Raw genomic sequence first — 72,089 nt, 5'->3', positions numbered from 1 at the left:
ATGAAGGGAAGCCTCTCCCGTTACTACCTGGCGGGGGCAGTAAAGACACCTCCACGGCGTTTGAACAATGGTGGTGGTGGGGGGCCATGCAACAACTGGCCGGTCATAAAAGAAAATCTGGAGGCAGCCAAGGAATCCTACAAGAGACAATACGATAAATCCCACACCCCGGCGGGAGAGTATAAGGTGGGGGATTCAGTGTATCTATCAACCAAAAACCTTCCCCTCAGCCAGCCCTCCCGGAAGCTGGCTTACAAGTTTGTGGGACTATTCAGAATCAAGAGAGTGATTAACCCTGTAACTGTGGAGCTAGACCTGCCGGCCTCCTTGGGTAAAATCCTCCCTGTGTTTCATTGCAGTTTGATCCATTGGGACCCCGGGCCATCCAGTTGGCACCCTCCACCCACGGGGCCCACCCCTGCCAGGGTCGACCGCTGCCGCACCGCATCAACCACCCTGGAGTGTAAAACAACCAAACTCCTTCCCCCTGCGGTGGAGGGGGGTTAGGGGGGGCAGTATGTCAAGTCTGCTATAATGTCTGAGCAATTCAGCTGTAACTTTGGTTCAGGAAAAGGATCCTGGGTAAAACCATTCTGTATTCAGATACTGCTAGCTAAAGCTCTCCTCCCCCCCCCCACATCCTTTGTTATGTAGCAATGCTTGGAAACGGGAATATGGGAACAAGATTGTGGTGCCTTCTCAGAGATAGCCGATGCTAAGAAAGCGCCTCAAGGCCAGCCGGTGCTTGAGAACGATAAAATAATAACAATGTGTGAATGTACCCTGCATAGAGTGTCCCCACCCTCAGGAATCCCTTTGATGTGTACCTTAAATGTTTGCTCTTTGTGCATGCTCACCAGTCTCTCAATCTGCTTCTACAGTCTTGCAACATGTTACAATAAACTAGAAACTTTTTTATCAAGAAGGTCTCGTTATTGAAACATCAGACTTGACAGATAGGGGCACTTTCCTTTGGGGCTCATAGAATTGGACCTCCTGGTCCAATCTTTTTGAAACTTGGATTGTATTTTGGGGAGAGGCACTAGATGCTACACTGAAAATTAGGTGCCTCTACCCAAAAAAAACAGGCCCCCCCAGAGCCCCAGATACCCGTGGATCAATTCTCCATGATTTTCTATGGGAATAAATCTCCATAGGGAATAACAGAGTTCCCAGCAGACATTTCCCTTCCCTCCCCCCGCTTTCTGACGACCCTGAAGCGGGGGGAGGGCCTCCAAACTGGGGGATCCCCTGCCCCCACTTGGGGATTGGCAACCCTAAGTATAGATTTAAAAGCTGAAATAATATAAAATATATTTTAAAATTTCCAAAGAGGACAGAGAAGGGGAAAAAATCCTTTAGCTTCTCTAGCAGTTGGTGGCATATGAGGCCTTCCTATTGCTTAATCTTTGCCAGATGTTGTTTCTGGTACATCCACAGGAGCATCTCCTTTTGTTTTGAAGTATTAAAAATGCAATAGTGTCATTATAGGGCCTGGAAGGGCCTGTATGCTGTCAAATGACCGATTCTCATACAGATGCAAGTACAGAGGTACATTCAAGAAGCAGGAAAACTCCTAAGAGCCACTAGCCAGCGAATCTGGAAAAAAAAAATCAACATCTCCTGTTTGTCAGGATATATATCAAGTAAAAATCCACCAAAATTCACCTTCTCCTCCTTGAAGATCAGAACACAAAACCTTTCCCAAGGATATTGTAGGAGGCATCTAGACCACTAAGATCTTAAACAGAAGTGAATATAACCTTTATCAGGAAGGACAGGCATACAGGCTGACCACTGTGAAACAAGCACTATTATTTTTCATCAAGGTGTGTTGTGTTTCAGCATGAAGTCAATATTATTGGACTGCATACAAAAATGACCTTTATCAATGGCATGCTAATCCCAGGCATTACTAGCCACAGTATGGCAATATATCTCCATAAACACAACCAAGCATTAGACAGCACAACAAAGCACTGTACATATGTTTTCACAGCTCTACAATATGTAAAATGTAAGATAATTTAATAATGAAGCAGATAATATGACACAGAGCATTTAAAATGATTTTTAGCATGCAATTGTTGATTGATATTAATATCTAGCCTATTCAGAAAGAAAGCATTTGGGGTACATATAAGATACAAATTGAAACACATGCTTGTGAGTATCTCTGATTAGTAAGTCTCTTTGGTTCCTATTCAAGTTCCAAAAGCCAGTACAGATCCTATGGATAGATACAGTGGGGATTCCAAAGGAGTATGCAAAGCTGCTTGGAAAGTATCTAGTTTAATCTTTAATGGAAGCCTTCAGGCAGCTGAAAGGTGCTGACAGGTCCTGGTGTTCCACTGAAGACAGAACATGACCTTTTAAGATGCCGAAGCCTTCAGTGTTCCCTTCTTCCTCAAGTATTCATATTCTCCTCAGGGTGGCACAGAAGACTGTGCCATACTTACCAGCTGGACTTGTACCCTGACTGTGTCTGCAGTTTTTTCCCCCTCTCAAGTAACCTGCATTACTAGGCTAGGCACTTCATAGTGGACTGTGTGGTGTATTTCCCCCTGTCATAGCTGTTTGAGAGTCTCCCACTTCAGGAATTCCCTCAAACTTTCTTGGCCTCACAAGGAAAACAACATTCTTCACCGTTAAGAGTTTGGGACGACTTCCCAGGACCTATTTTGTACTCAGAAACTGATTCCTTCACGTTGTAATTTTTCAATGTTATATATACGTGAGCTAGAAAGATTAGATACCCAGTGTCCTGTATTTCCTGCTTACATACATACATACGTGCCCAAGTGTAAAATGCACCACAGTAAGGAGCCACAGAGATCATGCTTCCCTCCCTCATTGTTTAACTTTCCAGTTTGTTTCAAGTGACACATACAGAAGTTTCTAGATGTTTGTTCCATTATAAAGGGAAAAAAAGATTAGACATGAGACATATGTGTGCAACTTTAATAATTTGTACCCAGTTGGAGGCAGAATTTCAAAATGCCACCAAATGTGCAATTTCTTCTACATTTGCTTTGGTTATCTAGGGTTATGATATTTAAAACAATATGAAGAACACATTTTGAAAAATATGCTGTGCACATTGTGTTAATGGCTAACCAATTGTATTGTGGGGTTTGATGTTTGTGCATATGTGTGAATTTTTGCTTTCACATTAAGAAGGTGCACTTTTGCCTTGAAGGATGAATCATTTTTCATAGCACTTTGTTCCCCATTAGCTTTAGCTAGAGAAAAGGAAAAAACAGACTCTGAGAAACTGCTTCAGAAGATCAGATTGTGCTGATGTGATACTCTCTCTCCTTGCCCAAGCATCCTCTTTCCCATTGATTGACTCTAATTAATATGCTTCTGCTCAGACTCTATAAACCAGTTCTGTCAATTTCATTCCTTGTCAATTTGGATCACAGCCTCTTCTCACCCAGCTGCTGCTCCCAAAAGCGGATTTGTGGCTTGGATTGCGAAGCGAGGTATTTATCCTCAACTTGACTCTTCTCTCTCTCTCTCTCTCTCTCTTTAGTATCACATCTCTGATCTTCTTCCCACTGTGCCTATAAGGCTGAAAATATTGCCGAGAGACAAGTAAGCCACAAATCAAATTTTAATTTAATTGTATCAAGAAATGGAGCCTCTTTCTGGAAAAAGAAATGGCAAAGACACTGTCTGTGAACTTAAATGCAGATTTACATGGAAGAGTTGAGAATACTAATGCTAGGCAAGTTGATCATTAATGCAAATCATTTTAAGCAGTATTTTTAAGCCTTATGTTTTCATTTTTCCTTATTACTCTAAAAGGAACTAGGTTGTGTAAAAATACATAGTTTCTTATTTTTCAGATTTGCTCTACAATGAGCTAAGTGGCATCTGTGAACAGAGGTATGAGTATGTAACATTTTTTGTGTGCATGTCAAAAATAGCAAGATGGAATAAGTTGAACTCCTTGTTAGTGCACATGCTCAAAAAGCTATAGCCAGCTTGTTGTGCTATTTCTAAGGCCACTGAGCAGATTTCTTGTATGCTACTTTCGAACTGAGTGATAAAATTTAAATTAAGTGCTAGCAATTGCCAAACATTTCCACTGGGGGCAGCATTAACCAGTAATAAACCATGGCAGCAGCAGGATGCAAGACAAGCAGCCAACTCTGACCCTCCAAAGTCATCTAGACACAGATTATTTACAGCTGCATATATGCTGTAGAAGTAAAATGGTAGTTATGGACAACAGTGGTCATAGCATGAAGCTATTAAAGCAAGATAGGATCACCTCAGGATCCTTGCAAGTAACTTCAAACCAGTTCTGTGAGCATGTTTAGGATTTAGGTTTTAGCCCATAAATTGGTCGTATTGAGGTCATTCATGAAATAATGCACAGAATATTTCTTCCATTCATGTTTAGTTTTTGATTCTCTAAAGATTTCCAGTGTAGAGGACTCTAGTTCAAGTCTCTGACACTGTTCCAAAACCTACTTGATAATTCCACTCACAAAAAAACCTTGTTAAGGTTGGAAGTAGGGTGCAAAAATTGGATTAATAAATCCAGCTTTATGCTCTCTTCTCAAGCACTAGCTCTCAGGGAGTGAGAGTAGAATGACCTTTCCAAATGTAACATGGTGCTTTATCTTTTCTTATATGCTCAAAAATACTGCCTCTCTGCTTTAAAACTATTGATATGTATGTTCAATCATGGTTTTAAGCAAGGTTTAGGAAAGAAGTCCAGTTGATGTCTGCTAATGAACCGAGGGCATGTGCCAACTCCATTGTATTCTGGTTCATTTGCCAAAGGCTAAATAAGTTAAAAGGAAGCCTTGTAGGCACAAAAAGATCAGGAAAACCACTTGGTAGCAACTCCATTTGGAAAACTGCCTGCCAGCCCTTAAAAGTGATGTGGAATCTCATTATGTTCAAAGATGGATTATTATAATATCTTCTGCCCTCTAAATTTTCTGATAGGGAAAATTCTATGGCTCTGTCAAAGGATTCAGTCATTCAACCCTAGACAGCCTGCTTTGGAACACTGAAAAAGAAGGTGACCTTGAATATTATTATTTATAAAGGCAGCTCAGTCATTTAGCATGTTAAGCAGGCCATTGCTCATAAACTACAGATTAACCTACATCTGGGAAGATAAATCTTTCAGCACTAGTTACCAGCAACATGTTGCACGGCAAATACTTTTCTATGATGCAATCAACTGAAACAGCCCATTAAATTTGAGAGCAATCATTTTATATATGCCATAGCTATGACTTATTATGTTAGCATCAAAATTAAATCCCACTGACAATACAACTGTCCTCATTACAGTGACCTGTAAGAGTCGGTGCTTATTTACTGATAAACTTCCTTAACAGGTTTCACAACCTTTTGTGTTGCCTGTATACCACCTTCCTTGTCAGTCAGCATTATGGATGTATATTGAAGGTTACCTTAACAGGCAGAAATTGTGCTTAACATACTTCATCCTATTCCCCTCCCCACCCATAATCAGTGGTTTCCAGATAGTTCATTTATTTATTTATTTGTTTTAAACATTTCTGTATTGTCTTTTCATCCAGTTTACCATCCCCATAGCAGCTAACAATGAAAACATTAAAACCTTTAAAACAAGCTTTAATGCATGTTATAAATGCATGTTTATAAAAATCTTTAATGCATGTTATAAAAACAAATGCATGATATAAAAACTAAAAACAACAATTAAACAAACACATAAACAAATGAATATATAAACAGGAAGCAGGTTCTGTGACAGAGGGCCAAATGAAACAGAGAAGTCTTCACTGGCCAGGGTATTCCATAATTTTACAAAACTGACTTTTCCTCCATTGTTTGGGTGTAACAGCTTCACACCTGAACGTCACCGCTACATTTTATGCATAATAGCAACCACTGTTTGGCAGTCAACATCACAGTTATAAAGTGGTTTTGTTTAAAAAGAGCTGCATACTATGATTCTGCTGGTCATTTTGTTTGGCTTTAACTTAGCATTTTGCAGGTACAAATTGCTAATCTGAGCAAACAATCAGATACAAATGATTGCAATGCCACAAATAGAGTGAACCAAATTTAAAAGGGGGAGGAGAGCAGCAAATATATGGCTGAAACATGAATTTATTTTTGGACCAAATTAGAGTTCTGTTGTTTTTTTTCCTGCACACCAATCAATATATCTAATTTTCAACAGAACCAAATCTGAGGATACTTAAATCTGGACACTGGAGCCATGAACAGAAAACTCCAAGATGGCACAAAAATCTGAAATTAAAAAACAAGCAAACAAAAGCATTAGGGGAGTTAAAAACATCCAAAGTAATAGAAGCAGCAACTTTAGTTTTAAGAAATGTGTATTCTCGGTGCCCACTGCTAGGTAATTGCAATAGTATTGCCAGTCTTTTAGCCTTGGTTTCTGTCAGGACAGGACAGAGACCCTTCCAGAGCTGTTTAGGGCTTTGCAGGAGGACTAATGGGGTCGAGCCTGGCAGCAACCACCAGTGACTTGATACCAAATGGGTTGCATGATTTCACTCATACCCAATTGCTGACAACAGCAGCCAGCCCACAAAAGCCAGTGTTGCACAGATATTAGAGTTTTGGACTATGATCTGGGAGACTCAGATTCAGATACTCACTCTGAAACAGCTTTTTCACATCAACAAGTTCAGATCTGTAGTCCTGCTATGTGGTTTAATGTGTAAAAAGTCAGACTAGAATTTGAGAGCCACAGGTTTAAATCCCTACTTGGCCATGGAAGCTTTCTGAAAGACTTCTGCTGGATCCCACCCACAACAGACATGTTTAATTGGCCTGGGGTGAACCAGGGCTTCACATGACCTCCCCCTCGCACTCTATCAGATGGCTCAGCTCCTATACAGGTAGTATGTGGCCCAGTGGGTGTGGCTAGGAGGTCATGCTGAATAGTGTGAAAGGACAGAAGCCAACCCACACAATAGATGGAGTGCTCACTAGAGCTGTGCACACAGAATCACATTCACTCACGCACACTCACACAAAGCCCGTCTAGGTAGTCTGGGGACGACGTCCTCCTATGTCTGGTCGCCCAAAGGCACATGGGTCGACTGGATGTGCATTCTGATGACCAGGGTTGTTGCTAAACATTCTTAGAGGGAGAGTGGAAAAGGACAACACATCTCCCAACCACCATTACTGCAAAGCAGCCACATCATGTACACAACTATAATCACATCTATGCATGTGGACTACTGCTGGCTCAGATGAAAGGAGGTTGCACCAATGGACCCAGGAACCTATCAACAACTCAATGCCCGACATCGAGACTAGCTGCCAGCTGACCTCATCCATTGTTTTTCCTTTTCCTCTTTTTTGTTTTGCTAAAGTTTCCTAGAGGTGTCACAAGTAGTTAGCATCTGGACTCCAAATTCCCACATGGCAGCAGAATCCTGGACTTCATTGGTCCTCCCAGGGAACCAATCCATAGGGCAAGGGTCAGGTATCCCTTCCAATCAGGACTATTCCCTAGTGGGCATTACCCTACTTCTGCTAAGTTAGGAAAATGTACTATTTAAGGTCATACACATAGGTGTTCTGGACTCCTCCTGGTAGTGCCCCTTGATTGCCAGCAGAGTCAGCCCCCAGACTCAGATCAGGTCTATTATGGTGAGATCTGCTGGCTGGTTCTTGTTGCCCCCTTCCCTCCTGCCATGGCTGTTGAGATCTTCTCTTCTCTTGGACAGGTAATTGTATCACCCTGTCATCAAGGTTTCAATCCTGCTAATAATAATAATAATAAATTTTATTTTATATCCCGCCCTCCCCCGCCAAGGCAGGCTCAGGGCGGCTCACAAGACATGGTATATACCATGAATCCAATAAAATACAGTTACTACAATAAAACACAGTTAAAATACAATTAAATTACAATTCATAAATTAATTAAATAAATCAGTTAAAACCATTATAGTTTAAAGGTGCTACAGTTCAATACAAATATAAAGGTGGCTAGATGTCATTTACCAGGGTTCCATCTTAAAAACAAGTTGAAAGAGGGCGGTTTTACAAGCCCTGCGAAACTGATTAAGGTCTCGCAGGGCTCGCACCTCCTCTGGTAGCTGATTCCACAATTGGGGAGCCATTATTGAGAAGGCCTGCTCCCTCGTTGTTTTTAGTTTAGCCTCCCTTGGTCCAGGGATTTTTAGAAGATTTTGAGAACTAGATCTCAGTGCTTTCTGAGGAACATATGGAGAGAGGCGGTCCCTAAGGTAGGCAGGTCCTTGGCCATATAAGGTTTTAAAGGTAATAACCAGCACCTTGTAACGAACTCGGTACACAATTGGCAGCCAGTGCAGTTCCCGCAGCCTAGGCTGTACATGTTCCCACTAAGGTAGTCCCACTAACAGCCTGGCTGCTGCATTCTGCACTAGCTGCAGTTTCCGCGTTCGGTACAAGGGCAGCCCCATGTAGAGGGCATTACAGTAGTCCAACCTCGAGGTGACAGTTGCATGGATCACAGTTACCAGGTCGCTAGGTTCCAGGAAGGGGGCCAACTGCCTCGACCTCATAAGGTGGAAAAAGGCGGATTTAGCAGTGGCAGCTATCTGTGCCTCCATTGTCAAGGAAGGCTCCAGTAGCACTCCCAGGCTCTTGACCCTGTGCACTGGTATCAGTGACGCACCGTCAAAGGTTGGTAGGGAGATCTCCCCTCCTGGCCCGCCGCAACCCATGCAAAGGACCACTGTCTTCTCTGGATTCAGCTTCAGCCCGCTCAGCTTGAGCCAACCCGCCACGGCTTGCAGCGCCCAGTCCAAGTTTATAGGAACATCGTCAGTTCAACCGTCCATCAATAGATAGCGCTGGGTGTCATCAGCGTACTGGTGGCAACCCAGCCCATACCTCCGGACGATCTGGGCAAGGGGGCGCATGTAGATGTTAAACAACATCAGGGAGAGAACTGCCCCCCGAGGCACCCCACAATTAAGTAGGTGTCTCTGGGACAGCTCTCCTCCAATCACCACCCTTTGTCCCCGACCTTAATGCAAATGTCCCTATCCAATTTTTCACCTCTGTATACTCCTAGTTCGGTTATGATTGTGTGAATACTAGTGTAACTGTATGACTGTGTGATCTATTATTAATAAAAAACACCTTGAATATTAGCAGCCATTCTCCTCAATTCATTGGGTCTCTGGAGAATTTTGACTCCCATAGACATAGGTTGTTGATCCTGCTCTGGCCATTTGCCTTTTACTTTAATTCCTAAATTTGATCTCAGACATTATGAGGATAAAATGGATGAGGGGGGAATGATGTAAGCTACTTTGGGTGCCTATTGTGGAGAAAGGGAGGTATAAATAAAGTAAATAAATAACAAATATAGCTAAAGAGGGGGGCAGAAAAAATGTAGGTTGCTTGATGAATGGGAATGAGAGAAAGGTAAAGTGAAGGTGTATTGACTGTCAGGAGAAAGGAAATAAGAAATGGTATAGGGAGGGGATACAGGAGAAAGCGAGATGTCCCTCAGAAGTCCTTGTAGGTTTCCTACCACACAATTGGGCTTGGCTCAGACAGGTGGCTGACACTTCACAACTGGGTTACAGTTTTCACAAAGAGAAGCTGCTCAGGAGAGAAGAGGAGGCCAAAGTAACCGCTGGGAAGAAAAGTGAAGTAGAAATGAAGTAATGAATGAAATAAAGCTGAAGATGGGGGGCAGATAAAAGACTGTTTGGTGAATGGGCAGGAGAGAAAGAAGCAGGTAAAAGGAGAGGATAGGAGGTGACAAATAGGAAAGAGGAGAAAGGCATACAGGGAGAAATGAAATGATCCTCACAAGTTCCTCATGTGTATCTATTAATTCACGTATAAAGTGGGACAGGGCTCAAATTTTTAGAACAAAATTATACATTGAATAATCCTTATACACCTTAGCTCCTCTTGCTCTCTTCAAGCACTTTTCTCCTGCTGATTCTAATCCCAAAAGCAAACTGGGGCATAGGCAAAAACATTTTTGTTGCTTAATCAGCTGGAGAAAAATGCTTCTGAAGTCGGAGCACAATGAGGTAATGCTGGACTGGAGACAGAGAAGGCTCCCCATTCTATTGTAAAAATCAGTCCCTAGCTTTATATGTGACAGGGCAAACATATACATTGACAAACCATAGCTGTCCAGTTACTTCTAGGTTGGCCTTAAAGCAATGCAGATTTCAAAAGACACGCCTGCTTTCTTCCTAATGATAGGGTTTTTAAAAAGGATACAAGGCTGTGGGAAACGTTCATATTATGCAAAATCGCTTATAATTCATATGATATATCTTACAACCAATATGAAAGACATGTGGTGTCTGTTTGGTACCCCTTACTTACTTTTCTTTCTGAAAATGACATCATTCCATAGAATCAATATTATAGAAGGTTAATTTATTTTTGACAATCCTGTTGCTTATATATATTATACAACCAGTTAAACTTCAGTTAGTTTTATGTAACATGCAATGGTCAGACTTCGAAGGATTGTTTTAGATTAGATATAGCAAGGTATCTATGTTTCCATTGTTTTTCTGTTTGATTTTTAAATGTAATACTGTTGGATTAAAAAAAAATTAAATACAAGCTTGTGGGACTTTGGAAAACCAATGGCTTTAAAATATGAAACTAGGTATGAGATGGTCTACAAAATGAGGGATATCTGACCAGTTTCCTGTTATACTATTATTTGTTCAAATGAACTTTTCCAAGTTTTGTTTTTTTACTTCATACAGCTTGGAGGGGTTAATTTGCAAGAGGGTACTAAACTGGAAAGGGCCTAATTGTTTTTTGCACAGCTTGATGTCTCCTCTCCATAGGTAATTTAGTTAATTGCTTACCTACCTATTGCTTTTTAAAGTTTGCTTATGAGATTTCTCTGTAGAAGAGGTATACAAATATAACTAATATTCACTAGGGGCCCCATTTCTTTGGAGAAAACTGCTTTACAAGAAAATGCTCTTCCTTTCAGGGCACTGAACCACATCATTCACATCTGTAAGAAAACTTTGGTATCCTTTTAATGCTGCTGTTCTATGTAAGAGACCATGGAATGGAGATAGACCTGGTGGGTTGGGTCCAGACTAAATTGGCAGTTTCCATCAATTCAGACCCTCCTGTTGTCACTCTTCAAGGCTCAGTGTCATCCAAGAGCAACATTTCATGTAGGTTAGTGGGCTGCAGGGGAAGGAGAGAGAAAGGAAAGTTCCATTCTGCCACTGGGACATTATCTGGATCCAACCCAGTGCCTACTATACAACAGAATGTTTGGTGCACTTCAGCCTATTGATATCAATGGGTTTAAGTGCTTCCTATTCTCTGATGGATAGTGGCCAGCATCTATAAGGACAATTTGTATTTGTGGAATGGGTAACAGAGCCTGCACAATAGTGCTTTTTCTGTCAGACCATTCCATCTTTGCTAGGTACAATATCCTGTATTTGCTCAGAGAATCTTGGTTGAAAGAGCATGCATTCAAATAGGTTTCTTCTTGTAAGCAGTTTAGCACTGCAAATGGACATGACCACATGACAAAATCTTCACTGCCATCACCATTTTGCACTACTTTGATGCCCAACAGGATTTAATACTATTAAGCCATATGAAATAAACATTAGTCTTCCACTCAATCTTGACTTTCAATCTATATCTTTTTTTTTCCTATCTTCAATAAGACAGATTCATTACCACCTCCCACCCTATGGATATCCTGATTGCCCTCAATTCATTAGACGATTTGTTGGACAGGAAGCCTAAATCTATTAGTTGATTTTCTGTTATATTCAGTAGTGAATTTTAATTTGTCCATTTTGAAAAGTTTTATTGATTTCAAGAAATTAGGGATAGGAAATAAGAAGGGGTAGGGGGTAGAAGTACATATTAGTCTTATTCTGCATAAGAAATACTTTCAAAGAATATAAGTCTACATCTGCAATACTTGCTTAAAATACATAACTTGTCACATATTATTGTCTCTAAACTATGCATCATCAACACTTGGATATTTTATGTTATAAATCTTTTTGTTACAGTGTCTATTAAATTTGACAATTCCAATAAAGGCAATCTTGTAATACAAAGTACAGGAAAAAAGGAGATATGAGTTCACACCAGAGAATCTTAAGAGTCTTGAGTGTCTAGCCAGGCATAAAATTTCATCCATTATTTTCTTGCTTCTTTGTGAGATTTCCCAGCCAACAGCTGGGACAGAAAGTCCAGCTGTGATGTTTCCAGGATTTTTCCCACTAAGTTCATTCTCATGGGAATTTCCTGAGATTTCCATTTCTGCACCAAGAGAATCCTGGCTGCGGTATTGAAACAAATGTCTCATTTCTTTGGAGTAGTCCGCAGGAAATATATTCAATAAAAACAATTCTGGTCTGAATTGAATCTGTGTCTTCATAATTTTCTGTAATAGTTCATGAACCATTATCAAGTAGTTCTTCACCATCTCACATGTCCATCACATATGATAAAAGGAACCAACCTGTTTAGTACTTTCCAACATTTGTTAGACATATTAGTATAGATCTTACACAATTTCTGTGGAGTCAACTACCATCTATAAAACATCTTATACAAGTTTTCTTTAAAAGTTGCTGACCTAGACTTCCAGTTTTGGCGACTTGAGATTGAAAGCGGCTCGGACCGTCACATCCAGAGCCGCTTTCAAATCGGAATGTTGTTAAGTTTAGTGTTTACTGTTTTATTTTGTTAAATTTAAAGGCTTTTAACTACTGTATGTTTTTATAAAATGTTGTTAGCCGCCCTGAGCCTGCCGAGGTGGGGAGGGCGGGATATAAATAAAAAAATTATTATTATTATTATTATTGAGGGATCGCCCTCCAAAGGTCGATTCTGGGACCCAGGCAGGGTCCCAAAAGGCAAGGGAATCAGAGTGATAGATCGGGAATGTCAGCGGAGGCGGCTGCTTCCCAATCCTGCTCTTCCCCAGCATCAGCGTCCCGATCACCATTTTTAAATGGCCAAAGAGCCAGCCACCGGCTTTCTTTCTTTTTTCTTCTTTCGTCTTGCACATCACATTCTGGATTTTCAAGGTTCATGTCTTCAAGACTTAGGACTCTGATCTTCATAAAACTGTAAGTGTTCCCCTATATTTCAGTTTGGATGGGTAGCAAGTTGCAGGAGAAAAAAAGTGAATCAGGAGCAGACTTCAAGCAAAACAGGAGACTGAGAAGGGGGGGGGGGAGGGACTCTCCCGCTTTCTCATTCAAGGATTCTAAAAGTTTGCCTAATTTGATATTTTAAGAATATCTGCAACAAGAGACTTCATCAATTTGTAATGGATGGTTGAACTGAACTGATTTCTATTAAACTTTTCTTTAAGAGGTGAAAAGATCTTGCTTCATGGGAAAGATGTTTGCTGATAAGTGTACTTGGATAGGAAAGCTGGCTGGTTTAAAAAAAACTTTTTATTTGAAGTGCAAGCTCAAGTGTTTTGACTGAATTTATCATTACTTAAAGAAAAGGCTAAAAGTTGATGGATTCCTAATATTGATTTTAAGACATAACAGGATCCTTGGTTGCAAGAAGGGCATTTGGTGTATTTTATAAACTTTTAAAAACTGGATTCTTACTTATCTTGGTGGATATAATCATTTTAACTGGTATTTTATTTTTTATTTTTGCTTGGTGTACATCTGTGATTGGATTACTTTTTGGCCATGATTTTAAAGATTTTTGGTTTGGTATTTTGGGAGGGGTGTTGTGTGTGTTACTATATGTTTTTACTTTTGGATTTGTTAGCTTTTTATTTTTTGTCTGGATTATTGAGTTTTTAATCTGTTTTGGGGGGTCGTGCTTGGATTACAAATAGGACATTCAGCCCTGGATTTTAGATCTATATTTGGTAACCTTTGCATCTGGATTATTTACCTTTGGTTTTGTACATCTGTTCTTTTTGTCTTTATTTTTAGCTTTGTTGGTCTTTTTCTCTCATCATTGCCAGGATTACTGGTTGGCAGTTTGAATTTGTGGATTACAATAGGGTAATCAGCCCTGGATTACAAATTTATACTTTGCTTTTTTATATTTGGAACTTAATGGAGAGACCTGGTGTTGAGTTGGATTACAATTGAACTAGCTTTGCTCCATATAACAGACAACGGCTGCAGCTACAGTGAACTGAACTGAATTGTTTTCTTTACTATCTACTGTGGTGAACTGAAAACGGGTGTTATAATTTTTAGTATTGTGTTGACTAACACAAACTGTTGATAGAACCTAGAAGGTTGTTTTTATTTTTTGAACTGCTGTGGAGTTTAGCTCAATTGGTGTAAACAGGAACACAGAGTTTCAAAACAAACGGGGAAGAGGTGCCATTGGATTTTTGCTTCTGAATGTTCTTATTTTAACAAGAATGAGTGGTCCTAAGGAATCTGTAAAGAAAAAAGATAATAAAGAAGGAAAATAAATATTTCCTTCACCTAGTAATCCATCGGGACCAGGCAAATTTGCGACCATGCCAGGAGACATGAAAGAGATGCAGGCTGCTTTAATGACTGCTATTGTACAGCTAACAAGCAAAATAGATAACATTGGTGAACAAATGGCACAGATCCAAAAAGAACTTTTGGAGAATACCAGATAGACAGCTGAGACTAATACGGCTTTAAAAGTGCTAGAGGGTCAGGTGACAGAGAACAACCAAAAGGTGGAACATCTGGAAAAAGAACAGAGTCTACATGACTCTAGACTCCTACAACTGCAAGTAGATAGAGCTGCATATATGTTGAGGTTTCAGAACATACCAGAAGAGAAAAATGAAGATCTACAGAAAATTTTAAGTGAAGCCTTGGCTGAAATTTTGCAGGTGACTCCTGAGAAGATGGAAGAAGAATATGACCAAGTTAGACGGGAACCTTCGAGTTATACAAGATGAAACAAACTGCCTAGTGAAGTTCATTTGAGATTTACAAGAAAGAGAACCAAAGACAATATTCTAAAACAAGTAAGAGATAGACCAATGATGATAGTGGGAAATATGGTGAAAATCTTGAGAGAGGTTCCCTGGGCTGTGAGACAAAAGAGGAGAGAATACCAAGACTTAACAGACTTTTTGAGAAGAGAAATATTCTATATGTGGTTAATGCCAGATTCTTTGCTTTTACTGCCACAGGAGGTGGTGGCGGCCACAAGTATAGCCACCTTCAAGAGGGGTTTAGATAAAAATATGGAGCACAGGTCCATCAGTGGCTATTAGCCACAGTGTATGTGTGTATATAAAATTTTTTGCCACTGTGTGACACAGAGTGTTGGACTTGATGGGCCGTTGGCCTGATCCAACATGGCTTCTCTTATGTTCTTATGTTCTTACCATTCAAATGTCTCATTGAAAAGATCCAGGATGAGGGTCAGATACCAGCTTCATGGCAAGAAGCCACAATATCTTTGATTCCAAAAGAGAATAATGACTTGAAGAATATTAAAAATTATTGACCAATTTCCCTTTTAAATGTGGATTACAAAATTTTTGCTGCAATATTGCCGCAACATCTGAAGAAAGTGTTACAATATACAATACACTATGACCAAGCGGGATTTCTTCCTAAAAGATACCTGAAAGATAATATCAGAACAATTTGTAATGTTTTGGAATATTATGAGAAACATCCAGAGAAGCAATTGGCCTTAATTTGTCTAGATGCTGAGAAAGCATTTGATAATGTACGTTGGTACTTTATGTTACAACAACTGAAAGATATGGAGTGTGGTGAAAACTTTTTGAGAGTAGTAGAAGCAATATACTCTACACAAAATGCAAGGGTGACAGTGAATGGTGAACTAACAGAGGTTATTAAAATTCAAAAAGGTACAAGACAAGGCTGCCCACTGTCACCTTTACTTTTCATTTTATCCCTAGAGATGTTGAATAACCAAATAAGTGAAGATCTAAACATAAAGGGAGCTGTGATAAAAGATGAACAATATAAATTGAGAGCTTTTGCTGATTATTTAGTTTTTATATTAGAACAACCAATGGACTCAATTGACTGTCTTATAAACAAGATTCAACAATTTGGCCATCATGCAGGGTTAAAGATTAATTATTACAAAACAAAATTTTTGACAAAGAATATGATGACGGAACAAATTCAATCCTACCAGCAGAAATCAGGATTTCTTTATGAAAAAAAAATTAAATATTTAGGTGTGGTTATTTCAAATAGATCCAGCAATCTAAAAGCAGACGACTATGATAAACTACTCAGTTAAAAAGTTAAAAAATACTTGGCAAAATTGCATGATTTAAACTTATCTTTAATGGAAAGAATAGCCTTTATAAAGATGAATATTTTGCCAAGATTATTATTTTTATTCCAAACCATTCCAATATTTTTAAACAATGCATTCTTTCAAGAATTGAACAGCATCGTCGCCAAATAGGTTTGGCAAGGCAAAAAACCTAGAATCAAACTAAAGACATTGCAAGATTCTAAATTAAGAGCAGGCATGGGCCTACCATATTGGCAGCTAATGTCATGGAGTTTCAAAATAACCAAGCAATGATTTGGATACAAAATCTTAGTTTATTGATAATCCATTGTGCTCATGGAACAAACAGATTGAAAGTGATACAGTATAGCACATAGCAGCTGGCTTTAAGGGAGACTTCAAAGAGATACTAGAGATCGCTAGGAATTCTAACATAGGCATGTGAAAAGTTACAATCATAGGTTCAGTTATCTTTTGTGGTTAACAACATCCTGGGTCCCAGGCTCAGGCCTGGGAATTGTCCCGGGGAGGCACTATCTTCAAAGCTGGCATTCTTGCATTTGTTACAAGAGGTGCGAACTAGAGAATGCATTACATAGCTTTGATATGCACTAGCACAGCAAGAGAATAAACAATATAGCTTTCTGTTGAAAATAACTCGTATGCTTGACAGCTATACTACAAAGCATCTGTGTTTTTATGGGTAAGGGATTAGATACTTATCATATCTCTTATCATTTAAAAGAGACAATGCAACTAGAAGGACGTGATTTGACTATGGGATGGCATGCATATTTGTGGTATCAAAGACTTGAAGGTCACTCCTACTTTAAGAATCATTGGTTTCGAAAATCTTCGTACCATACATGGTCATGGTTAAAGACAAAAATTTACCAAAAAAATCCAAGATGGGTTTCTCCAGGAGAATCATTTATCCATCCAAACTTTCTAAAACCTAATCAGAATTATAGATATGAAGACTTGTTGGGAAAAGATAATCAACTGAAAACCAAAGAAGAATTGGAAAAGCTGGATATTAAAATGAATTGGTGATTGAGAATGCAAATTGAATCAAGATATGCCAAAGACAAAGTGACAGGTTTTAACACAGAACAATATGTATTTGACAAAATTTTGTTAGGCCCACAAGAAAAATTAATCTCTAAAATATATGCATATTTACTTCAAATGAAGACACAAGATGAGGTTGTAAAGGACTGTATGGTTCAATGGGCAAAAAACTTTGGTTACAACATAGCATTAGAAGACTGGGAGAGACTATGGAAACTTAATGTTAAGTTAACTAGGTCAGTAACTTTCAAAGAAAACTTATATAAGATGTTTTATAGAGGGTACCTGACCCCGTAGAAACTCTGTAAGATTTATACTAACATGTCCAATAACAGTTGGAAGTGTACTAAACAGATTGGTTCTTTTTACCATATGTGATGGACATGTGAGACTGTGAAAGACTATTGGAAAGTGGTGCATGAAATGTTACAGAAGATTATGAAGACACATTCATTTCAAACCAGAGATATTTTGATTGACTATATTCCCTGAGGACTATTCTAAAGAGATGAGACATTTGTTGGCACATTTTAACACAGCAGTTAGGATCCTTTTGGCGCAGAGATGGAAAGCTCAGGAAATTCCCACGAAGATGGAGCTGGTGGGAAAAGTTCTGGACACAGCTGAGTTGGAATTCCTATCCCAGCTATTAGCTGGGAAATCTAAAGAAGCAGCAAGAAAATATTGGATGAAATTTTATGCCTGGTTAGATAATCAAGATTTTATGATGTGAACTTATTTTTTCTCCCCCCCCCCTGTATTTTATACTATAAAACTTATTTTTATTGGAATTGTTAAAATTATTAACAACTTTAACAAAAGGTTTATACTATAAAATTTGGAAATAGGTTTGTGCAGTTGAGACAAAACAATAGGAACAGTTTATGTAAAAAATATGGTCAAATTAAGGGGTTTTTTGAAAGTATTCCTATGCAAAATAATACCGGAATGTATTGTGCTTTTTTATTTTTTCCTATCCCCTATTCCTTTTCTTATCTAAACCTAATAAAACTTTTTGAAAACTAAAAGTTACTGACCTAGTTAATTTAACATTGAACTTCCACAATTTCTCCCATTCTTCTAATGTAATGTTGTGACCAAAGTTTTTCACCCATTGAACCATACAATCTATACAACTTCGTCTTGCATCTTCATCTGTAGTAGATATGCATATAATTTAGAGATTAGCTTTTCTTGAGGACCTAGATGTATTTTATCAAATAGATATTGTTCTGTGTTAAAACCTGTCATCTTATCTTTGGCATACCTAGATTCAACTTGCATTCTTAACCACCAGTTCATTTTAATGTCCATATTTTCCAACTCTTCTCTAGTTTTCAGCTGATTGTCTTTTCCCAACAAGTCATCATATCTATAGTTTTGATTTGGTTTTAGAAGATTTGGATGAGTACATGCTTCCACTGGGGAGACCCATCTTGGAATTTTTTGATAAATTCTCATTTTTAACCATGACCACGTATGATACAAAGATTTCTGAAACCAATGGTTCTTAAAATAGGAATGTCCTTCAAGTCTTTGATACCATAGGTATGCATGCCACCCCATAGTAAGGTCATGTCCCTCTACCAACAGTTGTCTCTTGTCGTTCAGTCACATCCAGTCTTTTACCCACAAAAGCACAGAAGCTTTATAGTACAATTGCCAGTCTGGAAGACCTATACTTGCTCTTAATTTGGAGTCTTGCAGTGTCTTTAGTTTGATTCTAGGTTTTTTGCCTTGCCCAACGTATTTGGAGACCATCTTATTCAATTCTTGGAAAAAACCACTATTTAGAAATACTGGAATAGTTTGGTACAAAAGTAATAGCCTTGGAAGAATATTCATCTTTATTAAGGCTATTCTTCCCATTAAAAAAAAGTTCAATTCATGCCATTTTTCCAAATCTTTTTTAATTTCTTTGAGTAGTTTATCATAATTGTCTGTTTTTATATTGCCACTTAATATATATTTTCTTTTTATTCATATCTGTTGCTGTAAATAAGCTACCAAGTTTTTTATTTTTCAGAAGGTGTTGGTCTTTAATTAGAATATGGGTTTCTTGCAAACAAATTATGTCCATTTTCATTTTTATCAGATATCTCAAAGTCTTCCTCCTTTTGGCAGGAGAGTTGAGTCCATTCACATTAATAGAGATTATTGAAGCCATTGTGGATTTTGCTTAGCCCTTTCCTTTTTATCTTTTTTGGTCTGCTGTTTTGTCGGATATCTCAGTGGTTCATTTGGATTCTCTTCACCTGAGCTTTCTTCCTCCTCTCCCTCCTTCTTTTGCTTGTCTTCTTTTCCCTTCACTCTATCCAGAAAATTCTGAGCTTTGAAAATAAAGTTTATCCTGTATCTATTCTCCTGGTAAGTAAAAAGAAGGCCTCCCGGCATTAACCATGTATAGGGTATTTCTCTTTCTCTCAGAACATCTGTTAGCGCTTGATATTCTCTCCTCTTTTGTCTCACTGGTCAAGGTACCTCTCTTAGAATTTTCACCATGTTTCCAGCTATCATCATAGGTTTGTCTCTTGCTTGCTTCAAAATATCCTCTCTGGTCCTCCTTCTGGTAAGCTTCAAATAGACTTTGCTAGGTAATTTGTTTCATCTTATATAACTTGATAGCACTCTAACTTGATCAAACTCTTCTTCCATCTTTTGAGGAGTCACCTGTAAGATTTTGGCCGCTTCACTTAAGATTTTCTGTAAGTCTTCCATTTTCTCTTCTGGTATATTTTGAAACATCAACATATAGACAGCTCTATCTACTTCCAACTGCAAGAGTCTAGTTTCATGTATGTTCTGCTCTTTTCCCAGTTGGTCCACCTTTTGTGTATTATCTGCCACCTGGGCATCTAATACTTTTAGGGCTTTATTGGTCTCTGCTGTCTGTTTGCTGTTCTCCAAAAGCTCTTGTTTAATCTCTGCCATCTGTTCACCAATGTTATCTACTTTATTAGTCAGCTTTGCTATGGCAGTCAATAAGGTATTTTGCATCTCTTTCATGTCACCCTGCATGGTTGTAAATTGCCCTAGCCCAGATGGAGCACTGGGTGAAGATATAGGTGGCTTTCCTTCTCGATTCTCTCTTTTTAACTGTTTCTTTAAAACCAATCGCAGCTTTATTTTCCATTCTTATTAGAATAAGTACACTCACAGCCACCAAGTCAATATGATGCCTTTTCAGAGTTTGTTTTGTAACTCTGTGTTCCTGTTTAAAACAGATAAACTAATCTCCACCAGGCAGTGCCGTTGCTATGAAATGGTTTTAAAAGGAAAACAACCTTCTAGCTTCTATCAACAATTTGTCATACCCAAAACAATAGTAGGAGTAATAATAAACAGACTTTTTAGCAAAACTCTCTTAATAGTACATAGGCATAACAATTCAGTTCACAACAACAAAAACAATTCACTGTAACAAGTCCTCTGGCAATGATGGTTCAATTAAAATCCAAGTCACTATGGGATCGTTCAACTACTTCAAGGTGTAAATTTGTAATCCAGGGCTGAATGCTCTATTTATAATCCAAGAGTGAGATCAAAAATTAAAAATTAAACAAATAATAAAAGAGAAAAATAAAACCAGGCACTCAAGTGACGTGTTCTACTGGAGAAAGTTTTCCTTCCAGATGTTTCGTTCTCAGCTGCGGAGATCATCCTCAGTGGCGTTGCAGCCGAAGCAGGCGCTCGGACCTTCTTGGACAGCAGAAGCAATGCACAGCAGCCAAGAAGGTCAGAGCGCCTGCTCCGGCTGCAATGCCACTGAGGATGTTCTCCGCAGCTGAGAACGAAACGTCTGGAAGGAAAACTTTCTCCAGTAGAACACGGCACTTGAGCCCGAAAGATTCTACAAACCCTAATGATGTTACCAGTCGTGAAAACCTGAAATCTTTGAAAACCAGGCACTCCCAAAGAAAAAAGTAATAAAAATAAGGAAAAAACCTTCAAATTTGATAAATCAAGAGAGGAAGAGTGCAAAAAAAATACCAAAAATCCAAAGCCAAAAATATTCAAATATCTCAGTGGGTAGGGTGGGATATAAATCGAATAAAATGAAATGAAAAATATTCCAACCACAAGTAGAAAGGGAAAAAAGGTAAAAGCAAAATTAAAGCGTTATATCCATAACATTCAACGACAAGGAATTGTAATTCACTTTAAAAATTGGCACAGATATTCTTCTTCCAGCCGAAGATCCTGTTATGTCTTATAGGTCATTGTATAATGCCCACCAGCATTTAAAAGCCAAGTTAGAGCTCATATAAATTCATTCAGAGCACTTCAGTTTAAGCTTCAAATTGCTTTTAAACCAGCTGGCCTTTATATGCTTACAAACAACTTTCCTAAAGTCAAAACTTTTTCCCCAAAGGGGAGTTTAAAACAAATCAATTAAATTCAGCCATCAAGTCTCTTCTAGAACTAAAGATTGGTGTGGTTCTCCTCATGCAGGTATTGTAGATGCCATCAAGGTAGAAGCCTTGAAGGAGAAGGTGAGAGACTCCCCCCCCCCTTTCTCAGTCTTTTGCCTCCACTTAAATTCCACTTCAGCCCTGGTTTTCCAATTACCTGCTTGTCAAGAATAATGCCTTACAAGTCAACAATAAGAAGAAAGAACACTTACAATGATATTAGTAAAGATGCAGCTTTTCTTGATGTTGCAGAGTCGTTTAGATCAGGAAAACAAAAGGAAAAGCCGGCAGTCGACCCTCATGCCATTTAAAAATGGCGATCGGAACAGCTAGGCTAGAAGCGAGAGGGATCGGGGGGCAGCCACCTCCGCTGACACCCCCGTTCTACTGCTTGAGCTCCCTGCCTTCTGGGACCCTTCCTGGGTCCCAGAGTCGAGTCACCCTTCGTGGGAGACCCCTTGATCGGTCCAATTTAGAAGCAGCTATGGACGCGCCGGTCCGAGCCACTCCTAATAGCTCGTCACTGAAACTGGAAGTCCTCGTGAATCTTAATTTGTATAATAAATGTCGCTGCCCCTCAATATTATTCTTTCAGTACAATTTCGACTAGTATCGTGCTTGATCACATGAAGGGCAGTTCTTTACAGATAACAGGCAAGGTCATTACAATATATCAATCATTACAACCATGAACAAAGCTATGAACCTGTTCCATTAGGGGGAGTGGAGCCCCATACAGAAGAGTGGATATCCCATTCTCTGGGACAGACCTCTCCCCCACCCCCCAAACAAACACCAGTAGCACCTCCATTTTGTCTGGATTACATTTCAGTTTGTTAGCCCTTATCCACTCCAAAACTGCTTCCAGGCACCTGGTCACAATTCTCAGAGTTAGCAACCATAGTGTTGGTGTAGCCATTGTTACAAGAACATCTTTATTTCATAGATACTGAGGAACAAAGGTTAAAAAGTCTCATTTTCAGATTATTTTCTAGTAATCAACATAATGGCAACTGATTAAAAAAAAACCCTTTCCACTACAGAGCAGAAGTCAGGGCACAGAGGGATCATAACAAAAAGTGTTATTAGAATATACTAATAGAGTGGCCAGAACCTTGTGTGAGCTCTTGATGTCACTATCCACAGGTAGAGTTATCATGTTTCCATTGCCATCTCATAATGCTCTCCATTATGCTGCCCCCCCCCCATTCATTATCATTCCTCTGCCGATGGAACCTGCCACCCTTTACCTCCATAAAATACATAACATACAAAAGTATATAAAATAATGGAAACACAGAAATATGAATTTATTCTATAGTAATAATTATGTTAATAATTAATACTTAATAATAATTAAGTGTAGATGACTGGGGAAGGCAATGACCCCATGGGTCAGAGAGCCAGTTTGTGTAGTGGTTAAGTGTGTGGACTCTTATCTGGGAGAACCGGGTTCCCACTCCTCCACTTGCAGCTGCTGGAATGGTCTTGGGTCAGCCATTGCTCTCGCAGAGTTGTCCTTGAAAGGGCAGCTTCTGTGACAGCTCTCTCAGCCCCACTCACCTCACAGAGTGTCTGTTGTGGGGGAAGAAGATATTGTAAGCCACTCTGAGTCTCTGATTCAGAGAGAAGAGCGGTGTATAAATCTGCAATTCTTCACCTTCTAATGACCCACTGTTTGCACAGGGTCACCTTGCACCTTTACCTTTTAATAATTATGCTAAGGCTATCTTGATGTGTTTGTTTGTTTATTAGATATCTATGCCATGTTCTTCCTTGCTTGAGGAGTCTCCCATGGGAGGAAGGCACTACAATCTTTAAAACTATCTCAAGAAACAATTTAAAAAATCATCATAACAAATTAGAAATATAAAAGTCAGCCAGAAAGCATGTATTTACTAAATCAGTATCAGCAAACAGGTTCCATCCCCAAATCTCCAGAAGTTTCCCAGCCGGGATCTAGCAACCCTGCCAGTGTCTAGGGAGGACCTGGCAAACTTACTTGGGAAAGTGACAACTAGAAATTAGCAAATGAACATTCTGGAGTTTTGCAATATGAAATTGAAAACAATCAGACCTAAATTCCACACTTTCTGAGTTGCAAATATTCATGCAGCCTGCCTTGACACAATTGTTAGATATGAATTTTAGAAACAAAAAGAAAACCTTAATAGAATGTTAAATTATGAATCATGGAGAATGAAATTTGCATTTGAGAAGAACTAAAGCAGTGTGAATGTGATAAAATCCTGCCCTCATCATCTGTCAAGGAATCCAAGAATGCAGTAGAGCTTCCCTGCTGTACAGCCACTAAAACCTACTGTTGATTTTTGCTCTTTTGGGGGGTGGTTTTTACTCACTAAAGTTTCTGCAATGAATTTCTCCTCAGTTAATTTCTTTACAGATTTCTAAAGTTTTAAAATCATCCCTCTGCAGCACAGCACAGATGTGGGGTATTTATGCTGTTAGAACCAATAGCAGCAAGTGTAAAAAGGGGGCACAAATGCTTGGAAAAGCAATTATCTGCAGTAACAGATGAAACGCCCACAGTTCAAAAATTTAAGCCATTTTTCATATAATTTGGCCCCTCTCCAGTTGTGCCACAACAGCAGCCATAGGCCAGGGGGGGGGGCGCGTTTGCCTCCCTGTCAGAGCACGAGGGACAAGGCGGCGGCGGACGAGGCGGTGGGCAAGCGGTGGTGGTTCAGCACTGTGAAGTTGGAGGAGCTTTTCTTGGCCGTTGGGGGCCGCGAAGGCTTGTGTTTGGGTGGTGGTTCCTTAGGACGGGGGCTTGAGATTGGACGGGGCCTTATTGGGGGAAGTGGGCCTGATTAGGTGGGTGGGTGAGTGATGTTCCCCTCCCCCATTCCCTACCCACACATTTCCAACATCCTTTGCCTTCCGTATTTACAGTGCGCTGAGTTGTAAAAGGGGTTGGACATTCCTGGGCCGGTCTGCCTTCACCCCCCCCCCCATTATTCAAATGGGACCAAAGAAAGGGCAGGGAACCCCCAAGAAAGGGCAGGGAACCCCCAACCCACCAGGCCACCCAAGAAGAGGGTGCAGCCAGCCGCCCCTAATGAAGAGGCGGATGATATGAGCTGGATGAGGCAGGCGATTATTGATCGGCTGGAGACCCTGGAGCGGGAAAGGGGTTCAGCTGAGGCGCCTTCAGTTTGGACTGGGTGCTGCAGAGTCTCTTGGCGATCCGAAACACTAACATTTCAAAGGGAGGTACTGGCACGGCTCTCTGCATTGCAGGAAGGCAGTGTCAGTAGGGAACAGGCAGCAGAACAGACCTAGGAAACGGAGCCAGATGTGGAATTGGAGTCAGATGAAGGGGTAGAGATACAGGAGGTGGTCGTTGAGCAGGAGCAGCTGGTCCAGTCAGCACCGGTGGCAATAGTGAAGGTAAGTACCTGTAGTCACAAAAGGTGCAGATCTGGCCATGGGGCCCTTGGGGTCACCCTTCACCACCAATGGGATCAGGTCCTGCTGGCGTTTCTTCATCCCTTTTGGGGCAGGGGGCGCCATGGGCATACCCCGGACAGCCAGGACCATCATGGGCAATGGCTGGGCCTTCTCATCAGAGTCGAGCCAGGGTGGCTTGGAAGGAGTGTTGTCCAGTCACAATTAGGGGTTACGGCGGCAACATCTTCACAGGGCGTGCCAGTGCAGGTATCGCCCAGCATGCTCCCTTGGGGAGGGCAGATGCTGATGCCACAACAAGCAGGGTGGCCCATGTCTCAGTGGAACACATGGGGCTATTTGCCCAATCCATATGGGTCGGTGCCGTTTCAGGCTCTTCTCTTTGGTGATACAGCAATGCTGTTAGGTAATCACTTGACCCCGGCTACCCGGGAAAAGATTTTGTGGAGCGAGTACGTGGGCATATTCAGTCTGCTATACAGGGAGCTGGAGAGGAGGAGAAGGAGGACCTCGACAAAAAAGAGAAAGAGAAATTAAAATGCAGGAAGGTGGACAGGACCTGGGCCAACTGGCTGCCAGATTTCCTGATCTACACTGGTGTTATTGCTCGGGCGCAGCCTTTCCGGGAAGTGCCTTTGTTTCAGTACTGTGATATCATTTACTGGGCATATACTGACTTCATCAGGGTGGCCTAGTTGCAATATGATGAGGCCTTTCAAATGAGGGCAGCGATTAACCTGTCTCTTCCATGGAACAAGATTAACCAGCAGTTGTGGCTTCAGCAGATGTCCCCAGCTAAACCCAATGATGGTGATCTGGCCGATAGTGACCAGTTGGTCCAGAAACTGCAGAGCACATCAGGAGTCCGCATGGTAGTGGACCAGTCAGTTCAACCCCGACTGCTATGCTGGGAATTTACATCCTAGGGCATGTGCTAGCATAAAGCCTGCAAAGTTAAGCATGAATGCCCACTTTGCGGGGGTCACATGCTTTTTCCTCTTGCAGCAAAGCCAAGCCAAAAGGCGGCACCAAGCGGACAGGGGGTGGGGGTAACCTCCCACAGCCTGGAAAAGGGTCCCAGCCCCATTCATCTGAAAGTACTTAGGCAATTATTGGAAGGGTACCCTGTAATGGCCGATGGAATCTATTTGTTAGAGGGCTTCACCTATGGGTTTCGGATTCCATACCAAGGCGCACTCGGGCGCCTTGCATGGTGTCCAATCTTCGTTCTGTGATGGGAATGGTTTGGGAAAAAATTGCCAAGGAATGCAAGGAGGGACGGGTGATTGGCCCCTTTGAGTCCCCTCCGGTGCCCAACCTGAAGGTATCTCCCCTTGGGGTGGTGCCTAAGAAGGCACATGGTGAGTACCACCTCATTCATCATCTGTCCTACCCAAGGGAGGGCTCGGTGAATGATGCCATCCTCGATCAACTTTGTTCTGTGAGATACACCTCCTTTGACCAAGCGGTCAAAGTGGTGCGCCCCCTGTATCCTAACTATAACACTATCCCTAATACTTTCGGCTCATACACTGTAATGATTCCAATACGCTATAATGGAGATTGGAAACACATCCAAATTTTCCCCATCAACAGTATACATTTCAATATGATATGTAAGAGCCTTCTAACCCCTCCTAACCCCAACCTAACTCTAACCCTAACTGTAATCTGAACCTATCTGTGACTCAAACTGTAGCCCTAACCCTATGGGCCCATTCACTGTTATGATTCCCATAGACTAAAACAGAGAATGAAAAAACATTCAAAAATTTGCCCCATCAATAGTATACATTTCCATATGATAAGGGTTAGGGTTATGGATCGAGTCACAGTTAGGTTATGGTTAGCATTAGCGTTAGGTTTAGGGTTAGTAAAAAGGGACCTTACATATCATAGTGAAAGGTATAGTGTTAACAGGGAAAAGTTTTGGATGTTTTTCCATTCTACATTATAGTCTATGGGAATCATTACAGTCAATCGGACCCTAGGATTAGGGTTAGGGTTCTGGATCGAGTCACAGTTAGGTTATGGTTAGCATGATGGTTAGGTTTAGGGTTAGTAAAAAGGGAGCTTAAATATCATAGTGAAAGTTATAGTGTTGATGGGAAAAAGTTTTGGATGTTTTTCCTTCTCCATTATAGACTATGGGAATCATTACAGTGAATGGGACCACAGGGTTGGGGTTAAAGTTACGGATAAAGTCATAGTTAGGTTACGGTCAGTGTTATGGTTAAGTTTAGGGTTACTAAAAATGGAATTTACATATCATAGTGAAAGGTATTGTGTTGAGAGGAAAAAGTTTTGGATGTTTTTCCATCCTCCATTATAGTCTATGGGAATTATTACAGAGTATGGGCCCATAGGATGAGGGTTAGGGTTTGGGTTATGGTTAGAGTCACAGTTAGGTTAGAGTTATGTTTATGTTAGGGTTAGGTTAAATGTAGCTTACATAGTATACAGAAAGGCATAGTGTTGATGCGTAAAAGTTTTAGACAGAGGTGGCCCAACTTGCTTAAAGTAAGAGCCACATAGAATAAATGTCCAATGTTTGAGAGTCACAAAACATGAACATCAGATTTTTGAGAGCCATAAGACAGGGAGGGAGGGAGGGAAGAAAGGAAACAGATGAGAAAGCAACTTTAACTTTGAATGCATTCTTCAAGCTGCCAGCTGAATTGACTTGAAGAAGTGATTTAAAGAGACAAATGCCTGCTCCATGATGAGGTGGTGGGGACTTTGAGAGCCACACAATATGTGTGAAAGACCCACATGTGGCTCCTAAGCCACAGTTTGGCCATCACTGGTTTTGGATGTTTTTCCATTCTCCATTATAACCTATGGAAATTATCACAGTGAATGTGCCCATAGGGTTAGGGTTATGTTTCAAGTCATTGTTAGGTTAGGGTTAGAGATTTTGGTTACGGTTAGTATTAGTTTAGAAGCAGCTTACATATCTCTACCTCTTAACCTTAGTTGGACAGGGCCTTCACATCCACTTATGAATGCAGTTAGTATGGAACCTGATAGGAATGAACAAGTAGGGAAGAGGCGATGCAGTTGTGGGCCATGGCTTAGTGATACATTTGCTACCTGGTCACAAACTGAGAAAGGTAAATTTGTATTTCAAGCACTAACTTCACCTAAAACTGATAAGGAACAACTGGCATCTTTGTTTGACAGCCTTATATATGTGAATACCCTAATTAAATCTTTACATGCTACTGATACCCATGCACCCCATCTGTCAAGTGGGGAAAAGATATGAATCTTAATATATGCAGATGATGCTATCCTCTTATTACAATCTGAAATTGGCTTAAGACATGCCCTTAAAAATTTCAGTAAACAATGCGACATTGAGCATTTACCAATTAAAAATCAACAATACAAAAGCATATATTAGTTCATAAGTGACCATGCAATTAGTCTTTAGAGAAATAGGGAACGTGATCACGAGCAATCAGTCCAATCTTTATAGCAGTCAATACTAAGTTCATTGCAAGGGATCCTGGTGAAGAGGTAGTGAAATTGATCAATGTCTCTCAATATATGCAGCCAGCAATTCAGAAAAGAACAAGGTCGTACTGGAACCCTTGTTTTGCACAGGCTTCTTCAAGCTGCAAAAATCATAAATTCATAACAGGATCATAATATAAAATATTGAACGGTGTGCATATAAGCCACAAATCTTAATACAAAGTTTAAAAGTTAAAACATGCCTTTTTACAACATTTTCATACCCTGGGCAAAAACGCCGTTCTATTACACCATTAGAAGGCACTTGAATAGTGCTAGAGTAAAAAGTTACAAGCAGCTTATATGTCACAGGTGCACATACTTAGGCATTCCTTAAAGATACAATGTCACAAGCTACAGCAATGTCCAGAAAAAAACTTAACACATCACCAGAAACAATACAAAAACAATGCAAAAACACAGATACAGAAAGCATGTTAGGTCCCAATCATTGTTTAACCCATGCAGAGTTAAAGTTCTTAATTTAAAAATCATACACATTTCTTGTCGAAGCAACCATCTATTGCTGTCCACCTTACCCTGCAACCTGACTGGAAATTTAAGCAGCACACTTAAGCGCATAGAATCAGGTTCATGTTTGTATTTGAGGAAATGCTCAACCAGAGGAGCATCTATCACGTGGTTCTTAACTCACGATTTGTGCTCCAAGACACGTGTACGAACCGCACACTTGGTGGAGCCGAAATAGTTTTTTTACATGGGCAGAGGATCGCATAAATACATCTTTGGGTTGCACAGGTCATGATCTCTTTCAAAAACTTTTTGTAGACAATATCAGGATGAGTGATCTCAAATGTTTGCATTGATAAACCACATGCAAAACAGGCGCCGCATTTAAAGTGCACGTCAGTCTTTCCTGCACTCTGCTTAGATTGTGCAAAGTCTGCTCTCACCAGAAGTTTGCCTAGGTTTCTTGTTCTTCTAAAGCCAATTTGTGGTGTCTCGTGGCAACCTGGCAAGTCCCTTACAAGAAACCAAATTTTTTAAATTATATTTTGGATAGATTGTATCAGCGGAGAAAATTGCATAGCGCAAACCACTCTGTTCCCCGGCTTATTCTCCCGCGATCTCTGGGAGTTGCTAAACAAAGAAGCTCTCTGTACCTGATTGATCTTAGAAATAGCTTTCGTTAGTATTCTATTAGGATAGTCCTGGCATTTAAAATGCTGATAGATCTTATTCTTTTCCTGTTCAAAATCCTGGGGCATAGTAGAATTTTGCTTAGCCCTCACCATTTCAGAAGGATGGTGAGAACAATTTGTAGGCGTTCCAAGGAGAAATGAAAACAAAGCCATGAAACAAAATTTAAAAGACGCACCACTTACCTACTGAATCAACAACAAAGAAGGTGGTCCCAAGAAGAAGAGTCTCTGCACTCGAAACAATATTGGACTGGTCTTGGATATTGTCAGACTTGTATCACAGCTCCATATTTTTTTCTATAGGACATTGATCCATCATACAACAGGACCAGCGTGTGCTTTCGGTTTCGGAGGGATTTTGTGTTATATAAATACGCTTGTTCATATTATGTTTGGTTATCACTGTAAGCACTGTGTTTGTTATTAGTAAATACTGGATAAGTAGGAACAAAAAGGAGTATTTAATTTTTGTTACCTGGAGAGGCTTTGAGGTGGCTTTCATGAGGACAGAAATGCAGGGGATACATTTTGCAAACAAAAATATTTTCAGACTATTGACAGTGCCAATAAGAGGGAGAATACAAGTTTTGATTAATGTACTGCATGCTGCATGTTGTACACCCAGAAGTACTGGCATATATCCTTCTTTTCTGATGAAGTGGCTGCGTGTAACCATTTCAGATCCCTTTCTTTTCCTCAAAGCAGGGCTAATAGCAGCAGAGGGAGTTTATTTCTGTATAGGGGAGGTTAACCCGGTCCCGTGCACAGCTTTCCTGGTACAGTTAGCAGTCTTCTGCAGCTGGTTTTAAGTGCACAAAAAAACACTGGTAGAGCTATTTGTGAGCACATTGCCTGCTCCAGCTATACTCCATAACTGTCAGATGGCTGTTTTCTCCATTTTTGTGTTTTATTTCTGCTTGATGAACACACATCTGTTCAACTATTCTGGTGTTCTCTTATAGTCATGTCTCATAAATCTTGTGTCTTTTACAATCTTCTCCCCTGTTCACCTCTATTTGTTAACACACAGACCTTAGATCTCCTTTTTTCCCTTTTTTCATATTTTTGCAGGTTTGGTATAGTTCTGTTTTCTCATAGACCCCACCCCCTAGGGGAAAAAATTTCTATATAGTAGTCTGCTGTATGTACGAAAAAACCCAGCTTTCAATATTTTCCTTTTTATTTTCATCTTATTTTTCCCCTGAGTGCCTTTATAACACCAAAATACAGACTGCTATTAATTCACAGTGTCTTAGCCAAATATTGTATCTAAAATTGGTTCCTTCTTGTTTCATATTCCTTCCTTTTTCTTAGTTACACAAATAAATTTATGTTTTGTGTCTCTGCTGATAGATTTCTTCAGCCACTCTTTATATTATAGCTAAACATCTCTCTCTCTCTCTCTTTCTTTCTACCACAAAATTCTTTTAATTGAAACGGAATGTCTTGCTAAGCTAGTTATGAACCAGGGCACTGATGGTAGTGCAGGAGACAAACTGAGTACCCCTTTCCCCCCCCCTTTCTTTGTCTTTCCTCTTCAGTCTTACAGTCTTCTGCCAAATGGAAACATGCCTCTTGTTTGCATTTCTATCCTGCCTTTTAATCTACTTTCCTCAAAGCAATTTACAACAGCAACTTTTAAACATCTAACATATCATAAAACATCCTCACTCCAGCTATTAATAATATTTGGTGTTTTTCTCACACACCTTTCTCAGTCTTTATTAGAATATTATTTGTGCTTGGTAATTGAATTTAAATTGAACAACTGTGGGCTTTCCCCTTATATCATTCATTGCCTTTGATTTATATGTTGACACTTGGGGGGAGTGGGCTGCTTGTGACAATCCTTCTATACTATTTTTGAATTCAATTATTAAGTTCATTCTATTGACTTTCTAAATTGCTGTTCCTTTTCCTCAGTCTAGGACACTGTTGTTCCTATCTTCCCCACAGAAATTCTATTTTTGCACTCAAATCTGTATCTTTTGTAGCTCTTTATCTGGATCCCCATCCTGAACCCTTGCCCGAAAGGGCTTGGAGTGATGACCAAACCACATGCTGGTACACAGCCATGCCCCAGAGATATGTTGTTGAATCAGAGATCCACTGACACCAGTCTCCATTGGAAATGAGCTAGTGCTGCACAGGCATAGCTGCTATGCCAGTGTATAACTGGGCATCAGTGGGGGAATGCCATATACACAGCAGGATTTAGGTGACTTCCTAATGCCATCATGCCCTTGATGTTAGCACAACCCTATGGGTAGATCACACTGGGAATTTGGTGCGGCAGTATTCCAGCTTTGAAAAAGCCAATGCTCTTTGATGTGTCACAACAATTACATAGTCCCCACCCTGCTGCCATGAGAGGCATGGGCCACATGTGCACAAGAGGAGCATTCAGGCTGTTCCTTCGCCTTCAGGGCATTTGCATCATGCGCCCCAGCCATTCAGTCAGCCAGGAAACATGCCCAGCTTGTGTTTTGGAGATTTGCTACTTAGAAGTTCCTGTTAGCTATTTGAACTGGTCCCGGCCTGTCCTAAGATGAGGTAAGTACAGGCAAGACTTGGAGGCAGATGTGCATGTGTGATTGTGCACATTAAATCCAGAGAGAAGGCATGAATAGGTCAGGCTCATGTGCTTGCCCCCTATGCCTCTAGAAAGCCTGGCATAACTGAGATCAATCTCCTAGGGGCTATGCAGGAGAGAAAACAATTACCCACACCTACCTCCCCCCAGAGCACTAGAGCAGCTCATGATGAAGACTAAAACAGCCCCTTCCCCAGCAGTATATAAACCCCAGCCAAGACCACTCATAGGTCAATGATAGGGCATAGCATGCATTTCTCTGGCCCATAGAATACAGAGCCCTGCACTTTGGCAGTAGAAATTAAACCTAAGGGGCCCTTAACACCACAGAGGGGACATTTAGAGCACAGGAGAGAACAAACACTACTTAACATTGCTCTACCCAGAACATTTACAGGTCCAGTCTCAGGACAGAGACACTGAAAGGTAGGTCAGGCTTTCCCAATACAGGATGCAAGGATACCCCAGACAGGTAAGCAAGGGCAGAGGGTCCTAGCCCTCCCCCGGGACTGCTGCAACCATGTGCATCCACCCCCTGTACCCACTCTGTGTATTGCCTCTACCATCCTGACTCCTTGTTTATCATTTATCAGTGCTAATCTTTAAAACACATATGCAAATAAACACACAGGATTTTCATACATGCTTCCATGGTCCAGGTATCCAGCTCTGTTATTTCCCTTAGTCTGTTTTGATATCCAGCCAATCCACACACAAAACACACAATTTACTTATAGGAACACCGATAAACAGAATAAACAAGTAAATAGTTCAGAATTTATCTCCAAGAATGGTTAGTATTTCAGATTTTTAAAACAAAACAATAGTTGACACTCTCTCACTTTCTTTGGTTATATTCACTTTTAAAATGTTTTGCCATAATCAAAATTATACACATAAGCTTCTGTTTACGTAAAGTGAATCTAAGCTGTTGCACCTCTTTCAGACTCAGACTTCCACAGGGAAATCTATGTTACCTTATGGAAAAGGTTAGTTTCAGGCAGGTAGCCATGTTGGTCAGTAATACAAAAGCTAGAAGGGAGTCCAGCAGCACCTCACAGACCAAGAAGATTCCCAGGATATGAGCTTTCATGAGTCAATACTCCCTTTGTTCTCAAAAGCTTATACCCTGGTGGTCTTATTGGCCTGTAAGGCACTGCTGCACTTGAATCTTGCTCTTTTATAGAAGTTGTGATAGATTTCTGTTGCCCAGCATTTCAGTCTAGAAAGCCAGCTGCAGGTCTCTTGAAGGATAGAATTTTGATTTTGCCTAGAATAGAATATAAGCATGATTTTTTAAAAAGAGCTATATTTGGCTGTGAATCATTTCTGAACTGATCAAAACTTGAAATGTTACGGTGTGATAACTCCTGACTGCTTTGCAATGAGAAGATGTGTTATTCACTGCAATGACTGAATCTATATTAAATATGAATTCAAAAATTTAAAAAGGAAATATATACAACAGCTACTGGTAAGACTTGTCACAATCCTGTAAAAGTTAGTGACAACTCAGTCTGCCGTCTATGCCTACTGACTTAACCATAAGTGCACTGAACTTGGGGGACTTGAGCAGCCAGCCACGACCTCCTCAACAGCATTTGCAATTCCAGTTCTTCCCACAGGGTGGTGAACTGTCTCTCATATTGATCATCCTCAATAGTCAAGAATGTGAATGGTGACTAGTGAGAGGAGAGGGTGGCCCACAAGAAGAAAAAGTTCGTCTCCTTGTCAAATTTACTTGCTATGAAAGAACATACCTGTTTTCTTTTACCAAATACTAAAAGACATGCGCAATGGGGTGGAGAACCCATGAGGAGTAGTGTCTTAAAAGATGTCCAGCACAGTCTCTTGCAGAGTTATTGCCATAGTATATTTGTCTATTTTTATCCTGCGCTTCCTAAAAAAGCTCAGGGGAATATACAGTATTTTCCCTTCCTATCATTTTGTCATCACAACAATCCTGAGAGGGAGGTTAGACTGAGAATAATGGCCCACAGACTTCATATAGCTTGAGATTGTCTACCTTTCCTTCTTGCCATGTGACATGAAGATACAGCTTAGCAAGTGAAGTAGAGAACAAGGGGAGTGGACTAGCAGCAGTAGGCTTGCATCTTGATTCAAGAGTAACTCCATATCACAAGACTCAAAGGATGGTGAAAAATCTTCTCAGATTGCTATTGATGTAAAGTTTGGGGGGGGGGGGACTTCTGTATGGGTTTGGGGAACCATGTATGCTTGCATGGAAGAGGGGGCGAAGTTGCTATGCAGCATTTTGAAGAAGAGGCACAGTCAAAAGATATACTCAGTTAGCAGACTCTCTGTGGAGAATTCAGAACACCAGGGACGGTCAGAAACAACAAAACCATTTAGTTCCATGCGGGAGTTGATTTTTGATCAGAAAAACATAGATCTATAATCTTAACACGTTGTTGACCACCTCCACCTGCACCAAGGTGCTTTTGCATCACTGAATTAAACTGTAAACTAGTCACTGATTTTAAGAGATTCAATCTTGTTTCAGCCCACTGGGAAAGGGAAATCTTTAAAGAATTTAAACATTCTAAGCCAATGATTCCTCTAGGGCTATGCTTCTTTCAATATGCATATTTTTATTGATTTTTTTTAAAAGATGCAACATAAAAATCCTTGCCTTTAAATTATCTGGAGGTGACAAAATAAATCATGTCTACTGACACACAGTAAATCACATAATGGAAATGCCCTTCATAATGCATATATTTGTTCTTTTCACACTTCTCTATTGTAACTCCATAGCTATGGATTTATATATTATCGGTAGGCTATTTATAGCTGATATATGGCAAGGACATTTAGATGGTGACAGACTCTCTGTGACTCTTTTGCCCTCCTTTTTCATTAATGCTAAAGAATGAAAGTCTTTCTATGAGGAAGCTTGCCTAGCTACTTAAATGGCTTTAACTGCACGATCATCAGAATGCTGCATTTCCTACTCTCCCGCCACCCCTGTATTAATTATGCTCATATTTGCATTTTGAAAGAAATCTTATATAAATCCAACTCAAATTATTATCTTTGAATAGTAAAGAGCACCTCAGCTAATTATTTTCAAAAAAATGTCTCTTGTGGGAAAAACTATGGGGGAAATTTCTTATGTATAGTTTATTCAAAGGGCACAAAACACCTGAAAATGCTCCTGAAACAAATCACACTTGGGATTTTACTATTGAACTTTCTAGTAGTGGCCAATATTTTGTAGTTGCAACCTTTTTGAGTTGCCCAAATTATTGTATTTTTATTTCATCCATTTATATCTTGCTCTTCTTTCCCATGGGGACCCAAAGAGGCTTACAGCATTCTCTTCTCCTCCATGCTGCCCTAACTACAACCCTGTGAGGTAGTTTAGGCTAAGAGTGTGTGACGGCCCAAGACCACCCAGTAGGATTGCCAACCTCCATATGGGGCCTAGTGGACTGGAGTTGTGCCACCCATGCTCAAGTAGGCAGTGATTAGACCTATTTGGAAAATATCATGCCTGCATGGAAGAAGGAGAGAAGTTGCTAAATTAATTGTGTATGTTTGTTGTACTTTGCTTTGAGCAGCTGTGCAGAGACAGCAAGCTAGAAATCAAAACAAACAAATGAAATAAACCCCAGTATGTTGGAGAAATTACAACTGGTCTCCAATCTTGCATTCTTGGGCAAGGTGCTTGAGCATGTTGTTGCTTCTCAGCTCCAGGAGCTCTTGGAAGAGACTAATTTTCTGCATCAATTTCATACTGGCTTCAGACCAGAATTTGAAACTGAGGCTGCTTTGGTCATCTTGGTTAATGATGACCTCTACCAAGAACTAGGAAGGTTACTCTAATTCTGCTGGAACTCTCAGCAGCCTTAGATACTATCAACCATACTATCCTACTGAGTCACCTTTTGGCACTGAGTTGGGAAGCACCATGTTATGGTGGTTTGATTCCTATCTGGTGGGTTGGTCTCAAAAGGTGGTGCTGGAGGATCCCTGCTCCGCCCAATGGCCATTGACCTGCAGGGTGCTATTTAATATCTATGTAAAGCTGCTGGAAGAGGCCGTCAGGAGGCCTGGGCTGCAGTGCCACCAAGATTCAGATGATACACAGCTCTACCTTTCAGTTCCACCTAATTCTGAGATTGCTGTTAATGTTCTAAACCTGTGTTTGGGGTCATTAACAGGCTGAAAGAGGATGAACAAAATGAAACAAGACAGAGATTTTCTGGGTCATTAGAAAGGCAAACGAGGGACTTAAGATCACTGCTGCTATAATGGGTTCTACTTCCCTTGCAAAGCCAAATTTGCTGCTTGGGAATGTTCCTCAACTCAGTAGTCATCTTAGAAAACCAGGTGACTGGGATGGTTAGCAGTGTTTTTATTCAGCTTCCACCGGGGAGTCAAATGGTTCAGTCACATCTAGCCACAGTGATCCATGCCTTAGTTACATCTTGACTGGATTACTGCAGTGCACTCTGCATGGGACTAGCCTTGAAGAGTATTCAGAAGCAGAAGCTAGTACTGAATGCAGCATCTAGTCTGCTGGTCAGGGCCAGCTGCTGGGACATGTAACTCTGATGCTACAGCAATTACACTGGCTACTGATCCCCTCCTGAGGCCAATTTAAGGTGTTGTTCTTATCTTTAAACTCTATCTGGCTTTAAACTCTAGCTTTAAACTCTAGTTCTGATCCCAACTCACTTTATTTCACTGATGAAGGTGGGATAAAGTGGGTCCAGCCAGCTCTGAATCAAGCAAGAACACTTTATTGCAAGAAGAAAGGCACAGGCAAAACTGCAGCTATATACAATCTGGCCATAGTTAACCACACACTCCTAGCAGGCAACAGTTACTCTATTGGCCCGCTTCACAATCCTTTATTTACATCTCTTTGTTATAAGTTGTTACATGCCTAGCATCCTGATTGGCCAGGTCTTCCAAGCTTCAGGATCCTAGTTTGCACTGAGTGCCTGCCTCAAGCTGAGGCAACAGGAACTCAGTGAGATGCAAGACATACAGTAACAAAGTACTTCAGCAAGATAGCACATGCAGCTGTATCAAAGGTTGCCAATAATTCCAGTAGGAGCAACAAAAAGTCAAGGCTTTTGTTTACCTAGAGATGCAAGTCATTAACTAAAGTTATCAGGGTTACTTGTGTCCCATAGCCTGTTCTGAAGCTAAAGTGAAAGGGGTCCAGAGCAGATGAGTTATCCAAGAACATCTGGAGTTTGGCTCATTGACATTGTTCTTGCATGTTTTTAGAAGCCAGGATGGGAAAGGATCTGGGACAAAAGTTGTGGCTTTCAGAGATCCCAGGATCCTGTCAACATGCATCATGGAAACTGGGTCAAAATGATACATAAATAGGCCTATTGAGATATTAGGCATTTCTTTTGACCAACCTATATTACAAACATCATCCACATCAAACTGTATCCATGATATTTTATCGGGGAGGGGGTTTCCAAAAGTATCACAACTAATTGTCTGATTCTAACCTAATACAGGCTCAGATTTAGAAGTAAGAAAATGCTTACCTTAAACAATTGGGATGGATGTGAACTGTAATCCAGAAAAGTGACTTTTTTGCTACAGTTACTACAGCTTCATAGGTCTTCCAATGGACTTTATAGTAACACCTTCTGTCACAATCAATACGAATTCTCTGCCAGCATTGTTCAAGACATCTCCTGGCTCCCTTGAGGTTACCCAGCTCCATGGTAAACCAAAGGGTGGGCTTTGCCCTGGGATGGGAGAGGTCAGCAAGAGGTAACTTTCATGATAGCTTCAAGGAACTTCATATTCCAGGATCCACTGAAGCCTCAACAGAGCATGTGTTTAGAATCCCCCAGAACATGCTGGAATTCAGTGTGACCTAAGAGCTGCCACAGGTGGATCATTTTAAACAGCCCTTCCCTGCAAAATGTTGGGGCCAATTCATGCTTCCCTTGAGTAGTCCAAGCTGAATCTTCAGCCCTGTAGATTATTTTAACTGCATTTTAACTATTTAAATTGCTCAGTTTTTTATTGAGAAGCAGCACTGAAATGCTTTACATGAATACATAAATAAAAATTATGTGCTTAGCTTGGGAAAACATTGATCATACTTATCAGTGCACTAATTCCTTGTTCTTCTGTGTGTGTCCTCCACTCCCCTTATATTCTTGTTTTTAATGTGTCTTTTGTACAGTGTATAAATCACTAAAAAACTGAAAGAACAAAATGGCAAATAAATACTGTGGTTATTATTTTGAGTAATTAAATACAATCCCAAAACATGCCATAGCAATTATCTTTTTGTTGCTCTTTACCTCATAATTAGGATAATTACCTGATAATAAGCCCGTTGAAGTCAATGTCAAAACTCCTGCATCCAATGAGAGAAGATTCAGACACAGTGATTTTATCTGTTTATTGATGACTTAGAAGGACAGTTATTTCAAGGTGCAATCTCTCAATTTCTTCTTTATTATAAGTGGCTGTTACTTCAGATTATCTTCAGATTAAGAATATCTTTTTCTGAGGAATGTAACATGAATTTTAATCTTTGAACCATGTTTACAGTGGGAGCTAATGGTAAAAAAACAGCGCTGGGTGAGAGGTCCTTGGTTTCCCAAGCAGAGTTCCACCCTTCTAAATCTATTGATGTCAACAGGTTTATAAGGATGCAACTCTGTTGAGGATTGCACTAACAATCAGATTTTTTAATTCTGGAGAACAAGCTGAGACACTTCTGGCATGTGTAAGAGATAGTGAGGAATCACAAATCCTACTTTACACCATTTTTTTTTCTTTCCAGAGAAAAGTATCTTATCTGTATCAGTGGATGTGTGCCATTGATTAAAGCAAACAGAATGAAAACATATATTAGCCCTATGAGATTCTGCCAGTGGACCATTAACTCAGAACATCTGCTTCCTTAATAGAATCCTCTGTTTCTAATCCTGCCTTTCATGTAAGTATGCCACCCTTTCACTACTACCTGTTTTATTCGTTGTCTTTCAGCACCATCCATACAGGGCTTTTTTTGAGCAGGAATGCATAGGAATGAAGTTCCAGCTGGCTTGGTATCAGGGGTGTGGCCTAATATGCAAATGAGTTCCTGCTCTACTTTTTTCTACCCAAAAACCCCTGCAGCAATATATATTGAGCAGATTATTTCCTTCCAGTAACCTGAGCGTATCTGGCACTATGCCCAACTGTGTCCCCAGTTGTAGTAGTGATATTACCTTTTGTGCTCCACCTCACCAGCATTTGCAACCATTTCAGATTAGTGACTTGTATTTATTGCGTCTTTCCTTAACACTGCTGTCTAAATGATTTTTTGTCTATTATTGTGTTTAATTAGACCTCCTGCAACATGTTTAATTTCCATGAAAAGTAAAATGTTTTCCTCTCTGATAACAGTTAAAATGTGTCTTTAAAGGAAGAAGCATATTGAATTGTTATGCTATAGACGCTGGTGCCAATTAAGAATTAAGCATCAGTGTATGTGGTGCCATAAAAACATACAGAAACATTTTCAGTTAATTAAGGATTTAATGTGCAAGAGCTAAAGTGCTTTCTGAAATCAATGTAACTATATCACGCTTGAATTGTTAATTTGGCAATTACAGCAGGTACACAGTCTATAAAATAATTTCTAACACAGTTTAAAAGAATTGTCTTAATAAATTATCATCCACAGTCTTCGGTTTTTGCTATGTCATAACAGAAGTTGTACAAACAATTTTTAATTTGGTACCTGAGGTCGGAATCCAAAAAAGATATTTTTGGCATGTCCAAGAGCTCAGCATTTTGTTCTTTTCCCATTACAACCTATCAAGCGCCGATATTTTCCAATAGCAGAGTCCTTTTGTTTTGAATCAAAAGATATGTTTATTGTAAGAAACTCAGGAACTTGGGAGTAATGGAGTACCAACAGTTACACAGTTGCTATATAGGATAGCATCAAAGGTTACATTACAGATGCATACTTGAGTCACGGGTTCAAAGATTACTAAACAACTATCTATCCATACTAAGGCATCTTACGCTATTGAAAACATCAGAAACATTCTCATACTTATTTGTGAACCGATAAAGGCTGTCTGTGTGAAACTGGGGGAGGCCGCTTTGAGGTACCAACTGCCAGTCTATAATGTAAACATCCCAGGGCTAGATGTTTTTGCTACGTGCCCTCTTGGTTGTAAATAATGGGGGAGAACTGGAGAGCTGGCTCTCTACCTAATAAAATGCGGTCCAAAAATGAGCACGCTTGACATACTGCCCCCCTCAGCACCCCTTCTGGGCTTTGATGGATATTTAGCATAGAATTGTTTAATTAATGCTGGGGCCTTCACATTTGAATTTATTACCCATTCGTCATGGGCCACTGAGAAATGTTTACACCTAATCAGAAAGTATAATACACCCTGCTTCAGCTTAGCATCTAAGATTTCTTTTACTTCATGGTGATTCTGATCTCCCACTGGGATAGGATCCAGTGCTTTTGGGCTAGGGTACCAGGGCATCACTTCAGGGTCTTTTTGAAGTAAACTGCAATGAAAAATTGGGTGTATCTTACTAAACAATTTTGGCAATTCTAGTTCTACAGTCACTTTGTTGATCACACGTTTTATATGAAATGGTCCCAAGAATTCGTAGGCCAGTTTTTTAGACATTTGTGGTAACGGCAAGTTCTTGGTGGATAGAAACACTGTATCTCCCACTTTAAAAGTCCCAAGCAGGTGAGTGATGCTTATTATAATGCTTTTTGTATGTCTCTTTGGCTAGTTCCAAGTTTTCCTGGATGTTGCTCCAGGCCTTCCCCAATTTCCCCCACCATTGCTCGAAGGTGGATGGACTTTCTGCTGTCGGTCCTCCCGGTAACTGGGGAAAGGGCTTCCCTTCATAGCCATTCACCACCAGGAAGGGGAAAGATTTGGTGGAACTTTGCATGCTGTTATTATAACCATATTCTGCAAAAGAAAGCAACTCTGCCCAATTTGACTGCAGGTAGTTCACAAAGCACCTTAAGTATTGTTCCAGCAACGTGTTCACTCTCTCAGTCTGTCTGACGATAATACGCAGAGCTCAGTCCCTGCTCAATACGTTAATTTACAGGACACCAGAAGTTGGTAACAAATTGTACTCCTTTGTCACTGATCAATTTATCTGGGAAGGAGTGTCATTTCACCACGTGTTGAAAGAATAATTGGGCTAGTTTCTTAGCTGTCAGTATTTGGGAGCATGGGAAAAAGTGTGCTTGTTTAGAAAAGGTGTCCACTACTACAAGAATTACGGGTTTTCCCTGGGAAGGAGGGAGCTCCATGATAAAGTCCAGCAACACCACCGACCAGGGTCAGGCTGCTGTCTCTAGTGGTTGTAATAATCTTGGCTCTTTTCCTGCTCACCATTTTGCCATTAGGCAAATTGGGCAGGAGGCCACATATTCAGATATGTCCCTTTTCATAAATGGCCACCAAAATTGTCTATTCACTAGGTGCAGGGTTTTGACATACCCAAAATGACAAGCTATCTTGTCATGGCAGGATTGCAGTACTTCTTTTCTTTTTTTTCAGATTTTAAAAAGTTTTATTAGTTTCAGAAAAAATAGGGAGAGGGAATAGAGAGCACAATACATTTTAACCTTATTCTGCATAAAGATACTTTCAAAGAGTACAAGTCTACATCTGCAATACTTTCTTTACATAAATTGTGCCATATTATTATCTCTAAGTTGAACATCATCAACATTTTAATATTTTATATTATAAATCTTTTGGTTAAGATATCTATTGGTTTTGACAATTCCAGTAAAGGCAATTTTGTAATGTAAAATACAGGAAAAAAGGAGAAATAAGTTCACACCAAAGAATCTTAAGAGTCTTGAGTATCTAACCAGGCATAGAATTTCATCCAGTATTTTCTTGCGTCTTCCTTAGCTCTTCCAGCCAACAGCTGGGATAGAAAGTCCAGCTCTGCTGTTTCCAGAATTTTTCCCACCAAGTTATTTTCATGGGAATTTCCTAATATTTCCATCTCTGCGCCAAGAGAATGTTGGCTGCTGTGTTAAAATGTGCCAACAAATGTCTCATTTCTTTGGAATAGTCCTCAGAAAATATATTCAATAAAAATAGTTCTGGTTTGAATTGAATCTGTGTCTTCGTAATCTTCTGTAATATTTCGTGTACCATTTTCCAATAACCCACTGTCTCATATGTCCACCACATATGATAAAAACAACCAACCTGTTTAGTGCATTTCCAACATTTGTTAGACATATTAGTATAAATCTTACACAATTTTTGTGGAGTCAAGTACCATCTATAAAACATCTTATACAAATTTTCTTTAAAAGTTACTGACCTAGTTAGCTTAACATTGAACTTCCACAGTCTCTCCCATTCTTCTAATGTGATATTGTGACCAAAATTTTTCGCCCATTGAACCATACAATCTTTTACAACTTTGTCTTGTGTCTTCATCTGAAGTAGATATGCATATAAATTGGAGATTAGCTTTTCCTGTGGACCCCAAAATATTTTATCAAATGGATATTGTTCTGTATTGAAACCTGTCGTCTTGTCTTTGGCATACCTAGATTCAACTTGTATTCTCAACCACCAGTTCATTTTGATGTCCATATTTTCCAACTCTTCTCTGGTTTTCAACTGATTATCTTTTCCCAACAAGTCATCATATCTATAATTCTGATTTGGTTTAAGAAGATTTGGATGAGTAAATGCTTCTACTGGAGAGACCCATCTTGGAATTTTTTGATAAATTCTGATTTTTAACCATGACCACATGTGGTACAAGGATTTTCTAAACCAATGGTTCGTAAAATAGGAATGGCCTTCAAGTCTTTGATACCATAGATACACATGCCACCCCATAGTGAGATCATGTCCCTCTAACAACAATTGTCTCTTATCATTCAATAGTATCCAGTCTCTTACCCACAAAAGCACAGAAGCTTTGTAATACAATTGCCAGTCTGGAAGGTCCATACCTGCTCTTAATTTGAAATCTTGCAATGTCTTTAGTTTGACTCTAGGTTTTTTGCCTTGCCAAACATATTTGGAGACCATCTTGTTCAGTTCTTGAAAAAATTCACTATTTAAAAATACTGGAATAGTTTGAAACAAGAATAATAGCCTTGAAAGGATATTCATCTTTATTAAGGCTATTCTTCCCATTAAGGATAGATTCAAGTCATGCCATTTTTCCAAGTCTTTTTTTAATTTATTTAAGTAATTTATCATAATTGTCTGTTTTTAAATAATAATAATAATAATAGATTTTATTTGTATCCCGCCCTCCCCGCCAAGGCGGCTCAGGGCGGCTAACAACATTCCATACATTAACATAAATAGGTAAAACTTTAAATTTAACAGTTAAAAATTAAACATAAAAACCAGTTAATTGAGTTAAAATACATAATTTAAGTTACATTAAATGTATCTGGCAGCAATAAAACTGTTCTGGCGCTGGTTCTGCCAGTTTAGAAAGTTCCATGGTAATATTATAGATGGCGGTTCTTTTATTCCTAGCAACTCAGCAGTCGATATCAGCATAGGCTTGTCTGAAAAGGGCGGTCTTGCAGGCCCTGCGGAACTGGTCAAGGTTCCGCAGGGCCCGCACTTCCTCCGGAAGCTGGTTCCACAGTGCAGGAGCCGTGGCTGAAAAGGCCCGTGCTCTGGTGTTTTGGAGTTTGACCTCTCTCGGCCCAGGGGTGGTCATTTTATTTTTACCCACTGACCTCAGTGCTCTCTGGGGTTCATATGGGGAGAGATGGTCCCTTAGGTAGGCTGGTCCTCGGCCATATAGGGCTTTAAAGGTAATAACCAACACTTTGTACTGGACTCGGTAGGTGATTGGCAGCCAGTGCAGTCCGCACAGCCCCGGCCGTATGTGCTCCCATTTCGAGAGCCCCAATAGTAGCCTGGCCGATGCGTTCTGCACCAGCTGCAGCTTCCGGGTCCGGCACAGAGGTAGCCCCAAGTAGAGGGCCTTACAGTAGTCCAATCTTGAGGTGACCGTTGCATGGATCACTGTTGCGAGGTCACGGCGTTCCAGGAAGGGGGCCAACTGCCTTGCCCGTTTCAGGTGGAAGAATGCTGACTTGGCAGTGGCTGCTATCTGGGCCTCCATTAATAATGAAGGCTCCAGTAAAACATCCAAACTCTTTACCTGGCGCACTGGTTTCAATGGTGCGCCATCGAAAGTTGGGAGAGCTATTTCCCCTCCTAGGGCGCCGCGACCCACACAAAGGACCTCTGTCTTCGCTGGGTTCAACTTCAGCCCACTCAATCTGAGCCATGTCGCTACAACCTGCAGAGCCCGATCTAGGCTCCCTGGGGCGGAGCCGGGCCGGCCGTCCATTAGCAGATAGAGCTGGGTGTCATCTGCATATTGATGGCAACCCAGCCATCCCCTGAGACCTCAGGGGGACACCAGCACGAGGCCTAAAAGGGGCGGCCAAAGCCAGAGGGGTGTCAGCCACACCGGGGGACCGCGGGAAGGGCAGGGGCGTGACAGCTCCCAAGATCTGATAAGATCGGGCTTGCCTGGGCTATCCAGGTCAGGGCTATGTCCGTGACTGGTTTTTTCAAGGTCTCAGGGATTTTACCTACTGTACACTGATATTCTCAGCAGATAAAGATGCATGAATGATGTCACTTTCTGTGTAAAGTTACAGTACAGTTCCATCACTGAGATTTTCTTCATGGTTGCTTGTTTTGTAGAGAGCTGCTTGAATGTTATGCACAAAAAGCAGAAATGCATGTTTGTAATCTTGCTTTCTTGAACCTAGCTTGATATTCCTAATGGAGGAGCTCTGCTAATTAAAACAACCAGATGTATTCCATCATCTAAATGAAATTAAAACTGAAGGAGAGCTGATACAAGAAACTGCAGTATCAAGTGTTTTAAGTGGTTACACTAAATTCATTTCTAACAAATTCCAATAGACCATGAAAGTTCAAAGCACTTAAATGTGACCTTTAAGGAGGAAGGATGAGAAAAGTGGTGAAAGAAACAACAGCATTTATGGATTGCTACAGCATATTAAGGGTGGATGACCTTGTATAAACTTTTTATATGCACTTCTACATTTACATTTGGAAACAGTGGAAACTTGGGGGAAACAAAGGCCCTGCAATATAGTAGCAAGCAACCTTTCCAAAGCTAGCTCTCACCCTTTTACGTTTCAAGATTAGTGGGCTTCCTTTTTTCTAAAGGTTTAAAAGACCCATTCTAATGTACAATTGTCAATAACCAGGTGCTGGAGCTTATTAGCACAATTCATTTACATATGTCACATACCCCTGACATCACCAGAAGGTGTACTAATTATATCAGTTCAGCATTTACCTTAAAATGCTTCTTGAATTATAATTGTCATAAGAAAACCTTAATCCCATCATACTTTTTACATAACTTTTTCCTTTGTGATCACAGTAGCACAATGAAGATTTTTTATTTGTCAGTTTTATATGTTTTGGTTATTTTCCCATTTTGGGAGGGAGGGGAATATTAGAAAGTTTGTCAAATCTTAGAGTTCAGCAAGATTCTCATTGGGGGTTTGAACAATGGAGCCCAGAAGCAAGTATGGGGGAGGGGGTTAAGAAAAGAAAGAACACAATAAAATTTAGAGGTTCTGGAGCTCCACTCCAGTGGGTTCCTGCCCAAAATGAGACCTGTCAATAACACATTTTCCTATATAGATCAGATTTATTAGCCCCCAAATTCTTAACCTTTATTTCTGTTTGTCAGGTACATAACATTATCACTGAATCTCAGGGACATAAAAACAGCATTCCAGACAAGACAGTTTTTATTTATACAGCTAATGTATGATATGTGCATATGATACATATATCTGAGAAATACATTCAGTTGGACCTACCATTGTCCCTAATGGCTATCATCAGCCAATTCCTTCATGTTAGCTTTGATTCCTGATTGCTGAGTGCCACTTTTATGCACTGGGAGAGAAATCTAGCATCTGCTGTGGTTCAGAGGGGTGGTCTCTAATCTAGGGAACTGGGTTTGATTCCCACTCCTCCACATTAAGCCTGCTGGGTGACCTTGGGCCAGTCACAGTTTTCTCAGCATTCTCTCCTCCCCATCCATCCCACAAAGTGCCTGTTTTGGGGAGAGGAAGGGAAGGTGATTGTTAAGCATCTTTGAGACTTTGTAGGGCAGAGAAAAAGGAGATATAAAAACCAACTCTTCTACTGCTGCTTTGTACCTCAAGGGGGGAAACGTAAGGTATCTATGCAATATATTTAACAAATTATTTTTAAAAGTCACAGGATGACTGATGGCAGACCTCTCATGTCTCATCTAGTTTTCCCCTTAACTGTTATTTCATAATTGTGTCATCCTGTATGTGACTGCCAGTATAGCTATGGAAATTCAGGCAATCAGAAATGAACTGGTAATTTGGATTGTTCAGCTATTATGATGTGAGGAATATGTAAAAACAATCTCAAGAGTTCTCTTGATTCTTTTCTGCTGCACTCCTAAGACATTGAAAATACACTTTAAAAAGTAAAAATGTGAATGGGCCTTATGGATCATTAGGGACACAGCTCAACGACACAGGTTTGACTGAACATAGACCTTGAATATTCCCATATTTGTCTTAGCAATATATGGTTGCACACCAATATTTGTCACAGTGTAGTATGTGAAACAGCCATTGATAATATCCCCAATAATAAAAAATCCTCAGTTTTCTACACTGATAGATGCAAACCTGTCAAACATTCTTCTCAGTCTAGCAATTTAGAGGCATATTTTAGCCTTCTCTGTCGGCTTTTCTTTTCCTCTACTGTAGATTTCTTTTTTAAAAACCATAAATTATGCAGGCTGAAATGTCCTAATTCTATTTGTCCTTGGTGGATATGTTTGTAAGAATGCCTTTGGCATTTGAAATCATTCTCCTAAGTTCTCTTGAGTATATGCTTTATCAACCTTTCTAATACATGTAATGCAATAAACCAGGCAAAAGCATATCCTCACAAAGGGTAAAAGCTGCCAGCCCTGTTCCAGCCTCAGGGAACCATAGCCTGAACTGATGCTTATTCACATTAAAAAGAAGTGTAAAAGTCCCTTCCTTCCTTCCTTCCTTCCTTCCTTCCTTCCTTCCTTCCTTCCTTCCTTCCTTCCTTCCTTCCTTCCTTCCTTCCTTCCTTCCTTCCTGTTTAAATTTTCAAGGAATAATGGATAGCAATATTTGTTGTCTTTCATTCCTAATTATTGCCATTAGTCATCTGACAAATGCAAAAGTTCTTTTTTAAAGAATTCAATAAGCCAGTTGTAAGTTTGTTGCATAATATAAATGCATTTATGTCTATGGAGTATAAAGCCAAACTGTGTCATTGCTGCCATTTCAGATTAGCACTGGCAGGCTGCAGGAACAAGGGCAACGAGACAGATCATTTAGAGCTGATATGGTATGGGAGCCACTTCCATTTAACACCATGCTGGCTTCTAGGAGGACGTATGCAGAAGAAATGGTTTCTGGTGTGATCTGGACCTTTGTTTTGGCTCTGCCCTGAACAAAAAAATGACCAAGATTGCATGGGGGAAGATCCCAATGAAGTTTATATATATAACCATACCAAAGAAGTTTCCTGCAAAATAAATGTGTGGGTGGTTAGGGGAGAGAGAGAGACATAGTGCCATCTACTGCTTTATTTTAAGAAAAGAACATTCAGGCAGCCCTATTAAAACAGATCATCTAGTAGTTCAACAGTAGTTCAACAGTAAGATGTCCTTAGGAAGCTGACAACAGGGTCTTATCCTGCAATTTGTCATCAGCATTTGAAATGATGCATAATAGGACAAATTACTGAACTGAAATGAACATTTACAAAGTAGATGCAAAGGCAATGCAATCAGAGGATGAAAGAAAACCACCTCAAGGGAGTCTATATGTGGATAGTAATAAATGTATCACACAAAAGTATACATCAAAATATTAAAATTCTGCACCTACTTTTGCAGAATCAGTATGAAGGGTTATTTTTGTGTGCTATTTTATTTTTCAACAGGACTGTTTGTCTCCCTTTTCGTGTCAGGTGTGAAAAGCCTGGGCATGGCCAGATGCATGAGCCTTTCAGTAGTAGTCCTTTGACTTCTACTGAAAGGCTCATACATCTGGTCATGCCCAGGCTATTGGCCCTTGGCTCTTATCTACAGCTCAAGGTTCATAGCCTTCTCTTGTGGAGGGGTTGTTTTTGTTTTCTGAACAATCAATATTGTTTGACCTATATTAATTTTATGTTAACAAGAAAGAAATCCACAAACACCTTGGCATATGGCATTCAGGTATATGATACCACACTATTTACGATGATCTGGTTTAGGTTCAGAGCTAACATTAAAATCCAAAGAAAAGCAATGTAAAAAATTCAGGCATTAGAGAGGTTTCCAAATGACAGGCTGCAGGTTTTGTTTTTTTAAAAAGACTTCCGTTTCAGGTTTCTTTATGGCACTAGCCCCCTAGCAGTCTTCTTTGGACATTTCCATTGCTGGGCACCATTACAGATTATGGCTGAGACCATACATGTCTAAGTATCCACTTTGACTAATATATTCAGAAGAACTTGCCTGTAAACCTAACTTGGCTGTACAATCAATAATAAAATCTGGGCTTTTGAATTTAACTATACAACATGCACTAAAAATAATAGTGTGCCATACTTTAAAAAAATGTAAAGGGTAAAAAACCCCAAAACCTTTCAGGGTATGATCGATGATTGCAGGACAACTAATTATGTGGGTTAATTCTTTTCAGACCAGAAACTGGGGATATGTTCCTTTTGGAGGCATAGCTAGGATCAAAGAATTGCTAGGACCTGCAGGCTTGATCTAATTTCCCCCCCTGCCTTATGAGGTACTAATATAATGTGTTTCCTGACAAATATTTAGTTTGGGAATTCCACCCTGCTGTGATTTTGGATTTAATTACTGGTTCTCTGTGCATACTGTGAAAAAGACTCCCAAGAACTAATGAGGTAATTTGTATACCTGTCAACATCAAACTTCAAAAATCAATAAACAGCAGAAATTTCGGGATAGTGGGAGATTAGAAGTATAAGGGCAGCTGCAATTTTCTAAGAGATGAAGCCATTTCTTCACTTCAAGTTTGTGTTTGAAGTTTGCCAGGGATGATGAGGAAGGCAGATTGATAAATGAGTGACAGGTGAGTGGAAGGACAGGGCAGTAGCTACGGCGGGGATCTTGGCCCCACCACTTTAACATGAACACAAGAGTCTTGGCACCACCACTTACCACCCCGACTTTCAGGTTCTTATGCTCCTCCTTGTTGCTGCCATCATCAGTCACCCTCTCTTGCAAGATGCTTTCTGTTCCCTGCTGCCTCTCTCTTCCTCAAACCAGCAAGGCAAGCCAAGTGCTGCTGTGCCCTCCATTTCCCTGCTGCCTCTGCCTCTCTCTTCCCCAAGCCACTAGAATCAATCTTTAAAATAATCCCAATGTCTGCATTTGGGGGGTGGGGATGCCAGACTCTACGTGGGACCTGGAAATCCAATGGAAGTACTTAGGGGGAGGTATGAATTTAGGGGGGAGGTATTTATGAGTTTCCTGAGTTATGCAGGGGTTTGGACTAGATGACCCTGGAGGTTGCTTCCAACTCTACGATTCTGTGATTCTATTGTGTGATGAACGCTGAATTCTGCACTGGGGAGTAGGGGAATGAGAGACTGCAGGTGGGACCTGGAGATCCACTGGAATCAATCTTTAATGGAATCAATCGATGTCAGCATTTGGTGAGGTAGGAATGCCAGACTCTTGGTGGCTCACATTTAAAAAAAAATATTAAAACACATACTTCATTTTGTGGGTGTGATTTTCTTATTTATTTATTATTTTAAGTAAGTATAAGCATAATTGGTGCCCCACCCCAAAAAACGTGCTCCACTAGATGAAAAACCCTGGCTAAGGCACTGGGGAAGGATAGCACTGCCTTACAGCAGAGGAGATGGACTGTGTGGCCTTTGGACCACCTTCTAGTTCCCAAACTCTACACTCTCCCAGAGTCCTGTTCTTTATTATGAAGTTTTTTTCTCTGTTCTTCATTAAGATTCTTTCACATTGTCTCTCCTTGGAGACCATCTGTAACAACATCTGGATCCTGTAGCATCCAGATTCTCAAAAGTCATTTTGCAGAAATTTGACTTGTAATATAACAGGACACCATGACCTAGATTCACACATGCTAAAGGGCAGTGGAAGTTATTGATTTCTGGGGAAAGTAGATGGTGAAGACATTTTGAGGGAACTATTTGCAACAAAAAATGACTGAAGTTCAAACATGCAGGTTGTCATACATTATATACCTCATGGTTAAATGTCATCTTGGAATATGGCTGCAGTTTTTCAGAATTTGCTTTGAATAATATTTGGCAACTAGTAGCAATCAGATGTTTCTTCATGAAAGACAATGTGCTGAATTTAAAAAATCTACACTGCTGTATTTTTACTCCAGAGTTTGGCTCCTACTCATAACAAGACTAAGAAAAATGTCCAGGTTTTAGGACTGCTTAATAAATGTTTAATGATTACTATTATAAAGTGAGACAAACATCTGTTTCCTTACAAAATTGCTTAGTGTGTGTTTGTGTGTATAGTGTAATACTGAGGTCAGGATATTTTGGATACTGAAATCTGGTGACTGGAGTAAGACACATCTTTCTACAAATCCAAAAAGGGTCCTAGGTTTTCAGAAAAAGGTGAAATCTAAAAAAAATACACTAGGTAGCTTTAAAAAATCCAAAAATGATAAAGGAGCACCTATAGCTTTAAGCAACAGATTCCTTCACTGGCTAGGCAACCATAGTATTCCAGGCTGTAGTTTCTGTGAGTAAAAGGCAGGGGGAGGGAGCAGGGCTCTTTCCAGCCCTATTTTGGCCTTTGAGAGAGAATTAATTGGACCAGGTCTAGCTAGGGTTGCCCGCTTCAGGTTGGAAAATTCCCAGAGAGTCTTTGGTGGAGTTTGAGGAAAGCAAGATTTGGGGAGGATAGAGACCTCAGTTGGATATAATGCCACAGAGTCCACCCTCCAGAACTGCCCATCAAAGGAAGTCATTTTCTCAGGAGACAGATCTCTGTTGTCTTGAGTTCAATTGTAATTCTGGAATATTTCCAGATTACCTCTGGATGACTTGATACCAAGTTCCTCCTCTGTATCTAATTGTCCTCTGTGTGTGTGTGTACTCTTCAAGCTAATTTACCGGGGGGGGGGGGGAGAAGAATATGCTTAGAAATTATGCAAAGAGGTTATGTGGTAGACAATTTGAGATACTGAGATCATGGTTTTTAGATTAGTCTTTTACCATTGCTCCCAAAAGGCACTTTAAAATTTGTATCCTTTGTTGAATTACACTGGGAAACATGCATTAGTTGTACTGTCCATTTTGGGGGCTTTATTCTCGCTTACTATCAAATGGCTGTATATCAAGAGACACCACTATACAGTTGGCTAAGAAGATAATCATCATGTTAAAGCTTATCATAACTTACTTCCTACTGACAACTTGCCACCATAAAAATATGGGTGTTCTTAGGTCTCAGGAAATGTGACACCTTTATTAGCCATAGAATTTCCTACTCCATTAAGATAATGTTCTGACATTATTTTTCACAACTGTAACCCAATTAAAAGCCCCTATGTTTTGTTGAAAATGCCACCTCTACCAAAGAATTATGAGGCCCTATTCAAGTGTGCATTGTCAATGAATGAAAAATATTCAAGAGCCTCAAGACAAGTTATAATTTTATCTACAAATGAATTAATAACCAATCAGGATGCATAATCCTTGGACACTGAGGATAAAATACAACCCTCTTTATTTTCAAACTTCTTAGATGTTATCCTGTTCAGAAGTTATAATGGACACACATATGATCTGTGTACAGTATACACTTGATTTTTCTTTACATGTTCGTTACTTTTGCCAGCAATCAGTGGGACTCTGGGAGAGGAGGCAGAGGCAAGCGGGTTCTGTAGGCATGACAGCATCACTTCTGGGAGAAAATCCAAAAGGGACATCATACTACAATAGAAGTTACTGGTAAAACCATCTACAGTAAAACCATAGAGTTTCTGGCAAGTCCTAAAGCAGAGTAAAATCCTTTCTGGGTCTTTGCACTCTTTCTGTACACCAATGTTTTCAATCACTACTACATTCATTTCTGGAAATAGTCTGTTTCAACAGCTTCATTTCTCAGGGAGAAGAAAACTGAGCCCTGGAGACTTCAGGGCTAAACCAAAGTGCAGAGAAATTAAAGGAAAAATATAATTCTCTTGATTGATTTGTCTAATCTTTACATATATCTCAAGGCTACAAATATTAAGTTTGTGGTTCGGCATGCAAATGTACTAGCCGGATCCAAATTAGATATCTCTGAAGGATAAGGATGAGCTGCCCAATGTTAATAGCACTTGTTATGCAACATATGTGAATCCAGCTCATTGCGATAGCTTAGGCACTTAAAAAGCTGTCCATTACTTCCAGCGCTCTAGGAAATTGTCCATATGGTAGACAACATCATCCTTTGTAAACTGAGGGCACAGTCTCATTTTTAATAGAACTTCATTTCTTAAAAATTAGGGGTAACACAATTATATCAATTTCAAGAGGTAGGCAAATGAATAAACATTTTCTCCTAAAGTACAAAATAAATCAGAATTGAAGCTCTGATTTTGTTGCTATTATTCAGGTAAATGGAAGAGATTAATGAGCTCTTTATGCGTTATCCCCCTCCATGTAAATAAGAGTCCCCTCTCTGAAATCAAATGTGCTCAGTTTGGCATTTGTTTATTTTCAAACAACCCTCAGCTGTAGCAGAATTTCCAAGGCAGTTGGTGCATATAATAGGATGACCAGTTGCAGCTGAAGGCAGAGCTCAAGCAAGTGCTGCTAATAGTTACACAGATCAAGGGATTTCAGCAGGAGTTATTTTTCTCAATCCATAGCAATGTGGCATGGCTAGCAGAACCATTTGTTTGGAAGGCACTGTTTTTTTTAATGTATACGTCTTTAAACAGCAATAGCTGTCAATATGGTATAGATTCTATGTAACAACTGATGGTATAAAAGAAATCCATCCACAGGTAAAAAATTTGCATATGGAGTCAAAGTAGGCAAGATTAAATAAAGGAAAATCTCAGGTTCAATTTATTTCCTTGTTTATTATCTATTAGTGTCTGCTAACTGCTTTGTTTTTGAGGCTGCAAGGAAAGGAGGTCTCTTATTATAGATTTCATGTGCTAGCTTGGTAACCACATTCCTCAGTAAATGACAGCCTGCGTGGGAGGGCTTCTAGTGTCCTGGACCCACTGATGGACCTCCTGATGGCACCTGGTTTGGGGTATTTTTTTTTGTGGGGGCACTGTGTGACACAGAGTGATGGACTGGATGGGCCATTGACCTGATCCAACATGGCTTCTCTTATGTTCTTATGTTCATTTTGCTGCATCATTTACCTCCCTGCTTCTACTTTGAGTGAAAAGATAGTATACTGGTCTGTCTCATATGAGTGTTTGAACTTCCAGACCTTCAGTGTAATACTCAAGCATCCTACTGGATTCTAGAATGCCTTGAAGAATTTCAGGATTCCAGAAACATGTACTGTTGAGGCCACAGTGCTAACATGGACTGTGAAGCTGCTTGAAGCTGTTGGAAATATTGTACTTCATCAACCTCTCCTGCCTGTTGAACAAAATCCATGGCTGGGTGATCTGAAAACAGGTGGGAGATATCTAGAATGGTGTTGGCATACTGAATCAGATAGATTGTGCTATAGAGCTCACTGTAAGACCTGTGAAACAGCAGTGACAACAGCAAAGGAAGTTTATTTCTCAACTATTATAGCATCAGTTAGTTCATGCTCATGTTCATAGCTAGTTGGCTACTCAAGGTACCTCAGCATTTGATGCTACCTAAATCTGAGTCTCTAATGTCTTCACCTGACTTCTTTCCTTTAGTTAATCAGTCTCTAATGTCCCAGGAACAATTAGCTGTAATACATTTGCCAAGTTTTTTTGTTGATAAAATATTGAAACTATGTACTGATCTTGATGTCAGCTATAACATAGATAATCCAGAAGAAAGGCCAAATATACCAACTGAGCTACTTATGGATCATTTTGACCCAGCTTCTGTGATGGATGTGAACAATATCCTAAGATCTCTGAAGGTCACTACTTGTACCCTGGATCCTTGCCCATCCTGGCTGATAAAATCATGTAAGGACCACATCAATAAACCCCTAACAACTAATATAAATCAGTCTAACTCAAGGCATCTTCCCTCAGCTTATTCAGTTATTTGGCCACTACTTTAAAAACCATGACTTCAGAAAAATGATTTGGCCCATTATCGCCTGCTTATGATCATGCCATCTTGTTGAGGCACCAAGAGACAAAAGCAAGTGCCAGGGGTTCTGTGATGAACTGGTTCAACCCATTCCTCATGAATCAGATTCAAACTGCTGCTATTGGAAATCAATCATCAGTGTATGACCTATCTTGTGGGATTTCACAGGGTGCACTTCTATCTCCCGTGTTTTTAAATCTCTATGTAAAGCCCTTAGGACAAATCTTTCATTATTTTGGGGTTGTTGTCATCAATATGCTTATTTCTTTTCTTATGCCACGCAGGCCTTTTCTTATGCCTGTTTGTGCCTCTCCTAACTTGATAATACTTCCTAAGTATTATCAAGTTAGGAGAGGCACAAACAGGCATAAGAAAAGGCCTGCGTGGTTAACAAACAAAGTAATGGAAGCTGTAAAAGGTAAGAAGGACTCCTTTAAGCGGTGGAAAACCAGTCCAAGTGAGATTAGTAAAAGGGAACACAGGCTGTTGCAAATCAAATGCAAGACTGTGATCAGGCAGGCAAAAAGGGACTATGAGGAGCGTATTGCAAAAAACATAAAGACCAACAATAAAACTTTCTTCAAATATATTAGAAGTAGGAAACCAGCCAGGGAGGCAGTGGGGCCCTTGGATGACCATGGGGTAAAAGGATTACTGAAGGAGGATGGGGAAATGGCTGAGAAGCTAAATGGATTTTTTGCCTCCGTCTTCACTGTGGAAGATGAGAACTTTTTGCCCGCCCCAGAACCACTAATTTTGGAAGGGGTATTGAAAGACCTGAGTCAGATTGAGGTGACAAAAGAGGAGGTCCTACAACTGATAAACAAATTAAAAACTAATAAGTCACCGGGTACGGATGGCATACATCCGAGAGTTCTGAAAGAACTCAAAGTTGAACTTGTGGATCTTCTAACAAAAATCTGTAATCTTTCATTGAAATCTGCCTCCGTTCCTGAGGACTGGAAGGTAGCAAATGTCACCCCCATCTTTAAAAAAGGTTCCAGAGGAGACCCGGGAAATTACAGGCCAGTCAGTCTGACTTCAATACCGGGAAAGTTGGTAGAAACCATTATCAAGGACAGAATGAGTAGGCACATTGATGAACACGGGTTATTGAGGAAGACTCAGCATGGGTTCTGCAAGGGAAGATCTTGCCTCACTAACCTGTTACATTTCTTTGAGGGGGTGAACAAACATGTGGACAAAGGAGACCCAATAGATGTTGTTTACCTTGACTTCCAGAAAGCTTTTGATAAAGTTCCTCATCAAAGGCTCCTTAGAAAGCTTGAGAGTCATGGAGTAAAAGGACAGGTCCTCTTGCGGATCAAAAACTGGCTGAGTAATAGGAAGCAGAGAGTGAGTATAAATGGGCAGTCTTCGCAGTGGATGACGGTAAGCAGTGGGGTGCCGCAGGGCTCGGTACTGGGTCCCATGCTCTTTAACTTGTTCATAAATGATTTAGAGTTGGGAGTGAGCAGTGAAGTGGCCAAGTTTGCGGATGACACTAAATTGTTCAGGGTGGTGAGAACCAGAGAGGATTGTGAAGAACTCCAAAGGGATCTGTTGAGGCTGGGTGAGTGGGCATCAACATGGCAGATGCGGTTCAATGTGGCCAAGTGCAAAGTAATGCACATTGGGGCCAAGAATCCCAGCTACAAATACAAGTTGATGGGGTGTGAACTGGCAGAGACTGACCAAGAGAGAGATCTTGGGGTCGTGGTAGATAACTCACTGAAAATGTCAAGACAGTGTGCGTTTGCAATAAAAAAGGCCAACGCCATGCTGGGAATTATTAGGAAGGGAATTGAAAACAAATCAGCCAGTATCATAATGCCCCTGTATAAATCGATGGTGCGGTCTCATTTGGAGTACTTTGTGCAGTTCTGGTCGCCGCACCTCAAAAAGGATATTATAGCATTGGAGAAAGTCCAGAGAAGGGCAACTAGAATGATTAAAGGGCTGGAGCACTTTCCCTATGAAGAAAGGTTGAAACGCTTGGGACTCTTTAGCTTGGAGAAACGTCGACAGCGGGGTGACATGATAGAGGTTTACAAGATAATGCATGGGATGGAGAAAGTAGAGAAAGAAGTACTTTTCTCCCTTTCTCACAATACAAGAACTCGTGGGCATTCGATGAAATTGCTGAGCAGACAGGTTAAAACGGACAAAAGGAAGTACTTCTTCACCCAAAGGGTGATTAACATGTGGAATTCACTGCCACAGGAGGTGGTGGCGGCCACAAGTACAGCCACCTTCAAGAAGGGTTTAGATAAATATATGGAGCACAGGTCCATCAGTGGCTATTAGCCACAGTGTATGTGTGTATATAAAATTTTTTGCCACTGTGTGACACAGAATGTTGGACTTGATGGGCCGTTGGCCTGATCCAACATACCTTCTCTTATGTTTTTAATACTCAGCTCTATATATCTTTATTCAGATATCTTGGTGATGTGGTAGAGATCCTGAGTTGCTGCCTGGCTGCAGTGGTTAACCCTGAAAGACAGAGGTAATGCTAACTGGTACAGATGCCTTGAAGGACATTGTCCACTCAACTTTCAATGGAGCTGATCTTTGCTGACTCAGTTAAAAGTCTTGGGATCATACTGGATCCAGCTTTATTACTGAAGAAGCAACTGCAAAAAAGGCTTCCTTCCAACTCAGCCTAGCCCATAAAATGGACCCATACCTTGATGCACCTGACTTGGTCACCTGGATCCACACCATAGTAACATCAAAATCAGACTACTATAAAGCACTATACTTTGCTTTCCCCAAAAGATCAATTTGGAAACTTCCACCAGTCACAGCTCTGCTATTAGTGATAGTTAAATGAAGCGTGCATGTTACTCTTATTCGGCAGTTGATCCATTGGTTGCTCATTTGTTACTGAGCTCATTTTCAGGTACTGGCTATAACATATAAGCCCTTCATGGTCTTGGTCCCTCTTATCTACGGGACCACCTGTCTCTCTACTCCACTAGGACAACTCTGCTCATATGAGCAGATGTTTCTGCAAGTGCCAACGTGCAAATGGGCAAAATCAACAAATGTGCCAGTACATGGGTGTGGTGGACAGCCCTTAAAACAGGCTTCAAAATGCTGCACTATCAGAATACCAGGAGGTGAAGAGTTAAATCTCTTCAAGATTGGAGAGCTTTGAGTGATAGGCTACTCTGATTGGCCAGCTTCCACTAAGGGCAGAAATTTTTTATTATCTGAGTGCTGAAGTAGAAGGGGCATTCTGATAGATTCTCGATTTGAGAAAAGAGAGATTATTCTGTACTTAAATGTTGAAAATCTGCTCTGAGGAAGAATTCAGTTGAAAGCTGAAAACAGTTTTACACAGACACAAGAAATGGGAATGAGATTTGGCAAGGTTGTTGGGCAGTGAGATGAGACTCTCATTCAGGCTAAAGGAAAGAGGATATATCTTCTAGGGAAATAAGAAGAATCCCTGCTCAGTTAAATAAGGAGAGTTATTTCTGGGAGGAGGAGATCCCTGATCTGTTGTGATAGCAAACTGCCTGGAACACCTCACAAGCTAGATAGAAATTAGGTATTAAAAGGAAGGTGCCGAAAGAAGGTGCCAACCTCAAGAAAATAAGAGGAGAAATAGGAAACTCTATTAAGAAACATTGCAGTGGTAGGGAAAACAGGGGGGAAAGCCTCTCACTATTAAGATCTCAATAATAAAGACAATATTCTTCAATAACTCTCATTTGCCAGTCTTTACAACCACTGATTTTTGCCTCAAAGTTTACACATGACTTTCCCATCTTTCAAATAAAATATTTTGTTCTATTTGACATTCACATCATCTCAAGTTCCATTTGAAGAATGGGCTCCTGGCTCCTTATTCTTCCCTCAGGTTCCAGGACTGGGCTAAAAGTCAAAATATATCTCTGTGACACGGTGGGACAGACAGTCTTTTAAAGACAAAGAAGAAAATCATGTAGCCTGGGGCATCTCAATCACAGAAAGGAACAGAATTTTGGAGGGAAAATCTACCTTGCAGAGAAGGAAGTATCAGGTGCCATCATAATGTGTTTTCTCTACTGTGGCTCCCACCTTGTGGAATGGCCTCTGTGAAGAGGTCAGGAAAATTCCTATTCTCCTGACCTTCTGTAAGCTATGCAAAACTGAACTATTCAAGATGGCTTTCTGCACAGGCTGAAGAGCACATAAAAGTTTCACAAACCTACTTGGATAAAAGACCAAGACTTGTGGTCTTTTCTGCTGTATATAGCATATTGTAAACAGGATCCTATTATGTAATTTCTGTACTGGTTAATATATCATATTAACACTTATGCTATGGTTTCCAGTCTTCTAATATCTTAATGCATTAATTATTGAATATCCCATTTTATTGATTGTACTGACTCATAATGTGACTTTGAGTCCATGTAAGAAAGGCAGACTATAAATAACATAATTTTTAAAAAAATTACTGCAAGAAGATCAAAGCAAATTCTTTTGTCACCTAAAGCAAGGCATACTTATTGTATCCTGCTATGGCTGAGAGAAAGCCAAGCCCCCATGACACTAGCAGACCAAAAAGGGGCTTAATCTCTGGACCCAACTGGTGGTTGACAAAGTCCAAGAGGTAATGGTAGTAATAGCCCACATCTCCTGAGCTTCCATTAGCTGGGAGCAAACAAAGCCTCAACAGTCCTACTGGGGCTCAGCTCAGAGTCTGATCAAAACCGAGTCTCAAACATAGCTAGCAGTAGCACAGGCTAAGCAGTGCCTGTTGTCAACCATACTTTTGTTAGGCATGAACAAGCCAAGTTCCTACAGCACACTGTGTCCCCACACTGTGTTGCTCATGGTTTGGTCAGATAAACAGTACTGTGGATGAGGAAAATCACAGCCATACTAGTATACAGAATCATGGGACATGCAGACAATTGAATCAAGAGACTTGTGAGGCTTGCCATATATGCTTTAATAACAACATCTTGCCATGGTTTTTTTTTGTTTTTTTTTTGCAGAATAATCAGTAATTTATTGGTTGACATATTCACATAACCCATATTTGACTTCAGATCAGGGAAACTAGTTGGACTGCAATGTTGAGATCTCAACATTGCCAACACTACTAGAAATGGATGCATATTTGCCTCTGTAAGATCAAACCGCTTTTAAACCAAGAATCTGTGTAACTTGAAAAGCTGATTTATAACCAAGTATAATTAAATCCAACAATAAACTGGCCTGTGCAAAATGGCAAAAGCAGCAAACAGCACATGGCAAAAGCAGCAAAAAAGGTAGCTACAGACAAGGAAGAAGTCTCTGCCTTCTCAAAGGGATCTTCCAGGTGAACAGAAAAATGAAAAAGAACAGACTCCATCAAAAACACCATGAAATAGTCTGAATGTGTTTCAGAAGAGACAGAATATCTAGAGCCATTCAGTAGCAATTATCAACTAAAGGAAAGAAGTCAAGAGAAGAAATTAGCTTGCTGCCCCCCTGAAGAGTGTAGAGAATCCTGGATCCCCCCCCAATATCTGTTTCTCATTCTTCAGAGTTACATCAGTCTGACTGATGGTGCCATGCTAAGCAGAATTAGCCACAATGGTATAATGGTCAAAGTGTCAGACTCGGATATGGGAAACCCAGGTTCAGATCCTCACTCTGCCCTGGAAGCCTGCAGGGTGATCTTGGGTCAGTCACATACTCTCAACCTAACCTATCACATGGAGTTGTTGTGAGGAGAATGATATGTTTCTTTGAGGTGAAATGTGAGATTATTTATATTATTTAAGTAAATAAAATAATAATATTAACCCACTTCTAAACCCCTTGATTTCAGTGGACCTAGAAGAGTGTGACTCTGCATTACATAGTGCTTTGTGTTTAAGTGTTTAATCCATAACATAGAGCAGGGGTGTCAAACATGCAGCCCAGAGGCTGAATCAGGCCCCTGGAGGACTCCTATCAGGCCCCTAAGTAACTGGCTCTTGTCTGCTTCCTTCTCCCTCTCTCTCTTGTTTCCTTCTGCATTTCAACTTCCTTTGCAAGGCTTGCTCAATTGCACAGGAGCTACAGAGCAAAACATCAATTTTCTCCATTGGTTGAGGCTTCTCCCCCTTCTGGTCCCCTGGAGAGGGGAGAAGAGCCAGAGCTTCCTTTGCCCAGTTACCTGGGTCCCCTGGGAGAAATACAAAGAAAGCACCTTTAAGACCAACAAGTGCTAATCTTTTAAGCATGTTTTATTTTAAGGGTTTTTTTAAAAAAAAAATAGTCATGTTTGTTCCCTTTAAAAAAATTATATCACTACTACCTAATCTTAAAGAGGTACAGACATGGCCCGACCCAACACAGCCCAGCCCAGCCCTACGAGGTCTCATTTATGTCACATCCAGCCCTCATAACAAATGAGTTCAACACCCCTGACATGGAGTGTTGGTGTGCATGTAGTTTCATAAGAGGAAATCCTAGGAGGCTGTTAATTTCACCGATGGATAGTCTGAGGATTCTAAGAACCTTAAGAATCTTCACAAGGCTTGTCACATGTTTTATGCCAAGGAACAGGAACAAAACTTTCAAGGAAAGTGAGGTCAAACTAAAGGGGATGTTAATTGTCAGGGCCTGATGGCCAAAGAGGTAGCACCTGCCTGTATCCATCCACCAGGTAATTATGCCAAGGCAGTGAGCAGAAGCTCTGTCCTTAACTTCAGGAAAATCATGATGTCTAAATGATAGGTACTTTCTGTTTATAATATTAAGATCAATGTGCTTCACTGGCTGCTTCAAAGATAAAATATTCTCAATGAAACAACAATATGACCTTTCACAAGATACTTCATTGACAGATAAGGTCACATGGTTTGTTGAAATACAAGCAAACCAACAATTACAATAAGGAACAAAATGACAGGGTTGTTTTATTAAGCAAGTTGTCTGCTGTGTGACAATGTGCCCACTTCCTGTCTCCCATTTCCACATAATTCATCCTTTTGGCAGAAATAAATAGAGAAGATAGAGATAGAATTCAATGGCATTTGAACACACAGGAAAAGTGGGCGGATGTGAAGAAGATACAATCTAACAAAGTTAAGTGCCAATTCTACATCTGAGTAACAATAATGAGCCACGCACATACTGGAAGCGGAATACACTTCTGGGCAGCAATGTGTATGAACAAGATCTTGGGGTAGGGGTGGACTGTAAGTTAAATATGAGCAACCAGTGTGATGCAGTGACAAAAAAGGCTAACATGATCTTGAAGTATTTCAACAGAGGCATAACATCCAAATTGCAAGATGTCATAGTCCTGCTGTATACTGCATTGGTCAGACTACACCTGGAGTATTGTGTGCAGCTCTGGAGGCCTAACTTCAAAAAAGGATATGGACAGAACAGAGTGCATGCAGAAGAGAGCAATGAGGATGATCAGGGGTCCGGATACCAGCCCTATGAAGAAAGGCTGAGGGACTTGGGAATATTCAGTCTGGAAAAGACGAATTGGGGGAGGCATGATTGCTCTCTTAAAGGAAAGCAGGGAGTTATTCCTGTTGGCAGCAGAGGATAGGACTCACAATAATTAAGGGCAGGAAGATACCAGCTGGATATTAGGAAAAACTTTTTACAGTAAGAGTTGTCAGGGACCTGCCTATCTACGGGACCGCCTTTCCCCATATATCCCCCAGAGAGCACTGCGATCAGGGACAAAAAATCTGCTGTCTGCCCCTGGCCCAAAAGAAGCCAGGCTATGCGCAACAAGATCTAGGGCCTTCTCGGTGGCAGCACCAGAACTCTGGAACACCCTCCCAGAAGCTATAAGGGCCCTGCGGGATTTGTCGGCGTTCCGCAGGGCCTGTAAGGCCGAACTGTTTAGACAGGCTTTTCTGGTTGACTGAAAATGGGCTGCCACCGGACATCCTACAGAAGCTGGTGGTCATAGTCAGAACCCAATACCGCCAGACTGGATTGAGATAGCGTAATAGTTTTAAACTGATAAATGTATTATGGTTTTATATGTTTTATGGAATTGATTGTTTTTATGATACTGTAAGCCGCCCTGAGTCCACTTGCGGAGAGGGCGGGATATAAATGTAAAGTAATAAATAATAAATAATTGTTCAATGGTGGAATCAGCTACCTAGGGAGGTGGTGACCTCCCTCTCACTGGCAGTCTTTAAGCAGTGGCTGGACGGATGTTCTCAGCTGATCCTGCATTGAGCAGGGGTTGGACTATATGGCCTATATGGCCCCTTATAACTTTGTGATTCTAAATGTTAACGGAGATAAGAATGTTCACACTGAATCTGAAAGTTGATGCAAAACAACTCTTCTGCTTTCTCATAGGGACTAATTAAGACTAGCTGCATTTCGGGAAGCAAAAAACACCTCCCTCTAATTGCCATATTATGAACTCTCTTCTCCAAAAAAAATGTTTTTGCCAAAGCAGCATTGTAACACCACTTCTAAAATTTAATTTAGTCATAGGTAGTTCTGCACTGTATTGTATGATGTTGTAATAATCCACATCAAAAGCCTATCAATGGCATTTTCCCTGTGATCTAGGAAGCCACCCAGGATTAAAGGGCTGCAGTTTTCCACCTTTAATTGCCATAACACTTCAATCATTGGGGAATTTAAATCATTCACAGATTCCTGGATGGTTGCCTCCCAAGGTTCATAGTGAAGGCAATTTCCTGCAATGAATAGAATGTGAACAAGGATATTAAACAATCTCCCTTTGGCAAATGGCTGGACAAAAGCTTGGAATAGTTTTCCACTTCACAAACAAAACTGTTTTATATCACTATGAATTAACTACACAAAATGTGAAGATCTTACTTAGAGCCATGACATAAAGCATCCCATTCAGCACCTATTCAGCCCATGTCCATCTACTCTGAGATACACTGTACCAGGCCTCAAATTCAGCAGGAGCCCACAGGAGCACAGCTCCTGAACCTTTCTGATGGCCCCCTACCTTGTCCATTGAATGGTAGGTGCAGCTGCATAACAATCCCTGGACTAGGAGAGCAGGCAGCCAGCCAGCCACCAGGAACTTTGCCACACCCCCAGCAACCCTCATTAACCCCTGGAGAAGCCCACACCACCCTTTCTCCATTTCTTATGTGATTTTGGGTGGCAGGTGACTTGCTGGCCTTTTGACCGGGGGGGGGGGAGGGCAGCCCAGGAGAGCCCCAGGTGAGTGAGGCCTGCTTGGACTGGCTGGATCTCTAGCCAGGCCAAGCAGGCCTTGCTTGCCCGGGGCTCTCCTTTCTTGGGTTGGATTGCTTTTGGCCGGTGGGGGGCAGCATATGCTAATGAGTTATGTTCATGAGATCCACTACCTATTTTTCTACAAAATAACCCCTGCATCATACCTGATTTTAATGTCGTCATCCTGTTTTCAGCACTCCATCATGTGATTTCTCATACAAGCCTTTGCACGATATGGCAAAACAACACACTGGTTTGCTTGCTTTAACTGTAGAAAGATGGGTAGTTACTCACAAGTAGTTTCAAGTGGTTAGTATTTCTACCTGAGAGTAGCACAAATTACACTTGCAGCAAGTGTAAGTTAGTGACCCTGCTGGATGAGAAGATACAGGGACGGGAGGCATGATAATCCACACTGCAATGCATAAAGGAAGGTGAGAATTTTCTTGACAAAATGCATGAGGAGCTTTTGAAAGGATAAGAGGAGGGAGAGGATACAGTATCTCAGCAATTAGAAGAGAACCCAACACAGGAGAAGGGTTCATGGAAAAATGTAATCTGAAGGAGAAAGAAAATCAGGAGATGTTCTGAGCCTCTGTTGCTCAGCAATAGGTTCCAGGATCTCCCCACAGTAACTGATTCTGAACCATTGGAACAAGGGCTACTTCCCTAGCCTCCACAAAGCTTGTACAAAATTTCTCCATGTTGGAAATATGTATCTATTTTGTATATCCTTTGAAATGTTCTAAAGTTTCAGTCATTATAGGGTTAACACTGTTCCTGATTTCCTATTGTCTGCATGACCTGAGAAGAAGATACTGACTGCTGTCAATCAAGATCTAGAAGCGGGGAACCTGTTTTGTCTGTTTGGTCAGTTAGTCAGGGGACTTCGTTTGCTCAGCCAGAGAGGTCAAGAAGGAGGACGTATTCTCCATTAAGCACATGATCTTCTAATGTAAGGATGTAGTTCTTTAGTGTTTGTTATTTTCACCTCCCAGTACCCTTTCCCTGTAGTAATAAATATGTTTTTTGCTTTCATGTTAAAGGCAAAAGCTGCAATACTGAGCTAGTCAAACCTCAACTTTAAAACGATGCCTTTTTTTCTCTTGCCGTTACTGAGAGCATTCTGACTTAAATGAGCTTTGGATTTAGATTGTCTCGATCTGAAAACGCTGCTACTTTTGTCTAACTTGCCTTGGATGTGCTAGAAAGAGATTTTTGGAGCTTTTTAACCCTTTTTCTGTGGATTATGTTGGAGACCTTGGAAGAACCTTGCTGCAACCACGCACGCACATTCAGCCACCTTTGCTCTCCAGTGAGGAAGGAAGAATCTTTAACCCTGTCCTGCCTGCTTGCTGTGAAAAATGTCGAGCCCAGGAATAGCAGGAGCCATTGGATCTTCTGATTCCACGTCTTCAAGAGCACCCACTACAAATCTTGGGTTTGGGAATGCGAGTAGCCTGCCAATGATAGGATTCAGTACCCTGAAGTTAACTAAGAATAATTTCTCATTCTGGCTCTCACTCCTAACGCAAAGACTTGAGATTTATGGAGCTGAAAGAACTTTATCTGGAAATCCCCCTGAAAATGAGCCAGAAAAAAAAATCAAATCAAATTTTAAATGGCTAGATCAGTGGTGTCAAACATGTGGCCCATGGGCCAGATCAGGCCCTCCAGCAACTGGCTGTCATCTGCTTCATTTTCCTTTGCCTGCTTTTTTTTTTGTCACCATTTTGTGTTTCTCCCCCGACAGGCCAGAGCAGCAAAGCAGTCTTTCCTTCTTCCCCCTCCCTTTTCCTGAACTAGTAGCAAATGCAGGAATGTCCTCTTTGAAGATAAAGCCTCCGGGAACACTTTCTCAGGCTCAGGTCTGAACCCAGGATGTTGCTAACCGCAATAGTAGATAATGTAGCAAGCATGTCAATTTCACATGCTGGAGTAGAATTCCTAAGGTATCTTTGATGTGCCCCCTTAAAGCTAGTATTCTTGAGTTACAATGTATCACTTCTAATCTGGTACCTAACCAAGCACAATGGATTATCAATAAACCAATACTTTGTTTCAAAATCAAGGACTGGTTATTTTGAGATCTAATGCTTGACAGGATCTACGGGACTTAGTGGATAATATGCTGAACATGAGTCAACAGTGTGATGCAGTGGCTAAATAGGCAGATGCAATTTTGGGCTGTATCAACAGAAGTTTAGTGTCCAGATCACATGATGTGATGGTATCGCTTTGCTCTGGTAAGACCTCACCTGGAGTATTGTGTTCAGTTTTGGGCACCACATTTTAAGAAGGATATATACAAGCTGGAACGGGTCCAGAGAAGGGCGACAAAGATGGTGAGGGGTCTGGAGACCAAATCCTATGAGGAAAGGTTGAAGGAGCTGGGGATGTTTAGCCTGAAGAGGAGGTGGTTGAGAGGTGATATGATCACCATCTTCAAGTACTTGAAGGGCTGTCATATAGATGATGGTGTGGAATTGTTTTCTGTGGCCCCAGAAGGTAGGACCAGAACCAATGGGTTGAAATTAAATCAAGAGTTTCCAGCTCAACGTTAGGAAGAACTTCCTGATCATTAGAGCGGTTCCTCAGCGGAACAGGCTTCCTGGGGAGGTGGTGGGCTCTCCTTCTTTGGAGGTTTTTAAACAGAGGCTAGATGGCCATCTGACAGCAATGAAGATCCTGTGAATTTAGGGGGAGGTGTTTGTGAGTTTCCTGCATTGTGCAGGGGGTTGGACTAGATGACCCTGGAGGTCCCTTCCAACTCTATGATTCTATGATTTGTGCAACCCTGCATGATGGGAAAATGTGCATCTTCACAAAAGGAAGACAGGGCAAGCTTCAGAGACACTCTCTGTATTCCCACAACAAAAAGGTAACAACAGCACAATTGTCTATTTTAAAAAAATGATTGTTGGAAGAATCTTTAATGGCATTCTTCAAGTACTTGCTGTGGGCTTAGTCTATTGAGGTCTGTGAGCCTAAATGAAGGTTGTAGGAAACTAATACTGCCATCCTAAGCAGAGTTACCTCTTTAAGTCAATTGGCCCTGTAAATCTGTGTTTTCACACACTATTTTCTCTGCATAGTTTGATGGATGTCAACTGTACAGCCTAGGGTCTTTCATCTCAGGTACTACTGGAGTTAATTTTTCTCTTGTATTTTTTTTTAACTCCAACTCACGATGAGATCAGCTTTTTAAGCAGTGTTAAGAAAAGTTATAAATAATAAGTGATTTAAGCATGTCTGGGTTTGTTTAAAATCTGTTTTTAGTTCTTCATCCTCGTTAGAGAGTGGTCCTGCTGTGCACACACTGATGCTTCTTGTGCATTTTATAGATCTCTCTCTCTCTCTCTCATTTCCTGATACAAACAGTATCACCTTGTACCACAGGACGTCCATTCCATGTTTTGTCCTTGCATGTCCTTTTCTCCTTGTATAATAGCACCAGTCATTTCTACTCTTCCCTATTTCCACGCACACCCCATTTTGAGTGCATTGTTTTTCTTGTTCATGTTAAGCCTTTTTTAAAAAAAAAAACAGACAGATGTGGGTTGCCCATACTGTGCTTCAGCTTTTCCATTTTGCTTTCTCTTTAATTAGAATTATTTTCTGCTGAGCTGCTGAATAAAGATCACAGTGATAGACAAACAAAGCTTCACTTCTCCATTTAAGGCAATCTGTCACAGTGACTGTACCTTACCATTTCTGGCAAGCCTTTGTCAATAAGAGCAGATATTACAGGTTTCCTTTCTTCCAGATTTTCTTATTGAATTATTAGCAGCCAATAGAGAAGTTTACCACCAGTTGGAAGCTTTTGGAAACCCTGCAGCTTTGACACACACATGCAGCTGCCTTATAATGAATCATAGACCATCAGGGTCAGTATTGTCTGCTCAAACTAGCAGGGGCTCTTCAGGTCTTTCACATCACTTATTGTCTGGACTTTTAAAAAAAAAACCTGGAAATGCCAGGGATTGGACCTGGGACCTTCTGAATGCAAAGCAGAGGCTCTTCCACAGAGCCATAGCCCCTCCTCAAGCACTTTCTTGTACCCTGTCAACCACTATGAATGGAGAACATGAAATATTTGTACTACTCCACTCCTATGCTATAAATAGTAATATGCAGAATCACATCTGCTCCAGAAATGTTTCTTGTCTTAACAACAACTGTTTTCACTTCTCTCAAAATTCCTGGGACATTTTCTTTCTTTCTTTCTTTCTTTCTTTCTTTCTTTCTTTCTTTCTTTCTTTCTTTCTTTCTTTCTTTCTTTCTTTCTTTCTTTCTTCCTTCCTTCCTTCCTTCCTTCCTTCCTTCCTTCCTTCCTTCCTTCCTCTCAATGTAGACACCAAGAAGAAAAACATGGTGCCAAAAAAAGATCAGAAAATGTCCAAATTAAAAAAAAAAAACAAGTTACCCCTCCCTCTTCTTACACACACCATTCACAAAAGCCAGATCCTCTCAGCAGGCAGCACATGTATGCATGCTCTTCCATATTTGAAACACCCTGTTAATTTGCTGCTGCAGAAGCTGCATATTTGCTAGATTTCTATTTCTTAAAGTGCTCTTTAACAATGGCAATATTTCTATCTAACCTACACTTGTAGTGCCTTATTGTATTATTCAAAAGGAACTGTGCAGTCCTAAACAAAGTTATACCCTTCTCATTCTTAATAGGATTGTACTGTAAATTAGTGAGTAAGCTCAAGCACCTTGGACATACAGAATTTTTCTGTATGGGGATCTTATGAGGGGCTGCACATCTGCTGCCCTGCAGAAGTGCCTTTGTGCCCCTACCAGTGTTCTACCTGTGTACAGGGCTTTTATGATAGAAAAAGTACAGCAGGAACATATTTGGATATTAGGCCACACCCCCTGATGCCAAGCCAGCCGGAACTGCATTTCTGTGCATTCCTGCTCAAAAAAAGCCCTGTCTGTGTAGTTGCAAAGAAAGAACTACTACTTTCTCAAAGTATAGGTAGGCTTTACTATAGAAGGTATATGATTGCTGTAGTCTTCCAGATACTTATCTATTTTCTTTGGTAATTTTAAAAGTGGTCACAGAGAAATATTGTTTGGGGAAGATGTATTACTAATCCCATGCATTTTAGTAAAGTTAATCAAAAGGAAATGGCATTCTGCATCCTGCCTTGGGTTTTATATATAATAATTACAATTCAAATTGGCTTTCAACTGTGGGGTTTTAGTAGGCCTGTAATTATGCCCTCCATGTGTATATATCCAGAAGCATGATGCCTTCATGGTATTTATTCTGTTGCCATGTATTCATGGCTGCCTTACAAGTATGTCTGGTGAAGGGGCATTACTGGCAAGCAGCACTGTGATTTGGTGGAGGGTAGGAGAGTTTCCAGGGATGTTGGGGGAGGGCCTGTCAGTGTTGCTTTTTTAGCTATTGTGATATCAGCTGTGCTGCTGTGAATTCATCCCATGTTAAGTTCTAACATAGTGGCCACTCCCATCTATTTTATTTATTTACTTCATTTATGCCTTGCCTTTCTCCCCAGAGGCACCCAGCGCTGTTGACATCATTCTCATCTCCTCCATTTTATCTTCACTAAGAGCCTGAGAACTATTGTGAGGGAGTCAACAAGCTGACCCCGTGGGTTCCCAAGGCAAGTGCACACAAGTAACCAGACTGATCTTATTTAAAATATCTGTAATGTTTATTTCAAACATTAACAAAAGAAAAAAAATAGCCAACAAATATTTTCTTAAATCATGCAGTTCATGAAACAAGAAAGCTGGCTTTTACTGCCTAACACTCTCAAAGCTTTGTTAGGCGGTACAAATCCTAAATAAAGACCTCTAGTTGGCGGAGTCTATCTATCCAGCAATTGTGAAGCATAGGTTGTGGTCAGACGACATACTTTCCGTGTACTGATAGTGCCTCTAATTTCATCCATTATTATTATGTAGAGTCTCATTCTTGCATCTCCCCATCTGCCTCACTGTGTGCTGACTCCATCCAGACTTTTGCTGTACTGCTACCATGAAGTGGGCAGTTAGGTTTTTTTAAAAAGGGTTTGCACATGCACACAGGTCTTGGGGGATTTTGTTTGTTTGTTGCACACATGAATAAACACCTAGTTGAAGCAATTAGTGAGATCCCTGGAGGCAGTTACGCACATATCACTGATGCAAAACAAAATGGTGAAATGGAAGGAAAGTGTAATGTACTGAGTGACGAGATGGTTTGAATACAACATACTTTATTCGGTGGTACATTACAAGACAGAGAACACGTGGGCCAGGTCCCACTTATATACATTCCCCGGAACTGCCCCCCAATATGACCAGTCCAATCCTGGCCAGTCAAACTTCCCACCACAGATCTTGATGGGCGGGGCGTCTTAGCGAGCTACATCCGGGGACCCGTGGGTTTCCCTGGGTCTCCTCTGTAGCGATCGCCATGCGGTACATTAGCTTATGTTTCAAGACATAACAGAAAGAAGAGGAGGAGACTGGATTTTTACCCCACCTTTCACTACCTGAAGAAGTCTCAGAGCAGCTTACAAACTCCTTTCCCTTCCCCTCCCCACAATAGACACCCTGTGAGGTAGGTGAGCTGTGAGAGCTCTAATAGAAGAAACTGCTCTTGAGAGGAACAGCTCTGTGAGAACTCAAGCTCACATGTGCATGTGGAGGAGTGCATAATCAAACCTGGTTCTCTCAGATAAAAGTCCACACACTTAACAACTACACCACAGTGTCTCTCCGTCTTTGTAAGCAGCTTGATTGCATCAGAGAAAGTCCAGACATCCAGAACCATTATAGGGATCTGTAAACCTTGGACATTCCCAGGTTCTTGCACTAGGAGAGTGATGAGTATGGGAGGCATACAAGTGGGAGCAGGATACAGATGTAGGTGTCTGAACATGCACTTTAAATCTACAGAGCTCCAGCAACAGCAATGGAGCAAATAGCATGACTGACCTTGACCATAGTCTCAGACCTATAGTCAAAGAAGATCTCTGCTAGCCTCTAGTCTCTTGAGCCATATCATAAATATATTTTGACTCCTCAAGTGAGATGTTGCTGAAATCCAATCCCAATGCATCCCCAGGAGAAACCTCTGGAAGATTACATCACCACTCTTGATCTTTCCCCCACCATCACTACATACATTCTCATAGGAAGCTAAGTGTCCCCTTCCATCCTGGCCTTGAAAGAGATAAGGTAACAGGCAGCCCAAGAATCCAGTTTGCAAACACCTGAAGAGAAGGCCAGACCCATTACCATGCACACTGACCCTTGAGAGAAGGCAAGAGTGGAGTTTGCCTCACAGACTGAAAGCAAGTTACTGACCCAAGGTCACCCAGCAAGCTTTCACAGCAGAGTATCTCCCATATCTTAGTCTGACAGTTTATGTATTAAACCACATAGCAGGCATAAGAACTGGAATTGGTGGTGTGAAAGAGCTGATGCTTCAGAGAATGAAAAGCTGCAGAGTCGAGCAGGAGGATAGCCATTCCATAACACTCTCTCATTTGATATAACAAATTGCAAGGTTATCAAGAGACAATAGAGAACCCTTTCTTCTACAAACCCTGAATAATGGCTGAATACCCTGTATCTCTAACAAAAGATTTAGCTGGAGTTTATCTAGGCAATTACATCTGTGTCGGAATCAATGTAGAAAGCAGAATTTAGCAATAAAAATAAAAAATTCCAAGATGGTGAGAGACATACCATCTCTCACACAAATGGTATATAAAAAAACTAGATTTTTATTACCCTTAAAGTAGCACTTAAGAAGAAATGGGGGAAAGAGCTCTGTCATATTTCTCTATTTAGAGAAGTGGAATAACCACATACGCTTCATTGAGGCATGAGAATGATGAGGCGGTGAGCAGGGCAAGCAAATGGAAGTTCTATTGCGAAACCTGCTGGGATTTCTTCATTCAAACAAGAATAGTGCTGCATAGTACAAAATATAAAGGGAAACAAAACTCCAGTCCTGACTTCAAATCTGGTTTATGGTATGCATATAAAATGGCTCCCAGGCTCCAGGTATCCAGCCAGAACAAATACCTGTGAA

This window comes from Heteronotia binoei, chromosome 3, assembly GCF_032191835.1.
Source record: "Heteronotia binoei isolate CCM8104 ecotype False Entrance Well chromosome 3, APGP_CSIRO_Hbin_v1, whole genome shotgun sequence".
NCBI lineage: Eukaryota > Metazoa > Chordata > Lepidosauria > Squamata > Gekkonidae > Heteronotia > Heteronotia binoei.
Note: the sequence above shows the minus strand (reverse complement) of the source record.